The 69,636-nt window shown below is 38.6% G+C and overlaps 3 long non-coding RNA genes across 4 annotated transcripts; all 3 read right to left on the bottom strand.

Moving 5' to 3' along the window:
- Positions 1–47,516: 47,516 nt before the first annotated feature.
- LOC126877575 (uncharacterized) lies at positions 47,517–59,847 on the bottom strand. Of its 2 annotated transcripts, none has more exons than XR_007695155.1 (2): positions 59,652–59,847; positions 47,517–47,630 (listed from the first exon to the last, which is right to left on the bottom strand). It is a non-coding gene; the product is annotated as an uncharacterized LOC126877575 (long non-coding RNA). The 2 variants fall into 2 exon arrangements; XR_007695156.1 differs by lacking the exon at positions 47,517–47,630 and adding an exon at positions 47,661–47,756.
- LOC126877574 (uncharacterized) lies at positions 49,418–50,030 on the bottom strand. Its single transcript, XR_007695154.1, has 3 exons — positions 49,670–50,030; positions 49,521–49,592; positions 49,418–49,442 (listed from the first exon to the last, which is right to left on the bottom strand). It is a non-coding gene; the product is annotated as an uncharacterized LOC126877574 (long non-coding RNA).
- A 1,599-nt stretch (positions 59,848–61,446) lies between the features above and the next one.
- LOC126877573 (uncharacterized) lies at positions 61,447–62,059 on the bottom strand. Its single transcript, XR_007695153.1, has 3 exons — positions 61,699–62,059; positions 61,550–61,621; positions 61,447–61,471 (listed from the first exon to the last, which is right to left on the bottom strand). It is a non-coding gene; the product is annotated as an uncharacterized LOC126877573 (long non-coding RNA).
- Between the last annotated feature and the right edge of the window lie 7,577 nt (positions 62,060–69,636).

Here is a 69,636-nt window from a genome sequence, read left to right as displayed (position 1 = left end):
TATCTCGCAAATCGCGAAGATTCGAAAATTTTAGCGAAAAATAGCCGTCATTTCCTTCCCGTTGGAGATATTTCGACGTTTAAGCACTCGTTGAACTCCATTTCACAGTGCTAATGCAATGCACAGCCCAATTTAAAAGCGTCGAAACAATCAAAAATATCTCGCAAATCGCGAAGATTTCGAAAATTTTAGCGAAAAATAGCCGTCATTACCTTCCCGTTGGAGATATTTCGACGTTTAAAGCACTCGTTGAACTCCATTTCACAGTGCTAATGCAATGCACAGCCATTTAAGCGTCGAAACAATCAAAATATCTCGCAAATCGCGAAGATTCACGAAAATTTTAGCGAAAAATAGCCGTCATTTCCTTCCCGTTGGAGATATTCGACGTTTAAGCACTCGTTGAACTCCATTACACAGTGCTAATTCAATGCACAACCATTTAAGCGTCGAAACAATCAAAATATCTCGCAAATCGCGAAGATTTCGAAAATTTTAGCGAAAAATAGCCGTCCATTTCCTTCCCGTTGGAGATATTTCGACGTTTAAGCACTCGTTGAACTCCATTTCACAGTGCTAATGCAATGCACAACCATTTAAAGCGTCGAAACAATCAAAATATCTCGCAAATCGCGAAGATTTCGAAATTTTATAGCGAAAAATAGCCGTCATTTCCTTCCCGTGGAGATATTTCGACGTTTAAGCACTCGTTGAAACTCCATTTCACAGTGCTAATAGCAATGCACAGCCATTTAAGCGTCGAAACAATCAAAATATCTCGCAAATCGCGAAGATTTCGAAAATTTTAGCGAAAAATAGCCGTCATTTCCTTCCCGTTGGAGATATTTCGACGTTTAAGCACTCGTTGAACTCCATTTCACAGTGCTAATGCAATGCACAGCCATTTAAGCGTCGAAACAATCAAAATATCTCGCAAATCGCGAAGATTTCGAAAATTTTAGCGTAAAATAGGCCGTCATTTCCTTCCCGTTGGAGATATTTCGACGTTTAAGCACTCGTTGAACTCCATTTCACAGTGCTAATGCAATGCACAGCCAATTAAGCGTCGAAACAATCAAAATATCTCGCAAATCGCGAAGATTTCGAAAATTTTAGCGAAAAATAGCCGTCATTTCCCTTCCCGTTGGAGATATTTCGACGTTTAAGCACTCGTTGAACTCCATTTCACAGTGCTAATGCAATGCACAGCCATTTAAGCGTCGAAACAATCAAAATTATCTCGCAAATCGCGAAGATTTCGAAAATTTTAGCGAAAAATAGCCGTCATTTCCCTTCCCGTTGGAGATATTTCGACGTTTAAGCACTCGTTGAACTCCATTTCACAGTGCTAATGCAATGCCACAGCCATTTAAGCGTCGAAACAATCAAAATATCTCGCAAATCGCGAAGATTTCGAAAATTTTAGCGAAAAATAGCCGTCATTTCCTTCCCGTTGGAGATATTTCGACGTTTAAGCACTCGTTGAACTCCATTTCACAGTGCTAATGCAATGCACAGCCATTTAAGCGTCGAAACAATCAAAATATCTCGCAAAATCGCGAAGATTTCGAAAATTTTAGCGAAAAATAGCCGTCATTCCTTCCCGTTGGAGATATTTCGACGTTATAAGCACTCGTTGAACTCCATTTCACAGTGCTAATGCAATGCACAAGCCATTTAAGCGTCGAAAACAATCAAAATATCTCGCAAATCGCGAAGATTTCGATAATTTTAGCGAAAAATAGCCGTCATTTCCTTCCCGTTGGAGATATTTCGACGTTTAAGCACTCGTTGAACTCCATTTCACAGTGCTAATTGCAATGCACAGCCATTTAAGCGTCGAAACAATCAAAATATCTCGCAAATCGCGAAGATTTCGAAAATTTTGATGAAAAATAGCCGTCATTTCCTTCCCGTTGGAGATATTTCGACGTTTAAGCACTCGTTGAACTCCATTTCACAGTGCTAATGCAATGCACACAACCATTTAAGCGTCGAAACAATCAAAATATCTCGCAAATCGCGAAGATTTCGAAAATTTTTGATGAAAAATAGCCGTCATTTCCTTCCCGTTGGAGATATTTCGACGTTTAAGCACTCGTTGAACTCCATTTCACACAGTGCTAATGCAATGCACAACCATTTAAGCGTCGAAACAATCAAAATATCTCGCAAATCGCGAAGATTTCGAAAATTTTAGCGAAAAATAGCCGTCATTTCCTTCCCGTTGGAGATATTTCGACGTTTAAGCACTCGTTGAACTCCATTTCACAGTGCTAATGCAATGCACAACCATTTAGCGTCGAACAATCAAAATATCTCGCAAATCGCGAAGATTCGAAATTTTAGCGAAAAATAGCCGTCATTTCCTTCCCGTTGGAGATATTTCGACGTTTAAGCACTCGCTGAACTCCATTTCACAGTGCTAATGCAATGCACAACCATTTAAGCGTCGAAACAATCAAAATATCTCGCAAATCGCGAAGATTTCGAAAATTTTAGCGAAAAATAGCCGTCATTTCCTTCCCGTTGGAGATATTTCGACGTTTAAGCACTCGTTGAACTCCATTTCACAGTGCTAATGCAATGCACAACCATTTAAGCGTCGAAACAATCAAATATCTCGCAAATCGCGAAGATTTCGAAAATTTTAGCGAAAAATAGCCGTCATTTCCTTCCCGTTGGAGATATTTCGACGTTTAAGCACTCGTTGAACTCCATTTCACAGTGCTAATGCAATGCACAGCCATTTAAGCGTCGAAACAATCAAAATATCTCGCAAATCGCGAAGATTTCGAAAATTTTAGCGAAAAATAGCCGTCATTACCTTCCCGTTGGAGTTATTTCGACGTTTAAAGCACTCGTTGAACTCCATTTCACAGTGCTAATGCAATGCACAACCATTTAAGCGTCGAAACAATCAAAATATCTCGCAAATCGCGAAGATTTCGAAAATTTTAGCGAAAAATAGCCGTCATTTCCTTCCCGTTGGAGATATTTCGACGTTTAAGCACTCGTTGAACTCCATTTCACAGTGCTAATGCAATGCACAACCATTTAAGCGTCGAAACAATCAAAATATCTCGCAAATCGCGAAGAATTCGAAAATTTAGCGAAAAATAGCCGTCATTTCCTTCCCGTTGGAGATATTTCGACGTTTAAGCACTCGTTGAACTCCATTTCACAGTGCTAATGCAATGCACAGCCATTTAAGCGTCGAAACAATCAAAATATCTCGCAAATCGCGAAGATTTCGAAAATTTTAGCGAAAAATAGCCGTCATTTCCTTCCCGTTGGAGATATTTCGACGTTTAAGCACTCGTTGAACTCCATTTCACAGTGCTAATGCAATGCACAGCCATTTAAGCGTCGAAACAATCAAAATATCTCGCAAATCGCGAAGATTTCGAAAATTTTAGCGAAAAATAGCCGTCATTTCCTTCCCGTTGGAGATATTTCGACGTTTAAGCACTCGTTGAACTCCATTTCACAGTGCTAATGCAATGCACAGCCATTTAAGCGTCGAAACAATCAAAATATCTCGCAAATCGCGAAGATTTCGAAAATTTAGCGAAAAATAGCCGTCATTTCCTTCCCGTTGGAGATATTTCGACGTTTAAGCACTCGTTGAACTCCATTTCACAGTGCTAATGCAATGCACAACCATTTAAGCGTCGAAACAATCAAAATATCTCGCAAATCGCGAAGATTTCGAAAATTTTAGCGAAAAATAGCCGTCATTTCCTTCCCGTTGGAGATATTTCGACGTTTAAGCACTCGTTGAACTCCATTTCACAGTGCTAATGCAATGCACAGCCATTTAAGCGTCGAAACAATCAAAATATCTCGCAAATCGCGAAGATTTCGAAAATTTTAGCGAAAAATAGCCGTCATTTCCTTCCCGTTGGAGATATTTCGACGTTTAAGCACTCGTTGAACTCCATTTCACAGTGCTAATGCAATGCACAACCATTTTAAGCTTCGAAACAATCAAAAATATCTCGCAAATCGCGAAGATTTCGAAAATTTTAGCGAAAAATAGCCGTCATTTCCTTCCCGTTGGAGATATTTCGACGTTTAAGCACTCGTTGAACTCCATTTCACAGTGCTAATGCAATGCACAACCATTTAAGCGTCGAAACAATCAAAATATCTCGCAAATCGCGAAGATTTCGAAAATTTTGATGAAAAATAGCCGTCATTTCCTTCCCGTTGGAGATATTTCGACGTTTAAGCACTCGTTGAACTCCATTTCACAGTGCTAATGCAATGCACAACCAATTTAAGCGTCGAAACAATCAAAATATCTCGCAAATCGCGAAGATTTCGAAAATTTTAGCGAAAAATAGCCGTCATTTCCTTCCCGTTGGAGATATTTCGACGTTTAAGCACTCGTTGAACTCCATTTCACAGTGCTAATGCAATGCACAACCATTTAAGCGTCGAAACAATCAAAATATCTCGCAAATCGCGAAGATTTCGAAAATTTTAGCGAAAAATAGCCGTCATTTCCTTCCCGTTGGAGATATTTCGACGTTTAAGCACTCGTTGAACTCCGTTTCACAGTGCTAATGCAATGCACAACCATTTAAGCGTCGAAACAATCAAAATATCTCGCAAATCGCGAAGATTTCGAAAATTTTAGCGAAAAATAGCCGTCATTTCCTTCCCGTTGGAGATATTTCGACGTTTAAGCACTCGTTGAACTCCATTTCACAGTGCTAATGCAATGCACAACCATTTAAGCGTCGAAACAATCAAAATATCTCGCAAATCGCGAAGATTTCGAAAATTTTAGCGAAAAATAGCCGTCATTTCCTTCCCGTTGGAGATATTTCGACGTTTAAGCACTCGTTGAACTCCATTTCACAGTGCTAATGCAATGCACAACCATTTAAGCGTCGAAACAATCAAAATATCTCGCAAATCGCGAAGATTTCGAAAATTTTAGCGAAAAATAGCCGTCATTTCCTTCCCGTTGGAGATATTTCGACGTTTAAGCACTCGTTGAACTCCATTTCACGGTGCTAATGCAATGCACAACCATTTAAGCGTCGAAACAATCAAAATATCTCGCAAATCGCGAAGATTTCGAAAATTTTAGCGAAAAATAGCCGTCATTTCCTTCCCGTTGGAGATATTTCGACGTTTAAGCACTCGTTGAACTCCATTTCACAGTGCTAATTGCAATGCACAACCATTTAAGCGTCGAAACAATCAAAATATCTCGCAAATCGCGAAGATTTCGAAAATTTTAGCGAAAAATAGCCGTCATTTCTTCCCGTTGGAGATATTTCGACGTTTAAGCACTCGTTGAACTCCATTTCACAGTGCTAATGCAATGCACAACCATTTAAGCGTCGAAACAATCAAAATATCTCGCAAATCGCGAAGATTTCGAAAATTTTAGCGAAAAATAGCCGTCATTCTCCTTCCCGTTGGAGATATTTCGACGTTTAAGCACTCGTTGAACTCCATTTCACAGTGCTAATGCAATGCACAGCCATTTAAGCGCCGAAACAATCAAAATATCTCGCAAATCGCGAAGATTTCGAAAATTTTAGCGAAAAATAGCCGTCATTTCCTTCCCGTTGGAGATATTTCGACGTTTAAGCACTCGTTGAACTCCATTTCACAGTGCTAATGCAATGCACAACCATTTAAGCGTCGAAACAATCAAAATATCTCGCAAATCGCGAAGATTTCGAAAATTTTAGCGAAAAATAGCCGTCATTTCCTTCCCGTTGGAGATATTTCGACGTTTAAGCACTCGTTGAACTCCATTTCGCAGTGCTAATGCAATGCACAAACCATTTAAGCGTCGAAACAATCAAAATATCTCGCAAATCGCGAAGATTTCGAAAATTTTAGCGAAAAAATAGCCGTCATTTCCTTCCCGTTGGAGATATTTCGACGTTTAAGCACTCGTTGAACTCCATTTCACAGTGCTAATGCAATGCACAACCATTTAAGCGTCGAAACAATCAAAATATCTCGCAAATCGCGAAGATTTCGAAAATTTTAGCGAAAAATAGCCGTCATTTCCTTCCGTTGGAGATATTTCGACGTTTAAGCACTCGTTGAACTCCATTTCACAGTGCTAATGCAATGCACAACCATTTAAGCGTCGAAACAATCAAAATATCTCGCAAATCGCGAAGATTTCGAAATTTTAGCGAAAAATAGCCGTCATTTCCTTCCCGTTGGAGATATTTCGACGTTTAAGCACTCGTTGAACTCCATTTCACGGTGCTAATGCAATGCACAACCATTTAAGCGTCGAAACAATCAAAATATCTCGCAAATCGCGAAGATTTCGAAAATTTTAGCGAAAAATAGCCGTCATTCCTTCCCGTTGGAGATATTTCGACGTTTAAGCACTCGTTGAACTCCATTTCACAGTGCTAATGCAATGCACAACCATTTAAGCGTCGAAACAATCAAAATATCTCGCAAATCGCGAAGATTTCGAAAATTTTAGCGAAAAATAGCCGTCATTTCCTTCCCGTTGGAGATATTTCGACGTTTAAGCACTCGTTGAACTCCATTTCACGGTGCTAATGCAATGCACAACCATTTAAGCGTCGAAACAATCAAAATATCTCGCAAATCGCGAAGATTTCGAAAATTTTGATGAAAAATAGCCGTCATTTCCTTCCCGTTGGAGATATTTCGACGTTTAAGCACTCGTTGAACTCCATTTCACAGTGCTAATTCAATGCACAACCATTTAAGCGTCGAAACAATCAAAATATCTCGCAAATCGCGAAGATTTCGAAAATTTTAGCGAAAAATAGCCGTCATTTTCCTTCCCGTTGGAGATATTTCGACGTTTAAGCACTCGTTGAACTCCATTTCACAGTGCTAATGCAATGCACAGCCATTTAAGCGTCGAAACAATCAAAATATCCTCGCAAATCGCGAAGATTTTCGAAAATTTTAGCGAAAAATAGCCGTCATTTCCTTCCCGTTGGAGATATTTCGACGTTTAAAGCACTCGTTGAACTCCATTTCACGGTGCTAATGCAATGCACAACCATTTAAAGCGTCGAAACAATCAAAATATCTCGCAAATCGCGAAGATTTCGAAAATTTTGATGAAAAATAGCCGTCATTTCCTTCCCGTTGGAGATATTTCGACGTTTAAGCACTCGTTGAACTCCATTTCACAGTGCTAATTCAATGCACAACCATTTAAGCGTCGAAACAATCAAAATATCTCGCAAATCGCGAAGATTTCGAAAATTTTAGCGAAAAATAGCCGTCATTTCCTTCCCGTTGGAGATATTTCGACGTTTAAGCACTCGTTGAACTCCATTTCACAGTGCTAATGCAATGCACAACCATTTAAGCGTCCGAAACAATCAAAATATCTCGCAAATCGCGAAGATTTCGAAAATTTTAGCGAAAAATAGCCGTCATTTCCTTCCCGTTGGAGATATTTCGACGTTTAAGCACTCGTTGAACTCCATTTCACAGTGCTAATGCAATGCACAACCATTTAAGCGTCGAAACAATCAAAATATCTCGCAAACCGCGAAGATTTCGAAAATTTTAGCGAAAAATAGCCGTCATTTCCTTCCCGTTGGAGATATTTCGACGTTTAAGCACTCGTTGAACTCCATTTCACAGTGCTAATGCAATGCACAACCATTTAAGCGTCGAAACAATCAAAATATCTCGCAAATCGCGAAGATTTCGAAAATTTTAGCGAAAAATAGCCGTCATTTCCTTCCCGTTGGAGATATTTCGACGTTTAAGCACTCGTTGAACTCCATTTCACAGTGCTAATTCAATGCACAACCATTTAAGCGTCGAAACAATCAAAATATCTCGCAAATCGCGAAGATTTCGAAAATTTTAGCGAAAAATAGCCGTCATTTCCTTCCCGTTGGAGATATTTCGACGTTTAAGCACTCGTTGAACTCCATTTCACAGTGCTAATGCAATGCACAACCAATTAAGCGTCGAAACAATCAAAATATCTCGCAAATCGCGAAGATTTCGAAAATTTTAGCGAAAAATAGCCGTCATTTCCTTCCCGTTGAGATATTTCGACGTTTAAGCACTCGTTGAACTCCATTTCACAGTGCTAATGCAATGCACAACCATTTAAGCGTCGAAACAATCAAAATATCTCGCAAATCGCGAAGATTTCGAAAATTTTAGCGAAAAATAGCCGTCATTTCCTTCCCGTTGGAGATATTTCGACGTTTAAGCACTCGTTGAACTCCATTTCACAGTGCTAATGCAATGCACAACCATTTAAGCGTCGAAACAATCAAAATATCTCGCAAATCGCGAAGATTTCGAAATTTTAGCGAAAAATAGCCGTCATTTCCTTCCCGTTGGAGATATTTCGACGTTTAAGCACTCGTTGAACTCCATTTCACAGTGCTAATGCAATGCACAACCATTTAAGCGTCGAAACAATCAAAATATCTCGCAAATCGCGAAGATTTCGAAAATTTTAGCGAAAAATAGCCGTCATTCCCTTCCCGTTGGAGATATTTCGACGTTTAAGCACTCGTTGAACTCCATTTCACGGTGCTAATGCAATGCACAACCATTTAAGCGTCGAAACAATCAAAATATCTCGCAAATCGCGAAGATTTCGAAAATTTTGATGAAAAATAGCCGTCATTTCCTTCCCGTTGGAGATATTTCGACGTTTAAGCACTCGTTGAACTCCATTTCACAGTGCTAATTCAATGCACAACCATTTAAGCGTCGAAACAATCAAAATATCTCGCAAATCGCGAAGATTTCGAAAATTTTAGCGAAAAATAGCCGTCATTTCCTTCCCGTTGGAGATATTTCGACGTTTAAGCACTCGTTGAACTCCATTTCACGGTGCTAATGCAATGCACAACCATTTAAGCGTCGAAACAATCAAAATATCTCGCAAATCGCGAAGATTTCGAAAATTTTAGCGAAAAATAGCCGTCATTTCCTTCCCGTTGGAGATATTTCGACGTTTAAGCACTCGTTGAACTCCATTTCACAGTGCTAATGCAATGCACAACCATTTAAGCGTCGAAACAATCAAAATATCTCGCAAATCGCGAAGATTTCGAAAATTTTAGCGAAAAATAGCCGTCATTTCCTTCCCGTTGGAGATATTTCGACGTTTAAGCACTCGTTGAACTCCATTTCACAGTGCTAATGCAATGCACAAACCATTTAAGCGTCGAAACAATCAAAATATCTTGCAAATCGCGAAGATTTCGAAAATTTTAGCGAAAAATAGCCGTCATTTCCTTCCCGTTGGAGATATTTCGACGTTTAAGCACTCGTTGAACTCCATTTCACGGTGCTAATGCAATGCACAACCATTTAAGCGTCGAAACAATCAAAATATCTCGCAAATCGCGAAGATTTCGAAAATTTTGATGAAAAATAGCCGTCATTTCCTTCCCGTTGGAGATATTTCGACGTTTAAGCACTCGTTGAACTCCATTTCACAGTGCTAATTCAATGCACAACCATTTAAGCGTCGAAACAATCAAAATATCTCGCAAATCGCGAAGATTTCGAAAATTTTAGAGAAAAATAGCCGTCATTTCCTTCCCGTTGGAGATATTTCGACGTTTAAGCACTCGTTGAACTCCATTTCACAGTGCTAATGCAATGCACAACCATTTAAGCGTCGAAACAATCAAAATATCTCGCAAATCGCGAAGATTTCGAAAATTTTAGCGAAAAAATAGCCGTCATTTCCTTCCCGTTGGAGATATTTCGACGTTTAAAGCACTCGTTGAACTCCATTTCACAGTGCTAATGCAATGCACAACCATTTAAGCGTCGAAACAATCAAAATATCTCGCAAATCGCGAAGATTTCGAAAATTTTAGCGAAAAATAGCCGTCATTTCCTTCCCGTTGGAGATATTTCGACGTTTAAGCACTCGTTGAACTCCATTTCACAGTGCTAATGCAATGCACAACCATTTAAGCGTCGAAACAATCAAAATATCTCGCAAACCGCGAAGATTTCGAAAATTTTAGCGAAAAATAGCCGTCATTTCCTTCCCGTTGGAGATATTTCGACGTTTAAGCACTCGTTGAACTCCATTTCACAGTGCTAATGCAATGCACAACCATTTAAGCGTCGAAACAATCAAAATATCTCGCAAATCGCGAAGATTTCGAAAATTTTAGCGAAAAATAGCCGTCATTTCCTTCCCGTTGGAGATATTTCGACGTTTAAGCACTCGTTGAACTCCATTTCACAGTGCTAATTCAATGCACAACCATTTAAGCGTCGAAACAATCAAAATATCTCGCAAATCGCGAAGATTTCGAAAATTTTAGCGAAAAATAGCCGTCATTTCCTTCCCGTTGGAGATATTTCGACGTTTAAGCACTCGTTGAACTCCATTTCACAGTGCTAATGCAATGCACAACCATTTAAGCGTCGAAACAATCAAAATATCTCGCAAATCGCGAAGATTTCGAAAATTTTAGCGAAAAATAGCCGTCATTTCCTTCCCGTTGGAGATATTTCGACGTTTAAGCACTCGTTGAACTCCATTTCACGGTGCTAATGCAATGCACAACCATTTAAGCGTCGAAACAATCAAAATATCTCGCAAATCGCGAAGATTTCGAAAATTTTGATGAAAAATAGCCGTCATTTCCTTCCCGTGGAGATATTTCGACGTTTAAGCACTCGTTGAACTCCATTTCACAGTGCTAATTCAATGCACAACCATTTAAGCGTCGAAACAATCAAAATATCTCGCAAATCGCGAAGATTTCGAAAATTTTAGCGAAAAATAGCCGTCATTTCCTTCCCGTTGGAGATATTTCGACGTTTTAAGCACTCGTTGAACTCCATTTCACAGTGCTAATGCAATGCACAGCCATTTAAGCGTCGAAACAATCAAAATATCTCGCAAATCGCGAAGATTTCGAAAATTTTAGCGAAAAATAGCCGTCATTTTCCTTCCCGTTGGAGATATTTCGACGTTTAAGCACTCGTTGAACTCCATTTCACGGTGCTAATGCAATGCACAACCATTTAAGCGTCGAAACAATCAAAATATCTCGCAAATCGCGAAGATTTCGAAAATTTTAGCGAAAAATAGCCGTCATTTCCTTCCCGTTGGAGATATTTCGACGTTTAAGCACTCGTTGAACTCCATTTCACAGTGCTAATTCAATGCACAACCATTTAAGCGTCGAAACAATCAAAATATCTCGCAAATAGCGAAGATTTCGAAAATTTTAGCGAAAAATAGCCGTCATTTCCTTCCCGTTGGAGATATTTCGACGTTTAAGCACTCGTTGAACTCCATTTCACAGTGCTAATGCAATGCACAACCATTTAAGCGTCGAAACAATCAAAATATCTCGCAAATCGCGAAGATTTCGAAAATTTTAGCGAAAAATAGCCGTCATTTCCTTCCCGTTGGAGATATTTCGACGTTTAAAGCACTCGTTGAACTCCATTTCACGGTGCTAATGCAATGCACAACCATTTAAGCGTCGAAACAATCAAAATATCTCGCAAATCGCGAAGATTTCGAAAATTTTGATGAAAAATAGCCGTCATTTCCTTCCCGTTGGAGATATTTCGACGTTTAAGGCACTCGTTGAACTCCATTACACAGTGCTAATTCAATGCACAACCATTTAAGCGTCGAAACAATCAAAATATCTCGCAAATCGCGAAGATTTCGAAATTTTAGCGAAAAATAGCCGTCATTTCCTTCCCGTTGGAGATATTTCGACGTTTAAGCACTCGTTGAACTCCATTTCACAGTGCTAATGCAATGCACAGCCATTTAAGCGTCGAAACAATCAAAATATCTCGCAAATCGCGAAGATTTCGAAAATTCTAGCGAAAAATAGCCGTCATTTCCTTCCCGTTGGAGATATTTCGACGTTTAAGCACTCGTTGAACTCCATTTCACGGTGCTAATGCAATGCACAACCATTTAAGCGTCGAAACAATCAAAATATCTCGCAAATCGCGAAGATTTCGAAAATTTTGATGAAAAATAGCCGTCATTTCCTTCCCGTTGGAGATATTTCGACGTTTAAGCACTCGTTGAACTCCATTTCACAGTGCTAATTCAATGCACAACCATTTAAGCGTCGAAACAATCAAAATATCTCGCAAATCGCGAAGATTTCGAAAATTTTAGCGAAAAATAGCCGTCATTTCCTTCCCGTTGGAGATATTTCGACGTTTAAGCACTCGTTGAACTCCATTTCACAGTGCTAATGCAATGCACAACCATTTAAGCGTCGAAACAATCAAAATATCTCGCAAATCGCGAAGATTTCGAAAATTTTAGCGAAAAATAGCCGTCATTTCCTTCCCGTTGGAGATATTTCGACGTTTAAGCACTCGTTGAACTCCATTTCACAGTGCTAATGCAATGCACAACCATTTAAGCGTCGAAACAATCAAAATATCTCGCAAACCGCGAAGATTTCGAAAATTTTAGCGAAAAAATAGCCGTCATTTCCTTCCCGTTGGAGATATTTCGACGTTTAAGCACTCGTTGAACTCCATTTCACAGTGCTAATTCAATGCACAACCATTTAAGCGTCGAAACAATCAAAATATCTCGCAAATCGCGAAGATTTCGAAAATTTTAGCGAAAAATAGCCGTCATTTCCTTCCCGTTGGAGATATTTCGACGTTTAAGCACTCGTTGAACTCCATTTCACAGTGCTAATGCAATGCACAAACCATTTAAGCGTCGAAACAATCAAAATATCTCGCAAATCGCGAAGATTTCGAAAATTTTAGCGAAAAATAGCCGTCATTTCCTTTCCGTTGGAGATATTTCGACGTTTAAGCACTCGTTGAACTCCATTTCACAGTGCTAATGCAATGCACTGCCATTTAAGCGTCGAAACAATCAAAATATCTCGCAAATCGCGAAGATTTCGAAAATTTTAGCGAAAAATAGAAGTCATTTCCTTCCCGTTGGAGATATTTCGACGTTTAAGCACTCGTTGAACTCCATTTCACAGTGCTAATGCAATGCACAAACCATTTAAGCGTCGAAACAATCAAAATATCTCGCAAATCGCGAAGATTTCGAAAATTTTAGCGAAAAATAGCCGTCATTTCCGTCCCGTTGGAGATATTTCGACGTTTAAAGCACTGGTTGAACTCCCATTTCACAGTGCTAATGCAATGCACAACCATTTAAGCGTCGAAACAATCAAAATATCTCGCAAATCGCGAAGATTTCGAAAATTTTAGCGAAAAATAGCCGTCATTTCCTTCCCGTTGGAGATATTCGACGTTTAAGCACTCGTTGAACTCCATTTCACGGTGCTAATGCAATGCACAACCATTTAAGCGTCGAAACAATCAAAATATCTCGCAAATCGCGAAGATTTCGAAAATTTTGATGAAAAATAGCCGTCATTTCCTTCCCGTTGGAGATATTTCGACGTTTAAAGCACTCGTTGAACTCCATTTCACAGTGCTAATTCAATGCACAACCATTTAAGCGTCGAAACAATCAAAATATCTCGCGAATCGCGAAGATTTCGAAAATTTTAGCGAAAAATAGCCGTCATTTCCTTCCCGTTGGAGATATTTCGACGTTTAAGCACTCCGTTGAACTCCATTTCACAGTGCTAATGCAATGCACAACCATTTAAGCGTCGAAACAATCAAAATATCTCGCAAATCGCGAAGATTTCGAAAATTTTAGCGAAAAATAGCCGTCATTTCCTTTCCCGTTGGAGATATTTCGACGTTTAAGCACTCGTTGAACTCCATTTTCACAGTGCTAATGCAATGCACAACCATTTAAGCGTCGAAACAATCAAAATATCTCGCGAATCGCGAAGATTTCGAAAATTTTAGCGAAAAATAGCCGTCATTTCCTTCCCGTTGGAGATATTTCGACGTTTAAGCACTCGTTGAACTCCATTTCACAGTGCTAATCGCAATGCACAACCATTTAAGCGTCGAAACAATCAAAATATCTCGCAAATCGCGAAGATTTCGAAAAATTTTAGCGAAAAATAGCCGTCATTTCCTTCCCGTTGGAGATATTTCGACGTTTAAGCACTCGTTGAACTCCATTTCACAGTGCTAATGCAATGCACAACCATTTAAGCGTCGAAACAATCAAAATATCTTGCAAATCGCGAAGATTTCGAAAATTTTAGCGAAAAATAGCCGTCATTTCCTTCCCGTTGGAGATATTTCGACGTTTAAGCACTCGTTGAACTCCATTTCACGGTGCTAATGCAATGCACAACCATTTAAGCGTCGAAACAATCAAAATATCTCGCAAATCGCGAAGATTTCGAAAATTTTGATGAAAAATAGCCGTCATTTCCTTCCCGTTGGAGATATTTCGACGTTTAAGCACTCGTTGAACTCCATTTCACAGTGCTAATTCAATGCACAACCATTTAAGCGTCGAAACAATCAAAATATCTCGCAAATCGCGAAGATTTCGAAAATTTTAGAGAAAAATAGCCGTCATTTCCTTCCCGTTGGAGATATTTCGACGTTTAAGCACTCGTTGAACTCCATTTCACAGTGCTAATGCAATGCACAACCATTTAAGCGTCGAAACAATCAAAATATCTCGCAAATCGCGAAGATTTCGAAAATTTTAGCGAAAAATAGCCGTCATTTCCTTCCCGTTGGAGATATTTCGACGTTTAAAGCACTCGTTGAACTCCATTTCACAGTGCTAATGCAATGCACAACCATTTAAGCGTCGAAACAATCAAAATATCTCGCAAATCGCGAAGATTTCGAAAATTTTAGCGAAAAATAGCCGTCATTTCCTTCCCGTTGGAGATATTTCGACGTTTAAGCACTCGTTGAACTCCATTTCACAGTGCTAATGCAATGCACAACCATTTAAAGCGTCGAAACAATCAAAATATCTCGCAAACCGCGAAGATTTCGAAAATTTTAGCGAAAAATAGCCGTCATTTCCTTCCCGTTGGAGATATTTCGACGTTTAAGCACTCGTTGAACTCCATTTCACAGTGCTAATGCAATGCACAACCATTTAAGCGTCGAAACAATCAAAATATCTCGCAAATCGCGAAGATTTCGAAAATTTTAGCGAAAAATAGCCGTCATTTCCTTCCCGTTGGAGATATTTCGACGTTTAAGCACTCGTTGAACTCCATTTCACAGTGCTAATTCAATGCACAACCATTTAAGCGTCGAAACAATCAAAATATCTCGCAAATCGCGAAGATTTCGAAAATTTTAGCGAAAAATAGCCGTCATTTCCTTCCCGTTGGAGATATTTTCGACGTTTAAGCACTCGTTGAACTCCATTTCACAGTGCTAATGCAATGCACAACCATTTAAGCGTCGAAACAATCAAAATATCTCGCAAATCGCGAAGATTTCGAAAATTTTTAGCGAAAAATAGCCGTCATTTCCTTCCCGTTGGAGATATTTCGACGTTTAAGCACTCGTTGAACTCCATTTCACGGTGCTAATGCAATGCACAAACCATTTAAGCGTCGAAACAATCAAAATATCTCGCAAATCGCGAAGATTTCGAAAATTTTGATGAAAAATAGCCGTCATTTCCTTCCCGTTGGAGATATTTCGACGTTTAAGCACTCGTTGAACTCCATTTCACAGTGCTAATTCAATGCACAACCATTTAAGCGTCGAAACAATCAAAATATCTCGCAAATCGCGAAGATTTCGAAAATTTTAGCGAAAAATAGCCGTCATTTCCTTCCCGTTGGAGATATTTCGACGTTTAAAGCACTCGTTGAACTCCATTTCACAGTGCTAATGCAATGCACAGCCATTTAAGCGTCGAAACAATCAAAATATCTCGCAAATCGCGAAGATTTCGAAAATTTTAGCGAAAAATAGCCGTCATTTCCTTCCCGTTGGAGATATTTCGACGTTTAAGCACTCGTTGAACTCCATTTCACGGTGCTAATGCAATGCACAACCATTTAAGCGTCGCAAACAATCAAAATATCTCGCAAATCGCGAAGATTTCGAAAATTTTAGCGAAAAAATAGCCGTCATTTCCTTCCCGTTGGAGATATTTCGACGTTTAAGCACTCGTTGAACTCCATTTCACAGTGCTAATTCAATGCACAACCATTTAAGCGTCGAAACAATCAAATATCTCGCAAATAGCGAAGATTTCGAAAATTTTAGCGAAAAATAGCCGTCATTTCCTTCCCGTTGGAGATATTTCGACGTTTAAGCACTCGTTGAACTCCATTTCACAGTGCTAATGCAATGCACAACCCATTTAAGCGTCGAAACAATCAAATATCTCGCAAATCGCGAAGATTTCGAAAATTTTAGCGAAAAATAGCCGTCATTTCCTTCCCGTTGGAGATATTTCGACGTTTAAGCACTCGTTGAACTCCATTTCACGGTGCTAATGCAATGCACAACCATTTAAGCGTCGAAACAATCAAAATATCTCGCAAATCGCGAAGATTTCGAAAATTTTGATGAAAAATAGCCGTCATTTCCTTCCCGTTGGAGATATTTCGACGTTTAAGCACTCGTTGAACTCCATTACACAGTGCTAATTCAATGCACAACCATTTAAGCGTCGAAACAATCAAAATATCTCGCAAATCGCGAAGATTTCGAAAATTTTAGCGAAAAATAGCCGTCATTTCCTTCCCGTTGGAGATATTTCGACGTTTAAGCACTCGTTGAACTCCATTTCACAGTGCTAATGCAATGCACAGCCATTTAAGCGTCGAAACAATCAAAATTATCTCGCAAATCGCGAAGATTTCGAAAATTCTAGCGAAAAATAGCCGTCATTTCCTTCCCGTTGGAGATATTTCGACGTTTAAAGCACTCGTTGAACTCCATTTCACGGTGCTAATGCAATGCACAACCATTTAAGCGTCGAAACAATCAAAATATCTCGCAAATCGCGAAGATTTCGAAAATTTTGATGAAAAATAGCCGTCATTTCCTTCCCGTTGGAGATATTTCGACGTTTAAGCACTCGTTGAACTCCATTTCACAGTGCTAATTCAATGCACAACCATTTAAGCGTCGAAACAATCAAAATATCTCGCAAATCGCGAAGATTTCGAAAATTTTAGCGAAAAATAGCCGTCATTTCCTTCCCGTTGGAGATATTTCGACGTTTAAGCACTCGTTGAACTCCATTTCACAGTGCTAATGCAATGCACAACCATTTAAGCGTCGAAACAATCAAAATATCTCGCAAATCGCGAAGATTTCGAAAATTTTAGCGAAAAATATCCGTCATTTCCTTCCCGTTGGAGATATTTCGACGTTTAAGCACTCGTTGAACTCCATTTCACAGTGCTAATGCAATGCACAACCATTTAAGCGTCGAAACAATCAAAATATCTCGCAAACCGCGAAGATTTCGAAAATTTTAGCGAAAAATAGCCGTCATTTCCTTCCCGTTGGAGATATTTCGACGTTTAAGCACTCGTTGAACTCCATTTCACAGTGCTAATTCAATGCACAACCATTTAAGCGTCGAAACAATCAAAATATCTCGCAAATCGCGAAGATTTCGAAAATTTTATAGCGAAAAATAGCCGTCATTTCCTTCCCGTTGGAGATATTTCGACGTTTAAGCACTCGTTGAACTCCATTTCACAGTGCTAATGCAATGCACAACCATTTAAGCGTCGAAACAATCAAAATATCTCGCAAAATCGCGAAGATTTCGAAAATTTTAGCGAAAAATAGCCGTCATTTCCTTTCCGTTGGAGATATTTCGACGTTTAAGCACTCGTTGAACTCCATTTCACAGTGCTAATGCAATGCACTGCCATTTAAGCGTCGAAACAATCAAAATATCTCGCAAATCGCGAAGATTTCGAAAATTTTAGCGAAAAATAGAAGTCATTTCCTTCCCGTTGGAGATATTTCGACGTTTAAGCACTCGTTGAACTCCATTTCACAGTGCTAATGCAATGCACAACCATTTAAGCGTCGAAAACAATCAAAATATCTCGCAAATCGCGAAGATTTCGAAAATTTTAGCGAAAAAATAGCCGTCATTTCCGTCCCGTTGGAGATATTTCGACGTTTAAGCACTGGTTGAACTCCATTTCACAGTGCTAATGCAATGCACAACCATTTAAGCGTCGAAACAATCAAAATATCTCGCAAATCGCGAAGATTTCGAAAATTTTAGCGAAAAATAGCCGTCATTTCCTTCCCGTTGGAGATATTTCGACGTTTAAGCACTCGTTGAACTCCATTTCACAGTGCTAATGCAATGCACAGCCATTTAAGCGTCGAAACAATCAAAATATCTCGCAAATAGCGAAGATTTCGAAAATTTTAGCGAAAAATAGCCGTCATTTCCTTCCCGTTGGAGATATTTCGACGTTTAAGCACTCGTTGAACTCCATTTCACAGTGCTAATGCAATGCACAACCATTTAAGCGTCGAAACAATCAAAATATCTCGCAAATCGCGAAGATTTCGAAAATTTTAGCGAAAAATAGCCGTCATTTCCTTCCCGTTGGAGATATTTCGACGTTTAAGCACTCGTTGAACTCCATTTCACGGTGCTAATGCAATGCACAACCATTTAAGCGTCGAAACAATCAAAATATCTCGCAAATCGCGAAGATTTCGAAAATTTTGATGAAAAATAGCCGTCATTTCCTTCCCGTTGGAGATATTTCGACGTTTAAGCACTCGTTGAACTCCATTACACAGTGCTAATTCAATGCACAACCATTTAAGCGTCGAAACAATCAAAATATCTCGCAAATCGCGAAGATTTCGAAAATTTTAGCGAAAAATAGCCGTCATTTCCTTCCCGTTGGAGATATTTCGACGTTTAAGCACTCGTTGAACTCCATTCACAGTGCTAATGCAATGCACAGCCATTTAAGCGTCGAAACAATCAAAATATCTCGCAAATCGCGAAGATTTCGAAAATTCTAGCGAAAAATAGCCGTCATTTTCCTTCCCGTTGGAGATATTTCGACGTTTAAGCACTCGTTGAACTCCATTTCACGGTGCTAATGCAATGCACAACCATTTAAAGCGTCGAAACAATCAAAATATCTCGCAAATCGCGAAGATTTCGAAAATTTTGATGAAAAATAGCCGTCATTTCCTTCCCGTTGGAGATATTTCGACGTTTAAGCACTCGTTGAACTCCATTTCACAGTGCTAATTCAATGCACAACCATTTAAGCGTCGAAACAATCAAAATATCTCGCAAATCGCGAAGATTTCGAAAATTTTAGCGAAAAATAGCCGTCATTTCCTTCCCGTTGGAGATATTTCGACGTTTAAAGCACTCGTTGAACTCCATTTCACAGTGCTAATGCAATGCACAACCATTTAAAGCGTCGAAACAATCAAAATATCTCGCAAATCGCGAAGATTTCGAAAATTTTAGCGAAAAATATCCGTCATTTCCTTCCCGTTGGAGATATTTCGACGTTTAAGCACTCGTTGAACTCCATTTCACAGTGCTAATGCAATGCACAACCATTTAAAGCGTCGAAACAATCAAAATATCTCGCAAACCGCGAAGATTTCGAAAATTTTAGCGAAAAATAGCCGTCATTTCCTTCCCGTTGGAGATATTTCGACGTTTAAGCACTCGTTGAACTCCATTTCACAGTGCTAATTCAATGCACAACCATTTAAGCGTCGAAACAATCAAAATATCTCGCAAATCGCGAAGATTTCGAAAATTTTAGCGAAAAATAGCCGTCATTTTCCTTCCCGTTGGAGATATTTCGACGTTTAAGCACTCGTTGAACTCCATTTCACAGTGCTAATGCAATGCACAACCATTTAAGCGTCGAAACAATCAAAATATCTCGCAAATCGCGAAGATTTCGAAAATTTTAGCGAAAAATAGCCGTCATTTCCTTTCCGTTGGAGATATTTCGACGTTTAAGCACTCGTTGAACTCCATTTCACAGTGCTAATGCAATGCACTGCCATTTAAAGCGTCGAAACAATCAAAATATCTCGCAAATCGCGAAGATTTCGAAAATTTTAGCGAAAAATAGAAGTCATTTCCTTCCCGTTGGAGATATTTCGACGTTTAAGCACTCGTTGAACTCCATTTCACAGTGCTAATGCAATGCACAACCATTTAAGCGTCGAAACAATCAAAATATCTCGCAAATCGCGAAGATTTCGAAAATTTTAGCGAAAAATAGCCGTCATTTCCGTCCCGTTGGAGATATTTCGACGTTTAAGCACTGGTTGAACTCCATTTCACAGTGCTAATGCAATGCACAACCATTTAAGCGTCGAAACAATCAAAATATCTCGCAAATCGCGAAGATTTCGAAAATTTTAGCGAAAAATAGCCGTCATTTCCTTCCCGTTGGAGATATTTCGACGTTTAAGCACTCGTTGAACTCCATTTCACGGTGCTAATGCAATGCACAACCATTTAAGCGTCGAAACAATCAAAATATCTCGCAAATCGCGAAGATTTCGAAAATTTTGATGAAAAAATAGCCGTCATTTCCTTCCGTTGGAGATATTTCGACGTTTTAAGCACTCGTTGAACTCCATTTCACAGTGCTAATTCAATGCACAACCATTTAAGCGTCGAAACAATCAAAATATCTCGCGAATCGCGAGATTTCGAAAATTTTAGCGAAAAATAGCCGTCATTTCCTTCCCGTTGGAGATATTTCGACGTTTAAGCACTCGTTGAACTCCATTTCACAGTGCTATGCAATGCACAACCATTTAAGCGTCGAAACAATCAAAATATCTCGCAAATCGCGAAGATTTCGAAAATTTAGCGAAAAATAGCCGTCATTTCCTTCCCGTTGGAGATATTTCGACGTTTAAGCACTCGTTGAACTCCATTTCACAGTGCTAATGCAATGCACAACCATTTAAGCGTCGAAACAATCAAAATATCTCGCAAACCGCGAAGATTTCGAAAATTTTAGCGAAAAATATCCGTCATTTCCTTCCCGTTGGAGATATTTCGACGTTTAAGCACTCGTTGAACTCCATTTCACAGTGCTAATGCAATGCACAACCATTTAAGCGTCGAAACAATCAAAATATCTCGCAAATCGCGAAGATTTCGAAAATTTTAGCGAAAAATAGCCGTCATTTCCTTCCCGTTGGAGATATTTCGACGTTTAAGCACTCGTTGAACTCCATTTCACAGTGCTAATTCAATGCACAACCATTTAAGCGTCGAAACAATCAAAATATCTCGCAAATCGCGAAGATTTCGAAAATTTTAGCGAAAAATAGCCGTCATTTCCTTCCCGTTGGAGATATTTCGACGTTTAAAGCACTCGTTGAACTCCATTTCACAGTGCTAATGCAATGCACAACCATTTAAGCGTCGAAACAATCAAAATATCTCGCAAATCGCGAAGATTTCGAAAATTTTAGCGAAAAATAGCCGTCATTTCCTTCCCGTTGGAGATATTTCGACGTTTAAGCACTCGTTGAACTCCATTTCACAGTGTTAATGCAATGCACAACCATTTAAGCGTCGAAACAATCAAAATATCTCGCAAATCGCGAAGATTTCGAAAATTTTAGCGAAAAATAGCCGTCATTTCCTTCCCGTTGGAGATATTTCGACGTTTAAGCACTCGTTGAACTCCATTTCACAGTGCTAATGCAATGCACAACCATTTAAGCGTCGAAACAATCAAAATATCTCGCAAATCGCGAAGATTTCGAAAATTTTAGCGAAAAATAGCCGTCATTTCCTTCCCGTTGGAGATATTTCGACGTTCAAGCACTCGTTGAACTCCATTTCACAGTGCTAATGCAATGCACAACCATTTAAGCGTCGAAACAATCAAAATATCTCGCAAATCGCGAAGATTTCGAAAATTTTAGCGAAAAATAGCCGTCATTTCCTTCCCGTCGGAGATATTTCGACGTTTAAGCACTCGTTGAACTCCATTTCACAGTGCTAATGCAATGCACAACCATTTAAGCGTCGAAACAATCAAAATATCTCGCAAATCGCGAAGATTTCGAAAATTTTAGCGAAAAATAGCCGTCATTTCCTTCCCGTTGGAGATATTTCGACGTTTAAGCACTCGTTGAACTCCATTTCACAGTGCTAATGCAATGCACAACCATTTAAGCGTCGAAACAATCAAAATATCTCGCAAATCGCGAAGATTTCGAAAATTTTAGCGAAAAATAGCCGTCATTTCCTTCCCGTTGGAGATATTTCGACGTTTAAGCACTCGTTGAACTCCATTTCACAGTGCTAATGCAATGCACAACCATTTAAGCGTCGAAACAATCAAAATATCTCGCAAATCGCGAAGATTTCGAAAATTTTAGCGAAAAATAGCCGTCATTTCCTTCCCGTTGGAGATATTTCGACGTTTAAGCACTCGTTGAACTCCATTTCACAGTGCTAATGCAATGCACAACCATTTAAGCGTCGAAACAATCAAAATATCTCGCAAATCGCGAAGATTTCGAAAAATTTTAGCGAAAAATAGCCGTCATTTCCTTCCCGTTGGAGATATTTCGACGTTAAGCACTCGTTGAACTCCATTTCACAGTGCTAATGCAATGCAACAACCATTTAAGCGTCGAAACAATCAAAATATCTCGCAAAATCGCGAAGATTTCGAAAATTTTAGCGAAAAATAGCCGTCATTTCTTCCCGTTGGAGATATTTCGACGTTTAAAGCACTCGTTGAACTCCATTTCACAGTGCTAAATGCAATGCACAGCCATTTAAGCGTCGAAATAATCAAAATATCTCGCAAATCGCGATTTTGACGAGAAAAAGCCGTCATTTCCTTCCGTTGGAGATATTTCGACGTTTAAGCACTCGTTGAACTCCATTTCACAGTGCTAATGCAATGCACAACCGTTTAAGCGTCGAAACAATCAAAATATCTCGCAAATCGCGAAGATTTCGTAAATTTTGACGAAAAGTAGCCATCATTTCCTTCCCGTTGGAGATATTTCGACGTTTAAGCACTCGTTGAACTCCATTTCACAGTTGCTAATGCAATGCACAACCGTTTAAGCGTCGAAACGATCAAAATATCTCGCAAATCGCGATTTTGACGAAAAATAGCCCTCATTTCCTTCCCGTTGGAGATATTTCGACGTTCAAGCACTCGTTGAAACTCCATTTCACAGTGCTAATGCAATGCACAACCACTTAAGCGTCGAAAACAATCAAAATATCTCGCAAATCGCGAAGATTTCGTAAATTTTGACGAAAAATAGCCGTCATTTCCTTCCCGTTGAAGATATTTCGACGTTCAAAGCACTCGTTGAACTCCATTTCACAGTGCTAATGCAATGCACAACCATTTAAGCTCGAAACAATCAAAATATCCCGCAAATCGCGAAGATGTCGTAAAATTTTGACGAAAAATAGCCGTCATTTCCTTCCCGTTGGAGATATTTCGACGTTTAAGCACTCGTTGAACTCCATTTCACAGTGCTAATGCAATGCTACAACCGTTTAAGCGTCGAAACAATCAAAATATCTCCCAAATCGCGAAGATTTCGTAAATTTTGACGAAAAATAGCCGTCATTTCCTTCCCGTTGGAGATATTTCGACGTTTAAGCACTCGTTGAACTCCATTTCTCACAGTGCTAATGCAATGCACATCCGTTTAAGCGTCGAAACAATCAAAATATCTCGCAAATCCGCGATTTTGACGAGAAAAAAGCCGTCATTTCCTTCCGTTGGAGATATTTCGACGTTTAAGCACTCGTTGAACTCCATTTCACAGTGCTAATGCAATGCACAACCGTTTAAGCGTCGAAACAACTCAAAATATCTCGCAAATCGCGAAGATTTTCGTAAATTTTGACGAAAAATAGCCGTCATTTCCTTCCCGTTGAAGATATTTCGACGTTCAAGCACTCGTTGAACTCCATTTCACAGTGCTAATGCAATGCACAACCGTTTAAGCGTCGAAACAATCAAAATATCCCGCAAATCGCGATTTTGACGAAAAATAGCCGTCATTTCCTTCCCGTTGGAGATATTTCGACGTTCAAGCACTCGTTGAACTCCATTTCACAGTGCTAATGCAATGCACAACCGCTTAAGCGTCGAAACAATCAAAATATCTCGCAAATCGCGAAGATGTCGTAAATTTTGACGAAAAATAGCCGTCATTTCCTTCCGTTGGAGATATTTCGACGTTTAAGCACTCGTTGAACTCCATTTCACAGTGCTAATGCAACGCACAACCGTTTAAGCGTCGAAACAATCAAAATATCTCGCAAATCGCGAAGATTTCGAAAATTTTAGCGAAAAATAGCCGTCATTTCCGTCCCGTTGGAGATATTTCGACGTTTAAGCACTGGTTGAACTCCATTTCACAGTGCTAAAGCAATGCACAACCATTTAAGCGTCGAAACAATCAAAATATCTCGCAAATCGCGAAGATTTCGAAAATTTTAGCGAAAAATAGCCGTCATTTCCTTCCCGTTGGAGATATTTCGACGTTTAAGCACTCGTTGAACTCCATTTCACGGTGCTAATGCAATGCACAACCATTTAAGCGTCGAAACAATCAAAATATCTCGCAAATCGCGAAGATTTCGAAAATTTTGATGAAAAATAGCCGTCATTTCCTTCCCGTTGGAGATATTTCGACGTTTAAGCACTCGTTGAACTCCATTTCACAGTGCTAATTCAATGCACAACCATTTAAGCGTCGAAACAATCAAAATATCTCGCGAATCGCGAAGATTTCGAAAATTTTAGCGAAAAATAGCCGTCATTTCCTTCCCGTCGGAGATATTTCGACGTTTTAAGCACTCGTTGAACTCCATTTCACAGTGCTAATGCAATGCACAACCATTTAAGCGTCGAAACAATCAAAATATCTCGCAAATCGCGAAGATTTCGAAAATTTTAGCGAAAAATAGCCGTCATTTCCTTCCCGTTGGAGATATTTCGACGTTTAAGCACTCGTTGAACTCCATTTCACAGTGCTAATGCAATGCACAACCATTTAAGCGTCGAAACAATCAAAATATCTCGCAAATCGCGAAGATTTCGAAAATTTTAGCGAAAAATAGCCGTCATTTCCTTCCCGTTGGAGATATTTCGACGTTTAAGCACTCGTTGAACTCCATTTCACAGTGCTAATGCAATGCACAACCATTTAAGCGTCGAAACAATCAAAATATCTCGCAAATCGCGAAGATTTCGAAAATTTTAGCGAAAAATAGCCGTCATTTCCTTCCCGTTGGAGATATTTCGACGTTTAAGCACTCGTTGAACTCCATTTCACAGTGCTAATGCAATGCACAACCATTTAAGCGTCGAAACAATCAAAATATCTCGCAAATCGCGAAGATTTCGAAAATTTTAGCGAAAAATAGCCGTCATTTCCTTCCCGTTGGAGATATTTCGACGTTTAAGCACTCGTTGAACTCCATTTCACAGTGCTAATGCAATGCACAACCATTTAAGCGTCGAAACAATCAAAATATCTCGCAAATCGCGAAGATTTCGAAAATTTTAGCGAAAAATAGCCGTCATTTCCTTCCCGTTGGAGATATTTCGACGTTTAAGCACTCGTTGAACTCCATTTCACAGTGCTAATGCAATGCACAGCCATTTAAGCGTCGAAATAATCAAAATATCTCGCAAATCGCGATTTTGACGAGAAAAAGCCGTCATTTCCTTCCGTTGGAGATATTTCGACGTTTAAGCACTCGTTGAACTCCATTTCACAGTGCTAATGCAATGCACAACCGTTTAAGCGTCGAAACAATCAAAATATCTCGCAAATCGCGAAGATTTCGTAAATTTTGACGAAAAGTAGCCATCATTTCCTTCCCGTTGGAGATATTTCGACGTTTAAGCACTCGTTGAACTCCATTTCACAGTGCTAATGCAATGCACAACCGTTTAAGCGTCGAAACGATCAAAATATCTCGCAAATCGCGATTTTGACGAAAAATAGCCCTCATTTCCTTCCCGTTGGAGATATTTCGACGTTCAAGCACTCGTTGAACTCCATTTCACAGTGCTAATGCAATGCACAACCACTTAAGCGTCGAAACAATCAAAATATCTCGCAAATCGCGAAGATTTCGTAAATTTTGACGAAAAATAGCCGTCATTTCCTTCCCGTTGAAGATATTTCGACGTTCAAGCACTCGTTGAACTCCATTTCACAGTGCTAATGCAATGCACAACCATTTAAGCTTCGAAACAATCAAAATATCCCGCAAATCGCGAAGATGTCGTAAATTTTGACGAAAAATAGCCGTCATTTCCTTCCCGTTGGAGATATTTCGACGTTTAAGCACTCGTTGAACTCCATTTCACAGTGCTAATGCAATGCACAACCGTTTAAGCGTCGAAACAATCAAAATATCTCCCAAATCGCGAAGATTTCGTAAATTTTGACGAAAAATAGCCGTCATTTCCTTCCCGTTGGAGATATTTCGACGTTTAAGCACTCGTTGAACTCCATTTCACAGTGCTAATGCAATGCACATCCGTTTAAGCGTCGAAACAATCAAAATATCTCGCAAATCGCGATTTTGACGAGAAAAAGCCGTCATTTCCTTCCGTTGGAGATATTTCGACGTTTAAGCACTCGTTGAACTCCATTTCACAGTGCTAATGCAATGCACAACCGTTTAAGCGTCGAAACAATCAAAATATCTCGCAAATCGCGAAGATTTCGTAAATTTTGACGAAAAATAGCCGTCATTTCCTTCCCGTTGGAGATATTTCGACGTTCAAGCACTCGTTGAACTCCATTTCACAGTGCTAATGCAATGCACAACCGTTTAAGCGTCGAAACAATCAAAATATCCCGCAAATCGCGATTTTGACGAAAAATAGCCGTCATTTCCTTCCCGTTGGAGATATTTCGACGTTCAAGCACTCGTTGAACTCCATTTCACAGTGCTAATGCAATGCACAACCGCTTAAGCGTCGAAACAATCAAAATATCTCGCAAATCGCGAAGATGTCGTAAATTTTGACGAAAAATAGCCGTCATTTCCTTCCCGTTGGAGATATTTCGACGTTCAAGCACTCATTGAACTCCATTTCACAGTGCTAATGCAATGCACAACCGTTTAAGAGTCGAAACAGTCAAAATATCTCGCAAATCGCGATGGTTTCGTAAATTTTGACGAAAAATAGCCGTCATTTCCTTCCCGTTGGAGATATTTCGACGTTCAAGCACTCGTTGAACTCCATTTCACAGTGCTAATGCAATGCACAACCGTTTAAGCGTCGAAACAATCAAAATATCCCGCAAATCGCGATTTTGACGAAAAATAGCCGTCATTTCCTTCCCGTTGGAGATATTTCGACGTTCAAGCACTCGTTGAACTCCATTTCACAGTGCTAATGCAATGCACAACCGTTTAAGCGTCGAAACAATCAAAATATCTCGCAAATCGCGAAGATTTCGTAAATTTTGACGAAAAGTAGCCATCATTTCCTTCCCGTTGGAGATATTTCGACGTTTAAGCACTCGTTGAACTCCATTTCACAGTGCTAATGCAATGCACAACCATTTAAGCGTCGAAACAATCAAAATATCTCGCAAATCGCGAAGATTTCGAAAATTTTAGCGAAAAATAGCCGTCATTTCCTTCCCGTTGGAGATATTTCGACGTTTAAGCACTCGTTGAACTCCATTTCACAGTGCTAATGCAATGCACAGCCATTTAAGCGTCGAAACAATCAAAATATCTCGCAAATCGCGAAGATTTCGAAAATTTTAGCGAAAAATAGCCGTCATTTCCTTCCCGTTGGAGATATTTCGACGTTTAAGCACTCGTTGAACTCCATTTCACAGTGCTAATGCAATGCACAACCATTTAAGCTTCGAAACAATCAAAATATCTCGCAAATCGCGAAGATTTCGAAAATTTTAGCGAAAAATAGCCGTCATTTCCTTCCCGTTGGAGATATTTCGACGTTTAAGCACTCGTTGAACTCCATTTCACAGTGCTAATGCAATGCACAACCATTTAAGCGTCGAAACAATCAAAATATCTCGCAAATCGCGAAGATTTCGAAAATTTTGATGAAAAATAGCCGTCATTTCCTTCCCGTTGGAGATATTTCGACGTTTAAGCACTCGTTGAACTCCATTTCACAGTGCTAATGCAATGCACAACCATTTAAGCGTCGAAACAATCAAAATATCTCGCAAATCGCGAAGATTTCGAAAATTTTAGCGAAAAATAGCCGTCATTTCCTTCCCGTTGGAGATATTTCGACGTTTAAGCACTCGTTGAACTCCATTTCACAGTGCTAATGCAATGCACAACCATTTAAGCGTCGAAACAATCAAAATATCTCGCAAATCGCGAAGATTTCGAAAATTTTAGCGAAAAATAGCCGTCATTTCCTTCCCGTTGGAGATATTTCGACGTTTAAGCACTCGTTGAACTCCGTTTCACAGTGCTAATGCAATGCACAACCATTTAAGCGTCGAAACAATCAAAATATCTCGCAAATCGCGAAGATTTCGAAAATTTTAGCGAAAAATAGCCGTCATTTCCTTCCCGTTGGAGATATTTCGACGTTTAAGCACTCGTTGAACTCCATTTCACAGTGCTAATGCAATGCACAACCATTTAAGCGTCGAAACAATCAAAATATCTCGCAAATCGCGAAGATTTCGAAAATTTTAGCGAAAAATAGCCGTCATTTCCTTCCCGTTGGAGATATTTCGACGTTTAAGCACTCGTTGAACTCCATTTCACAGTGCTAATGCAATGCACAACCATTTAAGCGTCGAAACAATCAAAATATCTCGCAAATCGCGAAGATTTCGAAAATTTTAGCGAAAAATAGCCGTCATTTCCTTCCCGTTGGAGATATTTCGACGTTTAAGCACTCGTTGAACTCCATTTCACGGTGCTAATGCAATGCACAACCATTTAAGCGTCGAAACAATCAAAATATCTCGCAAATCGCGAAGATTTCGAAAATTTTAGCGAAAAATAGCCGTCATTTCCTTCCCGTTGGAGATATTTCGACGTTTAAGCACTCGTTGAACTCCATTTCACAGTGCTAATGCAATGCACAACCATTTAAGCGTCGAAACAATCAAAATATCTCGCAAATCGCGAAGATTTCGAAAATTTTAGCGAAAAATAGCCGTCATTTCCTTCCCGTTGGAGATATTTCGACGTTTAAGCACTCGTTGAACTCCATTTCACAGTGCTAATGCAATGCACAACCATTTAAGCGTCGAAACAATCAAAATATCTCGCAAATCGCGAAGATTTCGAAAATTTTAGCGAAAAATAGCCGTCATTTCCTTCCCGTTGGAGATATTTCGACGTTTAAGCACTCGTTGAACTCCATTTCACAGTGCTAATGCAATGCACAGCCATTTAAGCGTCGAAACAATCAAAATATCTCGCAAATCGCGAAGATTTCGAAAATTTTAGCGAAAAATAGCCGTCATTTCCTTCCCGTTGGAGATATTTCGACGTTTAAGCACTCGTTGAACTCCATTTCACAGTGCTAATGCAATGCACAACCATTTAAGCGTCGAAACAATCAAAATATCTCGCAAATCGCGAAGATTTCGAAAATTTTAGCGAAAAATAGCCGTCATTTCCTTCCCGTTGGAGATATTTCGACGTTTAAGCACTCGTTGAACTCCATTTCACAGTGCTAATGCAATGCACAACCATTTAAGCGTCGAAACAATCAAAATATCTCGCAAATCGCGAAGATTTCGAAAATTTTAGCGAAAAATAGCCGTCATTTCCTTCCCGTTGGAGATATTTCGACGTTTAAGCACTCGTTGAACTCCATTTCACGGTGCTAATGCAATGCACAACCATTTAAGCGTCGAAACAATCAAAATATCTCGCAAATCGCGAAGATTTCGAAAATTTTAGCGAAAAATAGCCGTCATTTCCTTCCCGTTGGAGATATTTCGACGTTTAAGCACTCGTTGAACTCCATTTCACAGTGCTAATGCAATGCACAACCATTTAAGCGTCGAAACAATCAAAATATCTCGCAAATCGCGAAGATTTCGAAAATTTTAGCGAAAAATAGCCGTCATTTCCTTCCCGTTGGAGATATTTCGACGTTTAAGCACTCGTTGAACTCCATTTCACGGTGCTAATGCAATGCACAACCATTTAAGCGTCGAAACAATCAAAATATCTCGCAAATCGCGAAGATTTCGAAAATTTTGATGAAAAATAGCCGTCATTTCCTTCCCGTTGGAGATATTTCGACGTTTAAGCACTCGTTGAACTCCATTTCACAGTGCTAATTCAATGCACAACCATTTAAGCGTCGAAACAATCAAAATATCTCGCAAATCGCGAAGATTTCGAAAATTTTAGCGAAAAATAGCCGTCATTTCCTTCCCGTTGGAGATATTTCGACGTTTAAGCACTCGTTGAACTCCATTTCACAGTGCTAATGCAATGCACAGCCATTTAAGCGTCGAAACAATCAAAATATCTCGCAAATCGCGAAGATTTCGAAAATTTTAGCGAAAAATAGCCGTCATTTCCTTCCCGTTGGAGATATTTCGACGTTTAAGCACTCGTTGAACTCCATTTCACGGTGCTAATGCAATGCACAACCATTTAAGCGTCGAAACAATCAAAATATCTCGCAAATCGCGAAGATTTCGAAAATTTTGATGAAAAATAGCCGTCATTTCCTTCCCGTTGGAGATATTTCGACGTTTAAGCACTCGTTGAACTCCATTTCACAGTGCTAATTCAATGCACAACCATTTAAGCGTCGAAACAATCAAAATATCTCGCAAATCGCGAAGATTTCGAAAATTTTAGCGAAAAATAGCCGTCATTTCCTTCCCGTTGGAGATATTTCGACGTTTAAGCACTCGTTGAACTCCATTTCACAGTGCTAATGCAATGCACAACCATTTAAGCGTCGAAACAATCAAAATATCTCGCAAATCGCGAAGATTTCGAAAATTTTAGCGAAAAATAGCCGTCATTTCCTTCCCGTTGGAGATATTTCGACGTTTAAGCACTCGTTGAACTCCATTTCACAGTGCTAATGCAATGCACAACCATTTAAGCGTCGAAACAATCAAAATATCTCGCAAACCGCGAAGATTTCGAAAATTTTAGCGAAAAATAGCCGTCATTTCCTTCCCGTTGGAGATATTTCGACGTTTAAGCACTCGTTGAACTCCATTTCACAGTGCTAATGCAATGCACAACCATTTAAGCGTCGAAACAATCAAAATATCTCGCAAATCGCGAAGATTTCGAAAATTTTAGCGAAAAATAGCCGTCATTTCCTTCCCGTTGGAGATATTTCGACGTTTAAGCACTCGTTGAACTCCATTTCACAGTGCTAATTCAATGCACAACCATTTAAGCGTCGAAACAATCAAAATATCTCGCAAATCGCGAAGATTTCGAAAATTTTAGCGAAAAATAGCCGTCATTTCCTTCCCGTTGGAGATATTTCGACGTTTAAGCACTCGTTGAACTCCATTTCACAGTGCTAATGCAATGCACAACCATTTAAGCGTCGAAACAATCAAAATATCTCGCAAATCGCGAAGATTTCGAAAATTTTAGCGAAAAATAGCCGTCATTTCCTTCCCGTTGGAGATATTTCGACGTTTAAGCACTCGTTGAACTCCATTTCACAGTGCTAATGCAATGCACAACCATTTAAGCGTCGAAACAATCAAAATATCTCGCAAATCGCGAAGATTTCGAAAATTTTAGCGAAAAATAGCCGTCATTTCCTTCCCGTTGGAGATATTTCGACGTTTAAGCACTCGTTGAACTCCATTTCACAGTGCTAATGCAATGCACAACCATTTAAGCGTCGAAACAATCAAAATATCTCGCAAATCGCGAAGATTTCGAAAATTTTAGCGAAAAATAGCCGTCATTTCCTTCCCGTTGGAGATATTTCGACGTTTAAGCACTCGTTGAACTCCATTTCACAGTGCTAATGCAATGCACAACCATTTAAGCGTCGAAACAATCAAAATATCTCGCAAATCGCGAAGATTTCGAAAATTTTAGCGAAAAATAGCCGTCATTTCCTTCCCGTTGGAGATATTTCGACGTTTAAGCACTCGTTGAACTCCATTTCACGGTGCTAATGCAATGCACAACCATTTAAGCGTCGAAACAATCAAAATATCTCGCAAATCGCGAAGATTTCGAAAATTTTGATGAAAAATAGCCGTCATTTCCTTCCCGTTGGAGATATTTCGACGTTTAAGCACTCGTTGAACTCCATTTCACAGTGCTAATTCAATGCACAACCATTTAAGCGTCGAAACAATCAAAATATCTCGCAAATCGCGAAGATTTCGAAAATTTTAGCGAAAAATAGCCGTCATTTCCTTCCCGTTGGAGATATTTCGACGTTTAAGCACTCGTTGAACTCCATTTCACGGTGCTAATGCAATGCACAACCATTTAAGCGTCGAAACAATCAAAATATCTCGCAAATCGCGAAGATTTCGAAAATTTTAGCGAAAAATAGCCGTCATTTCCTTCCCGTTGGAGATATTTCGACGTTTAAGCACTCGTTGAACTCCATTTCACAGTGCTAATGCAATGCACAACCATTTAAGCGTCGAAACAATCAAAATATCTCGCAAATCGCGAAGATTTCGAAAATTTTAGCGAAAAATAGCCGTCATTTCCTTCCCGTTGGAGATATTTCGACGTTTAAGCACTCGTTGAACTCCATTTCACAGTGCTAATGCAATGCACAACCATTTAAGCGTCGAAACAATCAAAATATCTTGCAAATCGCGAAGATTTCGAAAATTTTAGCGAAAAATAGCCGTCATTTCCTTCCCGTTGGAGATATTTCGACGTTTAAGCACTCGTTGAACTCCATTTCACGGTGCTAATGCAATGCACAACCATTTAAGCGTCGAAACAATCAAAATATCTCGCAAATCGCGAAGATTTCGAAAATTTTGATGAAAAATAGCCGTCATTTCCTTCCCGTTGGAGATATTTCGACGTTTAAGCACTCGTTGAACTCCATTTCACAGTGCTAATTCAATGCACAACCATTTAAGCGTCGAAACAATCAAAATATCTCGCAAATCGCGAAGATTTCGAAAATTTTAGAGAAAAATAGCCGTCATTTCCTTCCCGTTGGAGATATTTCGACGTTTAAGCACTCGTTGAACTCCATTTCACAGTGCTAATGCAATGCACAGCCATTTAAGCGTCGAAACAATCAAAATATCTCGCAAATCGCGAAGATTTCGAAAATTTTAGCGAAAAATAGCCGTCATTTCCTTCCCGTTGGAGATATTTCGACGTTTAAGCACTCGTTGAACTCCATTTCACAGTGCTAATGCAATGCACAACCATTTAAGCGTCGAAACAATCAAAATATCTCGCAAATCGCGAAGATTTCGAAAATTTTAGCGAAAAATAGCCGTCATTTCCTTCCCGTTGGAGATATTTCGACGTTTAAGCACTCGTTGAACTCCATTTCACAGTGCTAATGCAATGCACAACCATTTAAGCGTCGAAACAATCAAAATATCTCGCAAACCGCGAAGATTTCGAAAATTTTAGCGAAAAATAGCCGTCATTTCCTTCCCGTTGGAGATATTTCGACGTTTAAGCACTCGTTGAACTCCATTTCACAGTGCTAATGCAATGCACAACCATTTAAGCGTCGAAACAATCAAAATATCTCGCAAATCGCGAAGATTTCGAAAATTTTAGCGAAAAATAGCCGTCATTTCCTTCCCGTTGGAGATATTTCGACGTTTAAGCACTCGTTGAACTCCATTTCACAGTGCTAATTCAATGCACAACCATTTAAGCGTCGAAACAATCAAAATATCTCGCAAATCGCGAAGATTTCGAAAATTTTAGCGAAAAATAGCCGTCATTTCCTTCCCGTTGGAGATATTTCGACGTTTAAGCACTCGTTGAACTCCATTTCACAGTGCTAATGCAATGCACAACCATTTAAGCGTCGAAACAATCAAAATATCTCGCAAATCGCGAAGATTTCGAAAATTTTAGCGAAAAATAGCCGTCATTTCCTTCCCGTTGGAGATATTTCGACGTTTAAGCACTCGTTGAACTCCATTTCACGGTGCTAATGCAATGCACAACCATTTAAGCGTCGAAACAATCAAAATATCTCGCAAATCGCGAAGATTTCGAAAATTTTGATGAAAAATAGCCGTCATTTCCTTCCCGTTGGAGATATTTCGACGTTTAAGCACTCGTTGAACTCCATTTCACAGTGCTAATTCAATGCACAACCATTTAAGCGTCGAAACAATCAAAATATCTCGCAAATCGCGAAGATTTCGAAAATTTTAGCGAAAAATAGCCGTCATTTCCTTCCCGTTGGAGATATTTCGACGTTTAAGCACTCGTTGAACTCCATTTCACAGTGCTAATGCAATGCACAGCCATTTAAGCGTCGAAACAATCAAAATATCTCGCAAATCGCGAAGATTTCGAAAATTTTAGCGAAAAATAGCCGTCATTTCCTTCCCGTTGGAGATATTTCGACGTTTAAGCACTCGTTGAACTCCATTTCACGGTGCTAATGCAATGCACAACCATTTAAGCGTCGAAACAATCAAAATATCTCGCAAATCGCGAAGATTTCGAAAATTTTAGCGAAAAATAGCCGTCATTTCCTTCCCGTTGGAGATATTTCGACGTTTAAGCACTCGTTGAACTCCATTTCACAGTGCTAATTCAATGCACAACCATTTAAGCGTCGAAACAATCAAAATATCTCGCAAATAGCGAAGATTTCGAAAATTTTAGCGAAAAATAGCCGTCATTTCCTTCCCGTTGGAGATATTTCGACGTTTAAGCACTCGTTGAACTCCATTTCACAGTGCTAATGCAATGCACAACCATTTAAGCGTCGAAACAATCAAAATATCTCGCAAATCGCGAAGATTTCGAAAATTTTAGCGAAAAATAGCCGTCATTTCCTTCCCGTTGGAGATATTTCGACGTTTAAGCACTCGTTGAACTCCATTTCACGGTGCTAATGCAATGCACAACCATTTAAGCGTCGAAACAATCAAAATATCTCGCAAATCGCGAAGATTTCGAAAATTTTGATGAAAAATAGCCGTCATTTCCTTCCCGTTGGAGATATTTCGACGTTTAAGCACTCGTTGAACTCCATTACACAGTGCTAATTCAATGCACAACCATTTAAGCGTCGAAACAATCAAAATATCTCGCAAATCGCGAAGATTTCGAAAATTTTAGCGAAAAATAGCCGTCATTTCCTTCCCGTTGGAGATATTTCGACGTTTAAGCACTCGTTGAACTCCATTTCACAGTGCTAATGCAATGCACAGCCATTTAAGCGTCGAAACAATCAAAATATCTCGCAAATCGCGAAGATTTCGAAAATTCTAGCGAAAAATAGCCGTCATTTCCTTCCCGTTGGAGATATTTCGACGTTTAAGCACTCGTTGAACTCCATTTCACGGTGCTAATGCAATGCACAACCATTTAAGCGTCGAAACAATCAAAATATCTCGCAAATCGCGAAGATTTCGAAAATTTTGATGAAAAATAGCCGTCATTTCCTTCCCGTTGGAGATATTTCGACGTTTAAGCACTCGTTGAACTCCTTTTCACAGTGCTAATTCAATGCACAACCATTTAAGCGTCGAAACAATCAAAATATCTCGCAAATCGCGAAGATTTCGAAAATTTTAGCGAAAAATAGCCGTCATTTCCTTCCCGTTGGAGATATTTCGACGTTTAAGCACTCGTTGAACTCCATTTCACAGTGCTAATGCAATGCACAACCATTTAAGCGTCGAAACAATCAAAATATCTCGCAAATCGCGAAGATTTCGAAAATTTTAGCGAAAAATAGCCGTCATTTCCTTCCCGTTGGAGATATTTCGACGTTTAAGCACTCGTTGAACTCCATTTCACAGTGCTAATGCAATGCACAACCATTTAAGCGTCGAAACAATCAAAATATCTCGCAAACCGCGAAGATTTCGAAAATTTTAGCGAAAAATAGCCGTCATTTCCTTCCCGTTGGAGATATTTCGACGTTTAAGCACTCGTTGAACTCCATTTCACAGTGCTAATTCAATGCACAACCATTTAAGCGTCGAAACAATCAAAATATCTCGCAAATCGCGAAGATTTCGAAAATTTTAGCGAAAAATAGCCGTCATTTCCTTCCCGTTGGAGATATTTCGACGTTTAAGCACTCGTTGAACTCCATTTCACAGTGCTAATGCAATGCACAACCATTTAAGCGTCGAAACAATCAAAATATCTCGCAAATCGCGAAGATTTCGAAAATTTTAGCGAAAAATAGCCGTCATTTCCTTCCCGTTGGAGATATTTCGACGTTTAAGCACTCGTTGAACTCCATTTCACAGTGCTAATGCAATGCACTGCCATTTAAGCGTCGAAACAATCAAAATATCTCGCAAATCGCGAAGATTTCGAAAATTTTAGCGAAAAATAGAAGTCATTTCCTTCCCGTTGGAGATATTTCGACGTTTAAGCACTCGTTGAACTCCATTTCACAGTGCTAATGCAATGCACAACCATTTAAGCGTCGAAACAATCAAAATATCTCGCAAATCGCGAAGATTTCGAAAATTTTAGCGAAAAATAGCCGTCATTTCCGTCCCGTTGGAGATATTTCGACGTTTAAGCACTGGTTGAACTCCATTTCACAGTGCTAATGCAATGCACAACCATTTAAGCGTCGAAACAATCAAAATATCTCGCAAATCGCGAAGATTTCGAAAATTTTAGCGAAAAATAGCCGTCATTTCCTTCCCGTTGGAGATATTTCGACGTTTAAGCACTCGTTGAACTCCATTTCACGGTGCTAATGCAATGCACAACCATTTAAGCGTCGAAACAATCAAAATATCTCGCAAATCGCGAAGATTTCGAAAATTTTGATGAAAAATAGCCGTCATTTCCTTCCCGTTGGAGATATTTCGACGTTTAAGCACTCGTTGAACTCCATTTCACAGTGCTAATTCAATGCACAACCATTTAAGCGTCGAAACAATCAAAATATCTCGCAAATCGCGAAGATTTCGAAAATTTTAGCGAAAAATAGCCGTCATTTCCTTCCCGTTGGAGATATTTCGACGTTTAAGCACTCGTTGAACTCCATTTCACAGTGCTAATGCAATGCACAACCATTTAAGCGTCGAAACAATCAAAATATCTCGCAAATCGCGAAGATTTCGAAAATTTTAGCGAAAAATAGCCGTCATTTCCTTCCCGTTGGAGATATTTCGACGTTTAAGCACTCGTTGAACTCCATTTCACAGTGCTAATGCAATGCACAACCATTTAAGCGTCGAAACAATCAAAATATCTCGCAAACCGCGAAGATTTCGAAAATTTTAGCGAAAAATATCCGTCATTTCCTTCCCGTTGGAGATATTTCGACGTTTAAGCACTCGTTGAACTCCATTTCACAGTGCTAATGCAATGCACAACCATTTAAGCGTCGAAACAATCAAAATATCTCGCAAATCGCGAAGATTTCGAAAATTTTAGCGAAAAATAGCCGTCATTTCCTTCCCGTTGGAGATATTTCGACGTTTAAGCACTCGTTGAACTCCATTTCACAGTGCTAATTCAATGCACAACCATTTAAGCGTCGAAACAATCAAAATATCTCGCAAATCGCGAAGATTTCGAAAATTTTAGCGAAAAATAGCCGTCATTTCCTTCCCGTTGGAGATATTTCGACGTTTAAGCACTCGTTGAACTCCATTTCACAGTGCTAATGCAATGCACAACCATTTAAGCGTCGAAACAATCAAAATATCTCGCAAATCGCGAAGATTTCGAAAATTTTAGCGAAAAATAGCCGTCATTTCCTTCCCGTTGGAGATATTTCGACGTTTAAGCACTCGTTGAACTCCATTTCACAGTGTTAATGCAATGCACAACCATTTAAGCGTCGAAACAATCAAAATATCTCGCAAATCGCGAAGATTTCGAAAATTTTAGCGAAAAATAGAAGTCATTTCCTTCCCGTTGGAGATATTTCGACGTTTAAGCACTCGTTGAACTCCATTTCACAGTGCTAATGCAATGCACAACCATTTAAGCGTCGAAACAATCAAAATATCTCGCAAATCGCGAAGATTTCGAAAATTTTAGCGAAAAATAGCCGTCATTTCCTTCCCGTTGGAGATATTTCGACGTTGAAGCACTCGTTGAACTCCATTTCACAGTGCTAATGCAATGCACAACCATTTAAGCGTCGAAACAATCAAAATATCTCGCAAATCGCGAAGATTTCGAAAATTTTAGCGAAAAATAGCCGTCATTTCCTTCCCGTCGGAGATATTTCGACGTTTAAGCACTCGTTGAACTCCATTTCACAGTGCTAATGCAATGCACAACCATTTAAGCGTCGAAACAATCAAAATATCTCGCAAATCGCGAAGATTTCGAAAATTTTAGCGAAAAATAGCCGTCATTTCCTTCCCGTTGGAGATATTTCGACGTTTAAGCACTCGTTGAACTCCATTTCACAGTGCTAATGCAATGCACAACCATTTAAGCGTCGAAACAATCAAAATATCTCGCAAATCGCGAAGATTTCGAAAATTTTAGCGAAAAATAGCCGTCATTTCCTTCCCGTTGGAGATATTTCGACGTTTAAGCACTCGTTGAACTCCATTTCACAGTGCTAATACAATGCACAACCATTTAAGCGTCGAAACAATCAAAATATCTCGCAAATCGCGAAGATTTCGAAAATTTTAGCGAAAAATAGCCGTCATTTCCTTCCCGTTGGAGATATTTCGACGTTTAAGCACTCGTTGAACTCCATTTCACAGTGCTAATGCAATGCACAACCATTTAAGCGTCGAAACAATCAAAATATCTCGCAAATCGCGAAGATTTCGAAAATTTTAGCGAAAAATAGCCGTCATTTCCTTCCCGTTGGAGATATTTCGACGTTTAAGCACTCGTTGAACTCCATTTCACAGTGCTAATGCAATGCACAACCATTTAAGCGTCGAAACAATCAAAATATCTCGCAAATCGCGAAGATTTCGAAAATTTTAGCGAAAAATAGCCGTCATTTCCTTCCCGTTGGAGATATTTCGACGTTTAAGCACTCGTTGAACTCCATTTCACAGTGCTAATGCAATGCACAGCCATTTAAGCGTCGAAATAATCAAAATATCTCGCAAATCGCGATTTTGACGAGAAAAAGCCGTCATTTCCTTCCGTTGGAGATATTTCGACGTTTAAGCACTCGTTGAACTCCATTTCACAGTGCTAATGCAATGCACAACCGTTTAAGCGTCGAAACAATCAAAATATCTCGCAAATCGCGAAGATTTCGTAAATTTTGACGAAAAGTAGCCATCATTTCCTTCCCGTTGGAGATATTTCGACGTTTAAGCACTCGTTGAACTCCATTTCACAGTGCTAATGCAATGCACAACCGTTTAAGCGTCGAAACGATCAAAATATCTCGCAAATCGCGATTTTGACGAAAAATAGCCCTCATTTCCTTCCCGTTGGAGATATTTCGACGTTCAAGCACTCGTTGAACTCCATTTCACAGTGCTAATGCAATGCACAACCACTTAAGCGTCGAAACAATCAAAATATCTCGCAAATCGCGAAGATTTCGTAAATTTTGACGAAAAATAGCCGTCATTTCCTTCCCGTTGAAGATATTTCGACGTTCAAGCACTCGTTGAACTCCATTTCACAGTGCTAATGCAATGCACAACCATTTAAGCTTCGAAACAATCAAAATATCCCGCAAATCGCGAAGATGTCGTAAATTTTGACGAAAAATAGCCGTCATTTCCTTCCCGTTGGAGATATTTCGACGTTTAAGCACTCGTTGAACTCCATTTCACAGTGCTAATGCAATGCACAACCGTTTAAGCGTCGAAACAATCAAAATATCTCCCAAATCGCGAAGATTTCGTAAATTTTGACGAAAAATAGCCGTCATTTCCTTCCCGTTGGAGATATTTCGACGTTTAAGCACTCGTTGAACTCCATTTCACAGTGCTAATGCAATGCACATCCGTTTAAGCGTCGAAACAATCAAAATATCTCGCAAATCGCGATTTTGACGAGAAAAAGCCGTCATTTCCTTCCGTTGGAGATATTTCGACGTTTAAGCACTCGTTGAACTCCATTTCACAGTGCTAATGCAATGCACAACCGTTTAAGCGTCGAAACAATCAAAATATCTCGCAAATCGCGAAGATTTCGTAAATTTTGACGAAAAATAGCCGTCATTTCCTTCCCGTTGGAGATATTTCGACGTTCAAGCACTCGTTGAACTCCATTTCACAGTGCTAATGCAATGCACAACCGTTTAAGCGTCGAAACAATCAAAATATCCCGCAAATCGCGATTTTGACGAAAAATAGCCGTCATTTCCTTCCCGTTGGAGATATTTCGACGTTCAAGCACTCGTTGAACTCCATTTCACAGTGCTAATGCAATGCACAACCGCTTAAGCGTCGAAACAATCAAAATATCTCGCAAATCGCGAAGATGTCGTAAATTTTGACGAAAAATAGCCGTCATTTCCTTCCCGTTGGAGATATTTCGACGTTCAAGCACTCATTGAACTCCATTTCACAGTGCTAATGCAATGCACAACCGTTTAAGAGTCGAAACAGTCAAAATATCTCGCAAATCGCGATGGTTTCGTAAATTTTGACGAAAAATAGCCGTCATTTCCTTCCCGTTGGAGATATTTCGACGTTCAAGCACTCGTTGAACTCCATTTCACAGTGCTAATGCAATGCACAACCGTTTAAGCGTCGAAACAATCAAAATATCCCGCAAATCGCGATTTTGACGAAAAATAGCCGTCATTTCCTTCCCGTTGGAGATATTTCGACGTTCAAGCACTCGTTGAACTCCATTTCACAGTGCTAATGCAATGCACAACCGTTTAAGCGTCGAAACAATCAAAATATCTCGCAAATCGCGAAGATTTCGTAAATTTTGACGAAAAGTAGCCATCATTTCCTTCCCGTTGGAGATATTTCGACGTTTAAGCACTCGTTGAACTCCATTTCACAGTGCTAATGCAATGCACAACCGTTTAAGCGTCGAAACAATCAAAATATCTCGCAAATCGCGATTTTGAAGAAAAATAGCCCTCATTTCCTTCCCGTTGGAGATATTTCGACGTTCAAGCACTCGTTGAACTCCATTTCACAGTGCTAATGCAATGCACAACCACTTAAGCGTCGAAACAATCAAAATATCTCGCAAATCGCGAAGATTTCGAAAATTTTAGCGAAAAATAGCCGTCATTTCCTTCCCGTTGGAGATATTTCGACGTTTAAGCACTCGTTGAACTCCATTTCACAGTGCTAATGCAATGCACAGCCATTTAAGCGTCGAAACAATCATAATATCTCGCAAATCGCGAAGATTTCGAAAATTTTAGCGAAAAATAGCCGTCATTTCCTTCCCGTTGGAGATATTTCGACGTTTAAGCACTCGTTGAACTCCATTTCACAGTGCTAATGCAATGCACAGCCATTTAAGCGTCGAAACAATCAAAATATCTCGCAAATCGCGAAGATTTCGAAAATTTTAGCGAAAAATAGCCGTCATTACCTTCCCGTTGGAGATATTTCGACGTTTAAGCACTCGTTGAACTCCATTTCACAGTGCTAATGCAATGCACAACCATTTAAGCGTCGAAACAATCAAAATATCTCGCAAATCGCGAAGATTTCGTAAATTTTGACGAAAAATAGCCGTCATTTCTTTCCCGTTGGAGATATTTCGACGTTTAAGCACTCGTTGAACTCCATTTCACAGTGCTAATGCAATGCACAACCGTTTAAGCGTCGCAACAATCAAAATATCTCGCAAATCGCGATTTTGACGAAAAATAGCCGTCATTTCCTTCCCGTTGGAGATATTTCGACGTTCAAGCACTCGTTGAACTCCATTTCACAGTGCTAATGCAATGCACAACCATTTAAGCTTCGAAACAATCAAAATATCTCGCAAATCGCGAAGATTTCGTAAATTTTGACGAAAAATAGCCGTCATTTCCTTCCCGTTGGAGATATTTCGACGTTTAAGCACTCGTTGAACTCCATTTCACAGTGCTAATGCAATGCACAACCGTTTAAGCGTCGAAACAATCAAAATATCTCGCAAATCGCGATTTTGACGAAAAATAGCCGTCATTTCCTTCCCGTTGGAGATATTTCGACGTTCAAGCACTCTTTGAACTCCATTTCACAGTGCTAATGCAATGCACAACCGTTTAAGCGTCGAAACAATCATAATATCTCGCAAATCGCGAAGATTTCGTAAATTTTGACGAAAAATAGCCGTCATTTCCTTCCCGTTGGTGATATTTCGACGTTTAAGCACTCGTTGAACTCCATTTCACAGTGCTAATGCAATGCACAACCATTTAAGCTTCGAAACAATCAAAATATCTCGCAAATCGCGAAGATTTCGTAAATTTTGACGAAAAATAGCCGTCATTTCCTTCACGTTGGAGATATTTCGAAGTTCAAGCATTCGTTGAACTCCATTTCACAGTGCTAATGCAATGCACAAACATTTAAGCGTCGAAACAATCAAAATATATCGCAAATCGCGAAGATTTCGTAAATTTTGACGAAAAATAGCCGTCATTTCCTTCCCGTTGGAGATATTTCGACGTTCAAGCACTCGTTGAACTCCATTTCACAGTGCTAATGCAATGCACAACCGTTTAAGAGTCGAAACAGTCAAAATATCTCGCAAATCGCGAAGATTTCGTAAATTTTGACGAAAAATAGCCGTCATTTCCTTCCCGTTGGAGATATTTCGACGTTTAAGCACTCGTTGAACTCCATTTCACAGTGCTAATGCAATGCACAACCATTTAAGCGTCGAAACAATCAAAATATCTCGCAAATCGCGAAGATTTCGTAAATTTTGACGAAAAATAGCCGTCATTTCTTTCCCGTTGGAGATATTTCGACGTTTAAGCACTCGTTGAACTCCATTTCACAGTGCTAATGCAATGCACAACCGTTTAAGCGTCGAAACAATCAAAATATCTCGCAAATCGCGATTTTGACGAAAAATAGCCGTCATTTCCTTCCCGTTGGAGATATTTCGACGTTTAAGCACTCGTTGAACTCCATTTCACAGTGCTAATGCAATGCACAACCGTTTAAGCGTCGAAACAATCAAAATATCTCGCAAATCGCGATTTTGACGAAAAATAGCCGTCATTTCCTTCCCGTTGGAGATATTTCGACGTTCAGGCACTCGTTGAACTCCATTTCACAGTGCTAATGCAATGCACAACCGTTTAAGAGTCGAAACAGTCAAAATATCTCGCAAATCGCGAAGATTTCGTAAATTTTGACGAAAAATTGCCGTCATTTCCTTCCCGTTGGAGATATTTCGACGTTTAAGCACTCGTTGAACTCCATTTCACAGTGCTAATGCAATGCACAACCATTCAAGCTTCGACACAATCAAAATATCTCGCAAATCGCGAAGATTTCGTAAATTTTGACGAAAAATAGCCGTCATTTCCTTCCCGTTGGAGATATTTCGACGTTCAAGCACTCGTTGAACTCCATTTCACAGTGCTAATGCAATGCACAACCGTTTAAGAGTCGAAACAGTCAAAATATCTCGCAAATCGCGAAGATTTCGTAAATTTTGACGAAAAATAGCCGTCATTTCCTTCCCGTTGGAGATATTTCGACGTTTTAGCACTCGTTGAACTGCATTTCACAGTGCTAATGCAATGCACAACCATTTAAGCGTCGAAACAATCAAAATATCTCGCAAATCACGAAGATTTCGTAAATTTTGACGAAAAATAGCCGTCATTTCTTTCCCGTTGGAGATATTTCGACGTTTACGCACTCGTTGAACTCCATTTCACAGTGCTAATGCAATGCACAACCGTTTAAGCGTCGAAACAATCAAAATATCTCGCAAATCGCGAAGATGTCGTAAATTTTGACGAAAAATAGCCGTTATTTCCTTCCCGTTGGAGATATTTCGACGTTCAAGCACTCGTTGAACTCCATTTCACAGTGCTAATGCAATGCACAACCATTTAAGCGTCGAAACAATCAAAATATCTCGCAAATCGCGAAGATTTCGTAAATTTTGACGAAAAATAGCCGTCATTTCCTTCCCGTTGGAGATATTTCGACGTTTAAGCACTCGTTGAACTCCATTTCACAGTGCTAATGCAATGCACAACCATTTAAGCGTCGAAACAATCAAAATATCTCGCAAATCGCGAAGATTTCGAAAATTTTAGCGAAAAATAGCCGTCATTTCCTTCCCGTTGGAGATATTTCGACGTTTAAGCACTCGTTGAACTCCATTTCACAGTGCTAATGCAATGCACAACCATTTAAGCGTCGAAACAATCAAAATATCTCGCAAATCGCGAAGATTTCGAAAATTTTAGCGAAAAATAGCCGTCATTTCCTTCCCGTTGGAGAAATTTCTACGTTTAAGCACTCGTTGAACTCCATTTCACAGTGCTAATGCAATGCACAACCATTTAAGCGTCGAAACAATCAAAATATCTCGCAAATCGCGAAGATTTCGTAAATTTTGACGAAAAATAGCCGTCATTTCTTTCCCGTTGGAGATATTTCGACGTTTAAGCACTCGTTGAACTCCATTTCACAGTGCTAATGCAATGCACAACCGTTTAAGCGTCGCAACAATCAAAATATCTCGCAAATCGCGATTTTGACGAAAAATAGCCGTCATTTCCTTCCCGTTGGAGATATTTCGACGTTCAAGCACTCGTTGAACTCCATTTCACAGTGCTAATGCAATGCACAAACGTTTAAGAGTCGAAACAGTCAAAATATGTCGCAAATCGCGAAGATTTCGTAAATTTTGACGAAAAATAGCCGTCATTTCCTTCCCGTTGGAGATATTTCGACGTTTAAGCACTCGTTGAACTCCATTTCACAGTGCTAATGCAATGCACAACCATTTAAGCGTCGAAACAATCAAAATATCTCGCAAATCGCGAAGATTTCGAAAATTTTGACGAAAAATAGCCGTCATTTCTTTCCCGTTGGAGATATTTCGACGTTTAAGCACTCGTTGAACTCCATTTCACAGTGCTAATGCAATGCACAACCGTTTAAGCGTCGCAACAATCAAAATATCTCGCAAATCGCGATTTTGACGAAAAATAGCCGTCATTTCCTTCCCGTTGGAGATATTTCGACGTTCAAGCACTCGTTGAACTCCATTTCACAGTGCTAATGCAATGCACAACCGTTTAAGAGTCGAAACAGTCAAAATATGTCGCAAATCGCGAAGATTTCGTAAATTTTGACGAAAAATAGCCGTCATTTCTTTCCCGTTGGAGATATTTCGACGTTTAAGCACTCGTTGAACTCCATTTCACAGTGCTAATGCAATGCACAACCGTTTAAGCGTCGAAACAATCAAAATATCTCGCAAATCGCGATTTTGACGAAAAATAGCCGTCATTTCCTTCCCGTTGGAGATATTTCGACGTTTAAGCACTCGTTGAACTCCATTTCACAGTGCTAATGCAATGCACATCCGTTTAAGCGTCGAAACAATCAAAATATCTCGCAAATCGCGATTTTGACGAAAAATAGCCGTCATTTCCTTCCCGTTGGAGATATTTCGACGTTTAAGCACTCGTTGAACTCCATTTCACAGTGCTAATGCAATGCACAACCATTTAAGCGTCGAAACAATCAAAATATCTCGCAAATCGCGAAGATCTCGTAAATTTTGACGAAAAATATCCGTCATTTCCTTCCCGTTGGAGATATTTCGACGTTTAAGCACTTGTTGAACTCCATTTCACAGTGCTAATGCAATGCATAACCATTTAAGCGTCGAAACAATCAAAATATCTCGCAAATCGCGAAGATTTCGTAAATTTTGACGAAAAATAGCCGTCATTTCCTTCCCGTTGGAGATATTTCGACGTTCAAGCACTCGTTGAACTCCATTTCACAGTGCTAATGCAATGGACAACCATTTAAGCGTCGAAACAATCAAAATATCTCGCAAATCGCGAAGATTTCGTAAATTTTGACGAAAAATAGCCGTCATTTCTTTCCCGTTGGAGATATTTCGACGTTCAAGCACTCGTTGAACTCCATTTCACAGTGCTAATGCAATGCACATCCGTTTAAGCGTCGCAACAATCAAAATATCTCGCAAATCGCGATTTTGGCGAAAAATAGCCGTCATTTCCTTCCCGTTGGAGATATTTCGACGTTCAAGCACTCGTTGAACTCCATTTCACAGTGCTAATGCAATGCACAACCATTTAAGCTTCGAAACAATCAAAATATCTCGCAAATCGCGAAGATTTCGTAAATTTTGACGAAAAATAGCCGTCATTTCCTTCCCGTTGGAGATATTTCGACGTTTAAGCACTCGTTGAACTCCATTTCACAGTGCTAATGCAATGCACAACCGTTTAAGCGTCGAAACAATCAAAATATCTCGCAAAACGCGATTTTGACGAAAAATAGCCGTCATTTCCTTCCCGTTGGAGATATTTCGACGTTCAAGCACTCGTTGAACTCCATTTCACAGTGCTAATGCAATGCACAACCGTTTAAGAGTCGAAACAGTCAAAATATCTCGCAAATCGCGAAGATTTCGTAAATTTTGACGAAAAATAGCCGTCATTTCCTTCCCGTTGGAGATATTTCGACGTTTAAGCACTCGTTGAACTCCATTTCACAGTGCTAATGCAATGCACAACCATTTAAGCTTCGAAACAATCAAAATATCTCGCAAATCGCGAAGATTTCGTAAATTTTGACGAAAAATAGCCGTCATTTCCTTCCCGTTGGAGATATTTCGACGTTCAAGCATTCGTTGAACTCCATTTCACAGTGCTAATGCAATGCACAACCATTTAAGCGTCGAAACAATCAAAATATATCTCAAATCGCGAAGATTTCGTAAATTTTGACGAAAAATAGCCGTCATTTCCTTCCCGTTGGAGATATTTCGACGTTCAAGCACTCGTTGAACTCCATTTCACAGTGCTAATGCAATGCACAACCGTTGTCACGTCCCGCGCTCCGCACGCGCCGTAACGAGAACAAGAAAACTATTCTATACAAAACGCGCGAATAAAGATTTGAATACACAAACGAACACACGGCGCCACGAAACTAAAGGAAGGATTAACAAAGTGAGGGGCGACTAATAAATCCAATCAGTATAAAATAAAATAAAATAAATAAAACCAGCTGACGGATTGAACGAGTTACGAACCAAATAAATAAATCAGGAAATAAGAATAACTGCAGAAAGGGAAATAATTGAAAACGCCAGAAATACGAGTATATATATAAGTATATTTTAATCAATCAACTTGAAGAGTTACATATAAGTATAAACATATATGCTAGGCACGTAATAATTAGTATATATTAGAGTTAGCGCTTATAATACTATGCAACAAATACAATATTATCAATTTATGAAATATAAGTATATACAAAGTTAAAAACTAATACATACAATATTGTATTATTAAAGAAATAAAAGTTACATTGTCAGAAACATATATATATGTGTGCGCATTCTATTAAACAGATACATATTTGAAACTAGCCTACGTTCCGGTAAAGAATTATAAAATATGAACTACATTACGAAACATGCATGTCTATATATATATATTATATTCTAAACTAAACTACTATTAATGTACGCTCGAATCGACAATCTAAGATACAGGCTACGCTCCGGTAAAGAGTTATAAAATAAGAATTACATTACGAAACATGCATGTCTCTACACAAACTTATAAAAATCTATATTCTAAACTACTACTAATCTATGTGATTTTTACAATCTAAAATACATACTTAAAACTAGCCTAGATGCCGGTAGAGCATTATAATATAAGAATTACATTATGAAACATGCATGTCTCTATATAAACATATAAATAATTCATTTTTCTAAACTAAAACTACTATTAATAATCTACAAAAGAAATAGAACACACAACGCAACACTTGGGACTAAGCGACAACTTGTCGATAACCCAAACGCTCAAAATAATTAACATCGCAACGACCTGAGTAATTGCATACAGAAATTCTATCATCAAACACAAATATGTAAACACACACTAAACGCACAATAATCTAGAAACAAAACCTTCAATACTATGTTGTCACACTACAAGATATATATGTATATATGAAATCAAATGATTGACACATAACCTCAAATACACAACACTATATCACTAAAGAATCTGAATGAAAATCACTTTGCCAGAAATATATACATATATACGCGTGCGTGTGTGTGTGTTCTATCTTATTAAAAGAAATTAATATAAAATAAATAATTAACATTTCATTTCGTATGAACACTATATGGGCAAGAGAGATATGCATATAAATACGTATATATATATATATATATATGTATGTGTGAGTGCATATGTTTTATATTATCGAATACTCTATGAAATAAACTACTCGAAACAATAAATAATGCAATCAAAGAATTACAAAACATTAGCTATACTGAAGTGACACACAACATAAACATATATATATACGTATATTCACACGAGTTATACTATTGTCGCTTTAAAATAATATTAATAAATAAATGTTCTAATTGCGGTAGAATAAGGAAAAACGAGCGACAGACGAAAATTACTTCGATATCAAACAAAACTAAAGACCCGTCACTAAAAACTTTACTGATGACATTTATGAGCGGCCATGTTGGATTTACACGCGTCATGGCGACAGGAATATTAGGGATTAATGGAAGTCAGGCGCGAGAAACAAATCATCAAAACACATTGTTAACACTTTTCTTTAATAAATTTTATGGGCAACTACAAATGTAAAAATATATATATATATATTTAAATAAAAGGGGGGAAATATAAAATTAAAAAAATTAACAAATGTAAAATAGATAACCTAACACTATCAGACTAAAAAATATATATATATATATATACACATATTGAACACAAAATTAATAATAATAAGGAACATCAAAACAGCGAACCAACAAAATTGAGGCAGGTCTACAATAAATCAAAATCGAAGCAAGGAGCTCCGGGATAAAGTTCGCTGAACTCACACATACACCAATAGCGCACAACAGGGGAAATTCCCTTTCTCCCAGAAGCATGGTGACGAAGATGCGCCTCCAAAACCTCTTCGGGAATTTCATTCGCAAAACGAACTTTCACGCAACGCTCGGTATCGACGATTTCAACCAGAGGGGGTTCCCTCTCCAATATGACGGTCTCCGCATCAAAGAAACTCTCGTCGAAAGTAACTAAATCGTCAAAACCCAATTTCGACACAGCCTCGGCACCAATGTAAAACAGTTCCTCCAAACTCCCCGACACTCGTGGTCCATCACAAGGCCGCATGCGCTTGATGGGTTCCCCTGAGTCGCCCATGGGCTCTTCGGAATCCCTCTTTCGCTTGGGCTGGAAACAACACGGTATATTTTAAATAAAACGAAACAGGACGAACCAAACGAACTAAAAATAAGACTAAATACGTACCAGGGAAGTCTGGAAAGGAACCTCTGATAGAAACGACTCAGCAAACATGGTTCGAACGTCGATCACCGAAGCCTAAGGGAATAGCAAAAAAAAAGGGAAAAACAATCAAAATCACAAAACAATCTTAATATGCAAACATCCAAACTTACGCAAAACAATTCGAAGGAGGAGGTCTTTGTTATGGGAGAGCAGCGGAGTTGCGCGTGTTGCCCGAGCAAACTTTAAAATAATAATGATGCTGCAGCCACCAGCCCTTCCACGCGCCAAAGAAACACCGGTAATTCCCACGGTACAGCACGTGGAAGTTTCTCGCGAAACGGACTAGATCAGCGTGGAATGCCTCAAATCTCCTAGACGCTAGCTCAGCGGAAACACAAGACTGATAAAAACTAAGTCGAAATATGGTATTTACATTTTGTCACGTACGATTCTAAGAAGCCCAAACTGCAACATCCCGATTCCCACGGAAGCGTACCCCCAGCGGACCACCACCTCGTGGGGGATGGCATTATAAATAAGCGATGCAACGTAGCGCGGTGTTCATAATCGGTTGATTTTTATTCAGATCATTACCAGTTCATAATCGGTTCATTTTTTATTCAGTTCATAATCAGTTCTTTATTCAGTGCATTATTAGCTCATTATTCGTGCATTATTCGTTCATCAGTTTGCGATCGTTTGTTACTACGGCTCATTATTCTTTGCGTCTAGAAATTTGTATAAGTATTTTGCGTTTCGGGGTCTTTAGTTTTTCGATAAAGAAAAGAGAGTCGCGATTAAATAAAGTAAAATTTTAAGTCTTCATTGCGATATCAATTCAGTTAGCAAGTCACTCAATTTGTATCGAAATAGTTTAATAAAGTAAAGGTTGATAGAAAACTATATTCGAGATTAAATAATAAACCCAACAACCTTCGACGATCACCGGGACAGCTGGAGTGATGGCACCCGATAGCACCTTTTCCTCAAGGTAAGCAAATTAAATTTAAAAAAAAAAAACTTTCTTCTTCTCTGGCAATCTCGTTGTCCTCGAGAATTGAATCAAAACCTCCTATCATCGATTTCGTTTACGGTTTTTAAGATAGAAACATTGCTTAAATTTTAAACAAAGGAGTTGTCCGTTGTGTCGGCTTGTGCGAACGGTGTTTTCAGCTACTGAAACACCCACTGATCTTCGCATTCCTCCTCCCATTGTTGGTAAAATATTACCCATCTTTGGGCAAGGCTTGCGAAATCACACAAGTCCCGCTCAGAAAGGACTAATAAATATATCGTCGGGGTCAATTGAAAATCAAGAACGATACCGGTATTGCTATTAACCGATATTCTTGCCATTCTTGCATGCGATTATAAGAAAGATATAACAAAACAATCCCTCCTTCGGGAAATTAACCAAAAGATCGTTCGCTATGTCGGCTCGTGCAAACGGTGTTTTCAATTATCGAGAACACCCATCGATCTTCGCCTTCCTCCTCCCACTGTTGGTAAATTATTACCCGTCTTTGGGCAAGGCTGGCGAAATCACACGAGTCCCACACAGAGAGGATCGTTAGAATTATCCTCGATAGCTAAACTCAAAAGGCAAGAAAATCGTGGCGATAGAATCCATCGGGGTAAATGAATTGAGTTTCGGTCTTAACAGCGAAATTAAAAGAGAAGAGGAAGTCAAACGAAACAATAAATTTATATAAAACAACAACCAATCTCACATTCCTATCTAATCCAGCAACGCTAAAATATATATATCTAGCTAATCGAATATATATATATATATTAACCTAACCCATTTCACATTCAAGTAAAAATCCGTTCGACGAGGAAAAATATTTATTGTACCCAGCTTTAATCCTCTCCCGCGCTAGTATCCCTGCGCATAGCAGGTTAGCCGAAAAGTGAAATTCGTTTACCAGTTGCATTAAGCGTCAGTTAACGATACCCATTAAACGCAAAAGAAAATAATAAAAAATAAAATATTTTGAAATAGTCTTTGGACTATTTCTGGTGGCAGCAACTACCGTATTAATTAATAACCTAAATCGGAATTAAATACACAATAATATCATTTTAATTTATTTCCTTTCCGATTAAATTCAAAACTCAAACTCAACTATAAAAAAAAAAAAGAAAAAATTTTTCAGTAAAATTCAACCTTAGATTTGATCGATTTAAACAAACAAATTGATACGTAACAGATTAGTAGTATATAAATTTTTGGTGGCAGCGGTGGGATACGATTCACGGAGGATTAAAGTTGGTTTAAACGATTCGACACGCTCCATAGTAGATTAAAGTTGTCACGCTCGATTAATAAAATATATACCTAAGAAATAATGTCAACTAAATTAGAATCATTGGACAAAAACATGATCTTGATGTTATCGGAAAAACTTAAAGCATGGGATGCGAATTTTCGCGACATGAGTACAACAATGAATAAATTACAAGACGATGTGCGTTCACTGAAAATAAAAAAGGAAAGCAAGACACCCGTATCATCGCCGATAATTTCCCAAGCGACAATACCGATAGAAGTTAATCCCCAATCAATTAAGTTAAAAGATGCCATAGAGACAGTACCAGTGTTCGACGGACATCGACCCTCGGTATTTCGATTTTTAAGAGCATGCGAACGCGCACGAAACATGGTTCCTAAGCATCAAGAATCTCAGTTAGTAAAATTATTAACGAATAAACTTCGCGGACACGCATTTCTCGCCATAGAAGACACAGAAATAATAAGTTTAAACGATTTCGGGAATAAATTAAAAGATATGTTCGGTCCGGGAAAAACGGTTAACGAATATAAAGGGGAATTAGCTACAATATTTCAACGACCGGGAGAAAATATTTTGGACTACGTAGAACGCGTCAAAGATCTCAGGCTGGCGATAATGAACGGGGAAAGGTACGAGTACGGCACCGTATTTCAAGATAGGATAGATCGAGACACGAGGGAAGCTTTCGTTAAGGGGCTCCCAAACGAGGTGTATTTACGAGTAAAGATAGCAGGATACCAATCCTTGGACGATGCGTACCGCCAAGCCGTGAAAGCAACGCGAGAATTAAAACAAGTGAAAAATAGAATTCGATACCGACATCCGACACCTTCGGATAATTATAACCAAAACAACGTTCATCCACCATACAATAGTATTTATACTGTAAACAACCGCCAGAACTGGAGATTTGTACCGCCGTCGCGGAAACATCTAAACAACCCGGGAATAGAAGAAAATGTCAGGAAAGAAACAAGAGCAATAACTTGGGAAGAAAAACGCATAAATAAATACCTCGATAGAGATCTAGATCAAAAGAAAGATGCTGATCATTTCAACCAATCAACTTTTCAATGCAAACACCATTCCGTTGCTGTGATAAGGGATAATGTCACGTTAAATAATAAGAGGACGCACGGTGCCATAGACAGGATCATGAGTGAGAAATTTTCTGAGTTACCAAACAAGATAAATAATATTAGTGCCAAAGAACTTTCAGACGAAGCAGGAACTAGGAAATTGAACAACGAGACGACAGGCAATGCTTATCCACTGCCTAACATCACAGAGATATTGTACCCGCTGGGAAGTGCAAATTGCCCCTCCACGTTCGACTTGGCAAAGATACAAAAGCAAGACTCCACGAATTTCGTGAATGTTTCAACCATAATAGGAAAAGAGATAGCGAGTGCATCTCACTCAAAAACCTCTATAAAACCATCAGAAGGAAACTTTATTGAACTCAAAGCCAAATCATTAAATTGCAAGGAAGATCACACTATAGAGAATAAAAATATAACTATCCATAAATCCAAAACAGAATCTATAAGCAAAAAGGTTTGTAATAAAAATTCAAAGACTAATTCCAAATCTACCAAAAATATTCCTAAACGTTCCTTACAAATAAATAATAATTTAATTACAATAAGCACTTCCAGTGAAACTATTCATCCTGAAAGGGTAGAGGAAAACAAAGGTGTTGTGAATAAAGTAAATAAAGAAGAAAAAGGGGTAACTAAGGAAAAGGATTCTAAACATTTTCAAGCTGAAGAAACACAAGTCCAACGAGCTCGAAGAAATCAAAAGGGAGAAAATAGGGAATCACCAGTCGAAGATATATATAAAAACTTGAATAAATACGCTAGCCATTGGATTATAATTGGATTAAAAATACTTTATTGGTTACTACATCTAATATTTGACGTAGGTAACATAGTAGGTAGTGCTGATCTTATGATTTCCCTAGGAAAATATAGATGGTATCACACTATACTATATACAAAATATTTTTGGGTTAACATGGCTGCGGCACTTTCAAAAATTTGTATCTTGAATGCTATTAGCAAGCAATTGGGTAATTGGATCAATGTCAGTAAACCCGCGTCTTGGCGCAAAATAAAAACTAAAATGAAGGAAAGGAACGAAATTCTCCCTGCACGAATTAGTTTCGGACATCTAGCCAAAGAACCTATTGGTGAAGTAACAATCGAAGAGAACACGGAACCAACATGCGCAGAATATCTCAAAGATCTGTTCAATAAAATTAACACTGTACGACGAATGGCAAGAGAAAATTTGATAAAGTCCAAACTAAGACCAACAATCGACGAATCAACCTTCAAGATTTTAAAACAGGAGACTCGATATATCTATTAAAAGAACCTAGTAAGGAAAATTCTCCCATCAATATATTAGACGACACAAAGTGCTAGAAATCTTGCAGAACAAAACGTCAAGATTGAAGTAAAAGGGATTCCGCGAACGGTGCACTTAAACAAACTAAAACTAGCGCATAACCGAAATAAACAATGAGTAGAGTGATTTCAGTGGGCAACGTAGTGCAGTAGTGTATGTTGTAGTGCTGTTCATCGATACAGATATCGAACACCTAAAAGAAAAGGAAAAATTATTATGTGTACTCTAATTATTGTTCGAATATAAAACATGTTGATTTAATAAATAACTAAATGAGTAAAAGTGAAAGTTACCTTAAGAACAAGTGATCAACAAATAAGGAAGTGTACGTGCAAGTACAGGTTATGGATCGTTGTTCGTGGAACATAATGTATGACAGCTACCTAAAATAAGTGAATAAATTAGTTTCAATTGTCTCAGTGCAAAATACGAGGTTACTAAGTGTTATAACTATATTGTGGATAAATCAAAAGGGGGTGTGACACTGTTCGTCGAATAATACAGATAGCGAAAACCTAAAAAGAAAAAAAAAAGAAAATTATTATGTGTACTCCAATTATTGTTTGAATATACAACGTGTTGATTCAATAAATAATTAAAAGAGTGGAAGTGAAAGTTACCTTGTGAACAAGTAATCATCACACGAAAGGTTTACGTGCAAAATAGGTTATGGATCTCTGTTTGCGGAACACCATGTACGACAGCCAGCTGAAAATAAATGAACAAATTAACTTCAATTGCCTTAATGCAAAATACAACATTACTAAACGTTGTAACAATACTGTGGAAGCATGGCGCTGTTCGTCGAACAACACAGATAGCGGAAACCTGAAAAGAAAAGAAGTTTATTACGAGTGCTCCAATTACTGTTTGAATGTAAAACGTGTTAGTTCAACGAATAATTAGAACAGTGAAAGTGCAACTCACCTCGCGAACAATTAATCACCATACAAGGAAGTGTACATACATGAATTTTGCAGATTAACAAGAAGAAATAAAGTAGCTGATAAGTGTAGAAAGTGGTTAGAAAATAATTAAGATAGATTAATTGAAAGTAAAAGGATATTTTATTATGTATTAATCTACGTAGTATTGTTATATTATTATATCTAACATGTAGAAGCGAATTTTGTAATGCACAATAGCGGTCGCATGCACAATGCACTATACACATATTAAATTAAATAAACTAAGCAGTACCTTTATGGCCACAGATATAAGACGATTGAAGACAACCGTAGTAAGTATTTAAGACATATCCAAGAATCAGATGATGTTGTGGGAATGCTCTAGGTAAGTGATGGGGCATCGAAAGAGTAGAACCTGAAGAATTAAAGACAATGTTAATCTAACAAGTAGATTTTAATCACTAATAAGGGAACTAACTCATATCATACACAAAATAATAGCAAATAGCAATTACATGCAATAATAAATTAATAGGAAAATAAGAAAGGTTAATAAACACAGGAATAGGTTAGAAATTAATCAACATAGACTAACTAAATATTAACAACATGACCGAACTCGGTGCAAAAGAATAAAGTTACGCTATACAAAATATCTGGTAACACAATACACAAAAAACATTAACTAAATTAAACAAGAATTATATATAAATGCAAGTCGTGTATAATCAAAACAATGACTATTGAAATTCGGTAACAATACAATCCATGCTATCACATTTAAGTAACACACGGTATTGACACACACAATATCACGAAACACAAAACAATATTACAGAAACACTATAAAATAAATCTATTTCAACAACACGCTATTGTCGACATTAAACAAACGATACACGCAAGCGACCATGTTGAAAACTCGTCACGCGCACTCCACACATACGCACCCCAATACATATAATAGCCAATACAATGCAATACAGCATTATAATTGCAATGCTAGGTACTGAACACAAAAAAAAAATATAAAAAAAAAGAGAAAAAAAAAGAAAGAGGGGAGAGAGTTAAGGAAAAAATATATAATAAATAACAACTAACATAACCATAACATATTATATTATACACATACAGGATAGGTCCGAACAAAGCTTATAAAATTTATAAAATATATATATTAACTGTTCTCATATGTATGTACAGAACAGGTGGCGAGTTCATCAACCCTAACATAGAGGACTCAGACGGACTTGTACCCGCATTCGATCTGGAAGCGACGGAGGATGTCCAGTCTTGCCTCTGTGTTCGGTTGATACGTTCCGTCTACCATTTAGATAACGGTCATCTTTGTCAAGACTGTTTCGATAACTTAGATCCAGACGACCAGGACCTATGTGACGACCCACCCACTCATTTCATATGCGGAGTACCTGCAAGAACACGAATATCATACTGTCGCATGTGTGATATAAACCTAGCGGACATACAACCCGCTATATCATGCCTCCAATGCATGATCATTTACGCTAATCTAACTCACCTTGAAAGAAACTTTTTAGTTCAAGGAACAGTGATCCGCGCCGTAGAACTATGAAGTACTTGTATGCTACGCACAAGACCAAACACTGATGCTATCCACCTGTAAACAAGTGACATTTATAACTATGCACATAACTTTCACTTAATGTTTACCAATATATATATACACGCATGTTGTAAAGTAGGCAATATCTATTGATAATCCAAGTGACTCGTAAAATAAGTCGTTATATTTACCATTACACGCACATATATATATATTCAAAGACAAGCTATAATTGTAATAAAAAAAGAAAAAAGGGGGAGAGGAAAAAAATATATAAATATAAACTTTTTATATATATAAAATAATAATAATAATAAAAGGTTATTCTTATTTCTAATAAACCCGAGAGTAAGAAACAATTTAATAAATTGTTGATAGGAAGATGAACCACCTAGTCATCATACTCACCCTCATCAAAATAACATACGGCCTGGTAGGATATGACTGCAATGGCAACCACCTCAATGTTACCACTATCTCTCTAAACTCCATCGGGGATTGCAGCATACAGCCTACATTGACTGAAACCCAAGATATTTATATACAATTACTTCAACTCTCAGAATTTGAATTTACCAACGTAAGGCAATGCAAAGTGCAAATAACTCGAATTGTATATTACTGCGGCATGCACTCTCACACGTCGGCAGTGCATAACGGATTCGCCGAATACCTCCATGAAACAACCGCCCAACAATGTACAAGGATGCACCAAGACGGCACGTTTTCACTCGGACCACAAAACCTTATAGTTGGTCTAAAGGATAATGCGACAGAAACAAGGTCGCTTGTCCTAGCCGGCAAGCTAACAGACGACGGCAGCTGCCAGGGAACACAGTATGTAGACCCATATGGGAGCTGGGAAAAGGTCATTGTACAAGCAACAGTGAGGATAAGTTTAAAATCAGCAGTCGTGCCAGTACGGATCGAGGCGAACAAAATTCTACTGAAATCAGGAACGGTATGTACCTTTAGCGAAGGAAACTGTCTAGACGCTGAAAACGGATACACTTATTGGCAACCACAACCACCCTCACCATGCAAATTTGATCAGTACGATGTACTATATGAAGGAATTGCTACAAGGATCCAGGAAATAAAAACCAACAGAGAATCAGCACAACCAGTTTACGCGCTAACAACGCAGGAAGTAACATTTGCACTGACTAAAACCGGAGAACAGCCACTGTGTGGATATACCCTACTATCCACCGAACACCCCAAATTGTTCCTATTAGAAACAACAAGAGGAAATACGTTCGTCTCCAAAAGAAAGACAGCAGTCGAAAACTTGGACATATTCGCATACGTCAACTCAAAATTCATTTACGTAGAGAAACATATTAAACGACAAATGACGACATTATACCATGATATACTGACACAAAGATGTACCACGCAAAAGAAACTAATAGAAAATGCTTTAAGCTTAGCAATCTTACTGCCCGATGAATTTGCATACACCATAACCAAAACCCCAGGACACATGGCTCTGATCGCAGGAGAAGCAGTCCACATAGTCAAATGCATTCCGGTACAAGTAAAAGTACGACATACAACAGAATGCTATTCGGAACTACCTGTTTGGCAAGGGAATCGCACCGCATTTTTAACGCCAAAAACACACATTCTAACGCAACACGGAAACCACAGAGAATGTAGCGCGGTACTACCTACACTATACAATATCGACGGACTCTGGCACAAATTCGTACCAAAACCCATGGAAACAATTGCACCACAGGAACTCCGCCCGGACGTACGTCAAACGTGGCAATATTCAGCACCATCGTCGTTGGCCACGAGCGGAATATACACCCAAAAGGACCTCGACGCACTTCGGGACCACGTCATGTTCCCGGCAGAAAAATCTGCAGTTTTGAACACATTGGCCAGAGGAGCAACAGGAAAAACAATCGTCCCTGGAACAGTAAACATTCTGGGAATAATGGACGAAAACACATTAACAACAATAGCAAAAAATACCGTATCAAGCTTATGGAATGGTTTTATGGAATTTGGAACTGTCAGTGCAGCAATATTTGGAATACTTGTAATATTTAAATTAATCAAGACGATAATAGATATAGCCATACACGGATACCAGTTACGTGAAACTTACGGATGTGGAATCGCCCTATTAGGAGCAATATGCGGCTCAGTTACCCACCTGCTACTATACCTCAAAGGAAAACGAAATATCGATGATCAAACGGCACAACCTAGAGGAATATCGATAACACCAGTAGTCACTCAACAACCAACGCCATCTACATCCGCCTTGAGCGAACTCAGAGACACCATCAGTCAAATTTCCTTTGGAAATTTGAACTCCAAGGGCGGGGGTGTCACGTCCCGCGCTCCGCACGCGCCGTAACGAGAACAAGAAAACTATTCTATACAAAACGCGCGAATAAAGATTTGAATACACAAACGAACACACGGCGCCACGAAACTAAAGGAAGGATTAACAAAGTGAGGGGCGACTAATAAATCCAATCAGTATAAAATAAAATAAAATAAATAAAACCAGCTGACGGATTGAACGAGTTACGAACCAAATAAATAAATCAGGAAATAAGAATAACTGCAGAAAGGGAAATAATTGAAAACGCCAGAAATACGAGTATATATATAAGTATATTTTAATCAATCAACTTGAAGAGTTACATATAAGTATAAACATATATGCTAGGCACGTAATAATTAGTATATATTAGAGTTAGCGCTTATAATACTATGCAACAAATACAATATTATCAATTTATGAAATATAAGTATATACAAAGTTAAAAACTAATACATACAATATTGTATTATTAAAGAAATAAAAGTTACATTGTCAGAAACATATATATATGTGTGCGCATTCTATTAAACAGATACATATTTGAAACTAGCCTACGTTCCGGTAAAGAATTATAAAATATGAACTACATTACGAAACATGCATGTCTATATATATATATTATATTCTAAACTAAACTACTATTAATGTACGCTCGAATCGACAATCTAAGATACAGGCTACGCTCCGGTAAAGAGTTATAAAATAAGAATTACATTACGAAACATGCATGTCTCTACACAAACTTATAAAAATCTATATTCTAAACTACTACTAATCTATGTGATTTTTACAATCTAAAATACATACTTAAAACTAGCCTAGATGCCGGTAGAGCATTATAATATAAGAATTACATTATGAAACATGCATGTCTCTATATAAACATATAAATAATTCATTTTTCTAAACTAAAACTACTATTAATAATCTACAAAAGAAATAGAACACACAACGCAACACTTGGGACTAAGCGACAACTTGTCGATAACCCAAACGCTCAAAATAATTAACATCGCAACGACCTGAGTAATTGCATACAGAAATTCTATCATCAAACACAAATATGTAAACACACACTAAACGCACAATAATCTAGAAACAAAACCTTCAATACTATGTTGTCACACTACAAGATATATATGTATATATGAAATCAAATGATTGACACATAACCTCAAATACACAACACTATATCACTAAAGAATCTGAATGAAAATCACTTTGCCAGAAATATATACATATATACGCGTGCGTGTGTGTGTGTTCTATCTTATTAAAAGAAATTAATATAAAATAAATAATTAACATTTCATTTCGTATGAACACTATATGGGCAAGAGAGATATGCATATAAATACGTATATATATATATATATATATGTATGTGTGAGTGCATATGTTTTATATTATCGAATACTCTATGAAATAAACTACTCGAAACAATAAATAATGCAATCAAAGAATTACAAAACATTAGCTATACTGAAGTGACACACAACATAAACATATATATATACGTATATTCACACGAGTTATACTATTGTCGCTTTAAAATAATATTAATAAATAAATGTTCTAATTGCGGTAGAATAAGGAAAAACGAGCGACAGACGAAAATTACTTCGATATCAAACAAAACTAAAGACCCGTCACTAAAAACTTTACTGATGACATTTATGAGCGGCCATGTTGGATTTACACGCGTCATGGCGACAGGAATATTAGGGATTAATGGAAGTCAGGCGCGAGAAACAAATCATCAAAACACATTGTTAACACTTTTCTTTAATAAATTTTATGGGCAACTACAAATGTAAAAATATATATATATATATTTAAATAAAAGGGGGGAAATATAAAATTAAAAAAATTAACAAATGTAAAATAGATAACCTAACACTATCAGACTAAAAAATATATATATATATATATACACATATTGAACACAAAATTAATAATAATAAGGAACATCAAAACAGCGAACCAACAAAATTGAGGCAGGTCTACAATAAATCAAAATCGAAGCAAGGAGCTCCGGGATAAAGTTCGCTGAACTCACACATACACCAATAGCGCACAACAGGGGAAATTCCCTTTCTCCCAGAAGCATGGTGACGAAGATGCGCCTCCAAAACCTCTTCGGGAATTTCATTCGCAAAACGAACTTTCACGCAACGCTCGGTATCGACGATTTCAACCAGAGGGGGTTCCCTCTCCAATATGACGGTCTCCGCATCAAAGAAACTCTCGTCGAAAGTAACTAAATCGTCAAAACCCAATTTCGACACAGCCTCGGCACCAATGTAAAACAGTTCCTCCAAACTCCCCGACACTCGTGGTCCATCACAAGGCCGCATGCGCTTGATGGGTTCCCCTGAGTCGCCCATGGGCTCTTCGGAATCCCTCTTTCGCTTGGGCTGGAAACAACACGGTATATTTTAAATAAAACGAAACAGGACGAACCAAACGAACTAAAAATAAGACTAAATACGTACCAGGGAAGTCTGGAAAGGAACCTCTGATAGAAACGACTCAGCAAACATGGTTCGAACGTCGATCACCGAAGCCTAAGGGAATAGCAAAAAAAAAGGGAAAAACAATCAAAATCACAAAACAATCTTAATATGCAAACATCCAAACTTACGCAAAACAATTCGAAGGAGGAGGTCTTTGTTATGGGAGAGCAGCGGAGTTGCGCGTGTTGCCCGAGCAAACTTTAAAATAATAATGATGCTGCAGCCACCAGCCCTTCCACGCGCCAAAGAAACACCGGTAATTCCCACGGTACAGCACGTGGAAGTTTCTCGCGAAACGGACTAGATCAGCGTGGAATGCCTCAAATCTCCTAGACGCTAGCTCAGCGGAAACACAAGACTGATAAAAACTAAGTCGAAATATGGTATTTACATTTTGTCACGTACGATTCTAAGAAGCCCAAACTGCAACATCCCGATTCCCACGGAAGCGTACCCCCAGCGGACCACCACCTCGTGGGGGATGGCATTATAAATAAGCGATGCAACGTAGCGCGGTGTTCATAATCGGTTGATTTTTATTCAGATCATTACCAGTTCATAATCGGTTCATTTTTTATTCAGTTCATAATCAGTTCTTTATTCAGTGCATTATTAGCTCATTATTCGTGCATTATTCGTTCATCAGTTTGCGATCGTTTGTTACTACGGCTCATTATTCTTTGCGTCTAGAAATTTGTATAAGTATTTTGCGTTTCGGGGTCTTTAGTTTTTCGATAAAGAAAAGAGAGTCGCGATTAAATAAAGTAAAATTTTAAGTCTTCATTGCGATATCAATTCAGTTAGCAAGTCACTCAATTTGTATCGAAATAGTTTAATAAAGTAAAGGTTGATAGAAAACTATATTCGAGATTAAATAATAAACCCAACAACCTTCGACGATCACCGGGACAGCTGGAGTGATGGCACCCGATAGCACCTTTTCCTCAAGGTAAGCAAATTAAATTTAAAAAAAAAAAACTTTCTTCTTCTCTGGCAATCTCGTTGTCCTCGAGAATTGAATCAAAACCTCCTATCATCGATTTCGTTTACGGTTTTTAAGATAGAAACATTGCTTAAATTTTAAACAAAGGAGTTGTCCGTTGTGTCGGCTTGTGCGAACGGTGTTTTCAGCTACTGAAACACCCACTGATCTTCGCATTCCTCCTCCCATTGTTGGTAAAATATTACCCATCTTTGGGCAAGGCTTGCGAAATCACACAAGTCCCGCTCAGAAAGGACTAATAAATATATCGTCGGGGTCAATTGAAAATCAAGAACGATACCGGTATTGCTATTAACCGATATTCTTGCCATTCTTGCATGCGATTATAAGAAAGATATAACAAAACAATCCCTCCTTCGGGAAATTAACCAAAAGATCGTTCGCTATGTCGGCTCGTGCAAACGGTGTTTTCAATTATCGAGAACACCCATCGATCTTCGCCTTCCTCCTCCCACTGTTGGTAAATTATTACCCGTCTTTGGGCAAGGCTGGCGAAATCACACGAGTCCCACACAGAGAGGATCGTTAGAATTATCCTCGATAGCTAAACTCAAAAGGCAAGAAAATCGTGGCGATAGAATCCATCGGGGTAAATGAATTGAGTTTCGGTCTTAACAGCGAAATTAAAAGAGAAGAGGAAGTCAAACGAAACAATAAATTTATATAAAACAACAACCAATCTCACATTCCTATCTAATCCAGCAACGCTAAAATATATATATCTAGCTAATCGAATATATATATATATATTAACCTAACCCATTTCACATTCAAGTAAAAATCCGTTCGACGAGGAAAAATATTTATTGTACCCAGCTTTAATCCTCTCCCGCGCTAGTATCCCTGCGCATAGCAGGTTAGCCGAAAAGTGAAATTCGTTTACCAGTTGCATTAAGCGTCAGTTAACGATACCCATTAAACGCAAAAGAAAATAATAAAAAATAAAATATTTTGAAATAGTCTTTGGACTATTTCTGGTGGCAGCAACTACCGTATTAATTAATAACCTAAATCGGAATTAAATACACAATAATATCATTTTAATTTATTTCCTTTCCGATTAAATTCAAAACTCAAACTCAACTATAAAAAAAAAAAAGAAAAAATTTTTCAGTAAAATTCAACCTTAGATTTGATCGATTTAAACAAACAAATTGATACGTAACACCGTTTAAGAGTCGAAACAGTCAAAATGTCTCGCAAATCGCGAAGATTTCGTAAATTTTGACGAAAAATAGCCGTCATTTCCTTCCCGTTGGAGATATTTCGACGTTTAAGCACTCGTTGAACTCCATTTCACAGTGCTAATGCAATGCACATCCGTTTAAGCGTCGAAACAATCAAAATATCTCGCAAATCGCGATTTTGACGAAAAATAGCCGTCATTTCCTTCCCGTTGGAGATATTTCGACGTTTAAGCACTCGTTGAACTCCATTTCACAGTGCTAATGCAATGCACAACCATTTAAGCGTCGAAACAATCAAAATATCTCGCAAATCGCGAAGATCTCGTAAATTTTGACGAAAAATATCCGTCATTTCCTTCCCGTTGGAGATATTTCGACGTTTAAGCACTTGTTGAACTCCATTTCACAGCGCTAATGAAATGCACAACCATTTAAGCGTCGAAACAATCAAAATATCTCGCAAATCGCGATTTTGACGAAAAATAGCCGCCATTTCCTTCCCGTTGGAGATATTTCGACGTTTAAGCACTCGTTGAACTCCATTTCACAGTGCTAATGCAATGCACAACCATTTAAGCGTCGAAACAATCAAAATATCTCGCAAATCGCGAAGATTTCGTAAATTTTGACGAAAAATAGCCGTCTTTTCCTTCCCGTTGGAGATATTTCGACGTTTAAGCACTCGTTGAACTCCATTTCATAGTGCTAATGCAATGCACAACCGTTTAAGCGTCGAAACAATCAAAATATCTCGCAAATCGCGAAGATCTCGTAAATTTTGACGAAAAATATCCGTCATTTCCTTCCCGTTGGAGATATTTCGACGTTTAAGCACTTGTTGAACTCCATTTCACAGTGCTAATGCAATGCACAACCATTTAAGCGTCGAAACAATCAAAATATCTCGCAAATCGCGAAGATTTCGTAAATTTTGACGAAAAGTAGCCATCATTTCCTTCCCGTTGGAGATATTTCGACGTTTAAGCACTTGTTGAACTCCATTTCACAGTGCTAATGCAATGCACAACCATTTAAGCGTCGAAACAATCAAAATATCTCGCAAATCGCGAAGATTTCGTAAATTTTGACGAAAAATAGCCGTCATTTCCTTCCCGTTGGAGATATTTCGACGTTCAAGCACTCGTTGAACTCCATTTCACAGTGCTAATGCAATGGACAACCATTTAAGCGTCGAAACAATCAAAATATCTCGCAAATCGCGAAGATTTCATAAATTTTGACGAAAAATAGCCGTCATTTCCTTCCCGTTGGAGATATTTCGACGTTCAAGCACTCGTTGAACTCCATTTCACAGTGCTAATGCAATGCACATCCGTTTAAGCGTCGAAACAATCAAAATATCTCGCAAATCGCGATTTTGACGAAAAATAGCCGTCATTTCCTTCCCGTTGGAGATATTTCGCCGTTTAAGCACTCGTTGAACTCCATTTCACAGTGCTAATGCAATGCACAACCATTTAAGCGTCGAAACAATCAAAATATCTCGCAAATCGCGAAGATTTCGTAAATTTTGACGAAAAATAGCCGTCTTTTCCTTCCCGTTGGAGATATTTCGACGTTTAAGCACTCGTTGAACTCCATTTCATAGTGCTAATGCAATGCACAACCGTTTAAGCGTCGAAACAATCAAAATATCTCGCAAATCGCGATTTTGACGAAAAATAGCCGTCATTTCCTTCCCGTTGGAGATATTTCGACGTTTAAGCACTCGTTGAACTCCATTTCACAGTGCTATTGCAATGCACAACCACTTAAGCGTCGAAGCAATCAAAATATCTCACAAATCGCGAAGATTTCGTAAATATTGACGAAAAATAGCCGTCACTTCCTTCCCGTTGGAGATATTTCGACGTTCAAGCACTCGTTGAACTCCATTTCACAGTGCTAATGCAATGCACAACCGTTTAAGCGTCGAAACAATCAAAATATCTCGCAAATCGCGATTTTGACGAAAAATAGCCGTCATTTCCTTCCCGTTGGAGATATTTCGACGTTTAAGCACTCGTTGAACTCCATTTCACAGTGCTATTGCAATGCACAACCATTTAAGCGTCGAAGCAATCAAAATATCTCACAAATCGCGAAGATTTCGTAAATATTGACGAAAAATAGCCGTCATTTCCTTCCCGTTGGAGATATTTCGACGTTCAAGCACTCGTTGAACTCCATTTCACAGTGCTAATGCAATGCACAACCGTTTAAGCGTCGAAACAATCAAAATATCTCGCAAATCGCGATTTTGACGAAAAATTGCCGTCATTTCCTTCCCGTTAGAGATATTACGACGTTTAAGCACTCGTTGAACTCCATTTCACAGTGCTAATGCAATGCACAACCATTTAAGCGTCGAAACAATCAAAATATCTCGCAAATCGCGAAGATTTCGTAAATTTTGACGAAAAATAGCCGTCATTTCTTTCCCGTTGGAGATATTTCGACGTTCAAGCACTCGTTGAACTCCATTTCACAGTGCTAATGCAATGCACATCCGTTTAAGCGTCGCAACAATCAAAATATCTCGCAAATCGCGATTTTGGCGAAAAATAGCCGTCATTTCCTTCCCGTTGGAGATATTTCGACGTTCAAGCACTCGTTGAACTCCATTTCACAGTGCTAATGCAATGCACAACCATTTAAGCTTCGAAACAATCAAAATATCTCGCAAATCGCGAAGATTTCGTAAATTTTGACGAAAAATAGCCGTCATTTCCTTCCCGTTGGAGATATTTCGACGTTTAAGCACTCGTTGAACTCCATTTCACAGTGCTAATGCAATGCACAACCGTTTAAGCGTCGAAACAATCAAAATATCTCGCAAAACGCGATTTTGACGAAAAATAGCCGTCATTTCCTTCCCGTTGGAGATATTTCGACGTTCAAGCACTCGTTGAACTCCATTTCACAGTGCTAATGCAATGCACAACCGTTTAAGAGTCGAAACAGTCAAAATATCTCGCAAATCGCGAAGATTTCGTAAATTTTGACGAAAAATAGCCGTCATTTCCTTCCCGTTGGAGATATTTCGACGTTTAAGCACTCGTTGAACTCCATTTCACAGTGCTAATGCAATGCACAACCATTTAAGCTTCGAAACAATCAAAATATCTCGCAAATCGCGAAGATTTCGTAAATTTTGACGAAAAATAGCCGTCATTTCCTTCCCGTTGGAGATATTTCGACGTTCAAGCATTCGTTGAACTCCATTTCACAGTGCTAATGCAATGCACAACCATTTAAGCGTCGAAACAATCAAAATATATCTCAAATCGCGAAGATTTCGTAAATTTTGACGAAAAATAGCCGTCATTTCCTTCCCGTTGGAGATATTTCGACGTTCAAGCACTCGTTGAACTCCATTTCACAGTGCTAATGCAATGCACAACCGTTTAAGAGTCGAAACAGTCAAAATGTCTCGCAAATCGCGAAGATTTCGTAAATTTTGACGAAAAATAGCCGTCATTTCCTTCCCGTTGGAGATATTTCGACGTTTAAGCACTCGTTGAACTCCATTTCACAGTGCTAATGCAATGCACATCCGTTTAAGCGTCGAAACAATCAAAATATCTCGCAAATCGCGATTTTGACGAAAAATAGCCGTCATTTCCTTCCCGTTGGAGATATTTCGACGTTTAAGCACTCGTTGAACTCCATTTCACAGTGCTAATGCAATGCACAACCATTTAAGCGTCGAAACAATCAAAATATCTCGCAAATCGCGAAGATCTCGTAAATTTTGACGAAAAATATCCGTCATTTCCTTCCCGTTGGAGATATTTCGACGTTTAAGCACTTGTTGAACTCCATTTCACAGCGCTAATGAAATGCACAACCATTTAAGCGTCGAAACAATCAAAATATCTCGCAAATCGCGATTTTGACGAAAAATAGCCGCCATTTCCTTCCCGTTGGAGATATTTCGACGTTTAAGCACTCGTTGAACTCCATTTCACAGTGCTAATGCAATGCACAACCATTTAAGCGTCGAAACAATCAAAATATCTCGCAAATCGCGAAGATTTCGTAAATTTTGACGAAAAATAGCCGTCTTTTCCTTCCCGTTGGAGATATTTCGACGTTTAAGCACTCGTTGAACTCCATTTCATAGTGCTAATGCAATGCACAACCGTTTAAGCGTCGAAACAATCAAAATATCTCGCAAATCGCGAAGATCTCGTAAATTTTGACGAAAAATATCCGTCATTTCCTTCCCGTTGGAGATATTTCGACGTTTAAGCACTTGTTGAACTCCATTTCACAGTGCTAATGCAATGCACAACCATTTAAGCGTCGAAACAATCAAAATATCTCGCAAATCGCGAAGATTTCGTAAATTTTGACGAAAAGTAGCCATCATTTCCTTCCCGTTGGAGATATTTCGACGTTTAAGCACTTGTTGAACTCCATTTCACAGTGCTAATGCAATGCACAACCATTTAAGCGTCGAAACAATCAAAATATCTCGCAAATCGCGAAGATTTCGTAAATTTTGACGAAAAATAGCCGTCATTTCCTTCCCGTTGGAGATATTTCGACGTTCAAGCACTCGTTGAACTCCATTTCACAGTGCTAATGCAATGGACAACCATTTAAGCGTCGAAACAATCAAAATATCTCGCAAATCGCGAAGATTTCATAAATTTTGACGAAAAATAGCCGTCATTTCCTTCCCGTTGGAGATATTTCGACGTTCAAGCACTCGTTGAACTCCATTTCACAGTGCTAATGCAATGCACATCCGTTTAAGCGTCGAAACAATCAAAATATCTCGCAAATCGCGATTTTGACGAAAAATAGCCGTCATTTCCTTCCCGTTGGAGATATTTCGCCGTTTAAGCACTCGTTGAACTCCATTTCACAGTGCTAATGCAATGCACAACCATTTAAGCGTCGAAACAATCAAAATATCTCGCAAATCGCGAAGATTTCGTAAATTTTGACGAAAAATAGCCGTCTTTTCCTTCCCGTTGGAGATATTTCGACGTTTAAGCACTCGTTGAACTCCATTTCATAGTGCTAATGCAATGCACAACCGTTTAAGCGTCGAAACAATCAAAATATCTCGCAAATCGCGATTTTGACGAAAAATAGCCGTCATTTCCTTCCCGTTGGAGATATTTCGACGTTTAAGCACTCGTTGAACTCCATTTCACAGTGCTATTGCAATGCACAACCACTTAAGCGTCGAAGCAATCAAAATATCTCACAAATCGCGAAGATTTCGTAAATATTGACGAAAAATAGCCGTCACTTCCTTCCCGTTGGAGATATTTCGACGTTCAAGCACTCGTTGAACTCCATTTCACAGTGCTAATGCAATGCACAACCGTTTAAGCGTCGAAACAATCAAAATATCTCGCAAATCGCGATTTTGACGAAAAATAGCCGTCATTTCCTTCCCGTTGGAGATATTTCGACGTTTAAGCACTCGTTGAACTCCATTTCACAGTGCTATTGCAATGCACAACCATTTAAGCGTCGAAGCAATCAAAATATCTCACAAATCGCGAAGATTTCGTAAATATTGACGAAAAATAGCCGTCATTTCCTTCCCGTTGGAGATATTTCGACGTTCAAGCACTCGTTGAACTCCATTTCACAGTGCTAATGCAATGCACAACCGTTTAAGCGTCGAAACAATCAAAATATCTCGCAAATCGCGATTTTGACGAAAAATAGCCGTCATTTCCTTCCCGTTGGAGATATTTCGACGTTTAAGCACTCGTTGAACTCCATTTCACAGTGCTAATGCAATGCACATCCGTTTAAGCGTCGAAACAATCAAAATATCTCGCAAATCGCGATTTTGACGAAAAATAGCCGTCATTTCCTTCCCGTTGGAGATATTTCGACGTTTA

This window comes from Bombus huntii, unplaced genomic scaffold (genome assembly GCF_024542735.1).
Source record: "Bombus huntii isolate Logan2020A unplaced genomic scaffold, iyBomHunt1.1 ctg00000192.1, whole genome shotgun sequence".
NCBI classification, from domain to species: Eukaryota; Metazoa; Arthropoda; class Insecta; order Hymenoptera; family Apidae; genus Bombus; species Bombus huntii.
The sequence above is the reverse complement of the archived record's forward strand: the minus strand, read 5'-3'. Positions and strand labels throughout refer to the sequence as shown.